The 71,387-nt window shown below is 49.6% G+C and overlaps 1 protein-coding gene across 1 annotated transcript; it reads right to left on the bottom strand.

The window, feature by feature from the left end:
• Positions 1 to 27,450: 27,450 nt before the first annotated feature.
• On the bottom strand, positions 27,451 to 71,134 carry NKAIN1 (sodium/potassium transporting ATPase interacting 1). The gene is made up of 7 exons (XM_068968934.1): positions 71,081 to 71,134; positions 32,128 to 32,265; positions 30,201 to 30,281; positions 28,774 to 28,971; positions 28,373 to 28,433; positions 27,712 to 27,793; positions 27,451 to 27,562 (listed from the first exon to the last, which is right to left on the bottom strand). The coding sequence occupies exons 1-7, from the start codon at positions 71,132 to 71,134 to the stop codon at positions 27,553 to 27,555; spliced, it is 624 nt and encodes a 207-aa protein (XP_068825035.1). The 3' UTR covers positions 27,451 to 27,552.
• Between the last annotated feature and the right edge of the window lie 253 nt (positions 71,135 to 71,387).

Below are 71,387 nucleotides of genomic sequence, written 5' to 3'. Positions count from 1 at the left end.
AGTTAAGAATCCACAAAGAGAAAAGTCTGATAGAACCTCCGAGGTTTCAAGGCAATTTGCTGGATATGAAATATTCAAAGTGGTAATAAATACTTTGAAAGACATGAGTTATTTTGGAAACACTGGGTGAATCTGAGTGCTGATGGTCAGGCAGGGAACCTGCAGCTCTACAGTAGGGATTCCTTCTGGGAAACCTGCAAGTCAGGTAATACTTGTCTTATTTGTAAAAAAAAACTTTCCTGTATGGGCTTGTAGAAATTTGCCTATAGATCTGAATTCCATGTTAAATGAGGTTAGCGGAAATGATGAATATAAGTACTATAAACTGCTATAAACTCTTCTGTTTAGGAGCAGAATACCACTTCTGAGATTGCATATCAAAATACATGATTTCCAGGGACAAGTTTATAGCTCAAAGAAAGATTTTTTTTGTGTGAATAATTCTGTTTTCAGATTTGTCAAAGGTTATTATAATCTTTGTAGAAGGTTTTTATTCATTTCACTTTTTTGATAATCTAGTTGATTTTAATTAAAAATTGCAAAGATGGCTTCAAGCTAGTTAACCAGCATTGGTGAAAATGTTCATAAAGTCAAGGCAAAATTCACCTTTGGGAAACTGAGATTGAAAGCGATATATAGGTGGTATGTGAAATAGGAGAAGGGTCTGCGAGTCTAACTCTTCTCAAACAGAATTTCAACAAGGCTCTAGTTCCCAGCCCTGCGATCACTCCTGAGTCAGAACCATCGGTTCCACATCTCCTGAGTGTCAAGAGGATGCCGCAGTGAAGTTAGGTGACATCTTAGCTGTGCCCTGGCTGGTTTAGAGTCAGCTCAATCGCCTTTTCTTCTCACTTTAGTTAGAGGAAACCCATGTTAAAGTGTGTGTACAGTCTGCCATATTTAACTGGAAATAGTGATTTTCAAGCTTAAACAATCGATTGATTGATTTCCTGATTTAGCGGCAGCGGGTCTTTGAGGCACCCAGGCTTAGCTGCCTCAGGCGTGTGGGATCTCAGTTCCCTGACCAGGGGTTAAACCCGTGTCCCCTGAATTGGAAGGTGGACTGTTAACCACCGCACCACCAGAGAAGTCCCTCAAAATATTTTTTAAACCAGAAAAAAATTTTTTTTTCCAGAGAGAAATCACATCAGAGTCCAACTTATGAAGGAGAAAAAGTGGAGTTCCTTTACTTGGAGTAGGAACAAAGCTGTTTCCACATGGGATTTTTTTGTATTTCTGAATTCCTTTCTCCCCAGACCAAGGTTTCACTGGATTCAATTAATCAGCGGAAATAATGTGATTTTTTCTGAGCCAGGTGCTGTGCTAATTCCTGGGGCTACAGATGCAGCACTCCTGTGGGTCTTTTCACCCTTGCAGTTGTCTTTTTTTTGGTCACACTGTGCAGCTTGCAGTGAAGAAGGAGATGGCACCCCACTCCAGTACTCTTGCCTGGAAAAACCCATGGACAGAGGAGCCTGGTGGGCTGCAATCCATGGGGTCGCTAAGAGTTGGACACGACTTCACTTTCACTTTCACGTTTCACTTTCATGCATTGGAGAAGGAAATGGCAACCCACTCTAGTGTTCTTGCCTGGAGAATCCCAGGGACGGGGGAGCTTGGTGGGATGCCATCTATGGGGTCGCACAGAGTCGGACACGACTGAAGCGACTTAGCAGCAGCAGCAGCAGAGCGCGTGCGGGATCTCAGCGAGGATTGAACGCAGTCCCCAGCAGTGAAACAGTGAAAGGGCAAGTCCTGTCATGACATTCGTCTGCTATCAACTTCCCAGTGGCTTTTCTCATTCACAAGGTCCTACCGATGTGGCCCCGATGGCTTCTCCAGCTTACTCCCACCCTGGGGCCTCTGCCTGGATTTTTCTTCTCCCAGGGACCACTCTCCTCTTTCAGAGCTTTGCTCCAACATCACTTTCTCTCTCTCTTTTTAAAGAGTTTATTTTTCATTTTATTTGGCTGCAACGGTTCTTAGCAGGTGGGATCTAGGTCCCTAATCAGGGATTAAACCAGGCCCCCTGCATTGGGATCTCAGAGTCTAGCCACTGAACAACCAGGGATGTTCCCAACATCACCTTCTTGGTGAAGACTTTTCTGGATGCCTTAACCAGCATTTCAGTTCTTGCCCTGATAGTTCCCACTTCCCAGATTTATCAATTTTTTCCTCTTACCTCTGAGCATCATCTAATTTTTCCTTTTCTTATTCATTTTGCTTACTATCTCTCCCCCACTAAAATGTACCCTCCAAGAGAGCATGGATTTTTACTTTCATGGTTCACTGATATACCTCTAGCACAGGGAACCATGCCTGACACATTGTGTCGCTCAATAAATATTTATCAGATCAAAAAGTCCGGTCCCTCTTTACTCTCAGTAGCTGGACTTCTCCCCTGTCACCTCTTCTTCCTCCTCCTCCTCTTCTCCCATCTTGCTTCTGGAAGTAAACTGCTGGGTTCTTTCTGGAGCTCTGTGATAAATTTCAGCCCAAGGACTCGGCCTGACCCAGTTTGGGTCAGCTGTTGAGCCATGGACCAATTAGCTATGGCTAAGGAGGTAGGATCATACTCACTTCCTTCTCTGTGGTAGGGGTCAGTTCCCAGAAAATCAGGGCTGGACACATGGCCCAAAATGTCTCTGTGAATGGGAAGAAGCAACAGAAATTTTACCTAGAAAGCAGAAGCTGCCATACCCAATTTTTTCTTTTTTTAAGGCAGAAAAATAAAACCTAAAAAAAAACACCAAAAATCAACTTTGTGTTTTTGGATTCCTTTTACGTTGGTGGCAAAAATGCCAGTCAGGTTTTCTGCCATGCCAAACTTCCCTGCTGACTTCAGCTGCCCTGGTTCCCACAGTCTTTCTGCTGCTGTCTCGGCCAGAAAGGAATGGCGGGGATGCATCCTCGGTCCAAGAGAAAACAGTTCTTCTGTTGTTTTGAACCAAGGGAGACGCTTTCCTAGGAACTTGAGCCAAGAGACCCACCAGCCGTGATCAGCTGGTGGTGGGCTCCAGGGTAGAAAGGCCCTGATGTGGAGCACGTCCTTGGTGGGTCCAGGGGCCCCTGAAGTGTGGTGGCGAAGCGGGGAGCCTGAAGGGATGGGAGGGCAGCAACTCCCTGTGAGTGCTTGTCGCTGGTCTGTGGAGAGGACTGGCCCCCAGGGTGGGGGTTAACAACAAAGCAGAGACAGGAGACAGCCTTGCCTCAGGGAGAGGAAGACGGAGCGGAGCTGTCTGCTGACATCCAGTTCCTCGTCTCCCTCACTCGGCAGTCACTCACGGCCACTCACGGAGCGTCTCTTCCCGGCCAGGTCTGTGCTAGTCCCTGGGGCTGTGAGTGGAGCTTGCACTCCTGTGGGGCAGAAAAACGTGAAACAGAGACTCAAGTGGCTGATCAGTTCATTCATCAGAAGTGTAATCACTGATGTGAACTGTTGGCAAAACAAACTGCTTATGAGTGCCCCAAAGGTAAAACACAGAGTGCTGTGGGATGTCACTCAGCCTGGGGCCCCCGCGGAGGGCTTTTCTGTTGGGACCTCACAGATAAGTAGGAGTTAGCTAGGCAAAGAGGGAAGGGGAAGAATGGTCTAGAAAGAAGAGATGGGCTGTGCAAAGGCCCTGAGGCAGTCGAGAGCAGGGCACATTCTAGCAACAGAGGGGAGTCTGTTGTGACTGGAGTGTCGCACACGAGGGGAGGCAAGTATGGGATGAGACGGAAGTGGTAGGCAAGGCCGTATCAGGTCACCCCGGTAGCCAGGGACAGAGCTTGGATTTGACTCCTCCACGTGCAGTGGGAAGCGCTACTTCAAGCTCTAAGCAGGGCTCATGTCGCAGGCAGTTCAGGAAGGTCACCCTGGAGTCCAGATGTGCTGACACGGCTAAACATTCAAGACAGACCTCTAAAGAAAAAAGGCAGGTTGCCAAATGCAGCACACAGAGTGATCCCATTTATGAAAAAACGAGCAAACAAAATAGTCTGAGTGAAAACACATAGTCAAAGGTCGGAAAGGACACCCGTATCCTCAACAGCACCATTTGCCCTCTCAGGGTGCAGTGGACTTGGGACTTAATGAAGTTAATCCTTGCTCTGTGCCCAGTTTTGTTTGAATTTTACAGGGATGGTAAGGTAAGCGTCTCTATTCCTTGTTTAATTCAATAAAGGAATGAATGAATGATTCTTGTTTTAATAAAAGCAGAGAAGCAGGTGAGCTTTTCTAGAAGCAGATTCCAAGATAAAGATTCCTCAACAAGTGATTCATTACCAGGAGAAACTGGTTAAGGGAGCAAAGGAACTGGTCAGGGAAGAGGAAGAGGACAAACAAGGATGTGATTTCAGACAGCGTTTTGAAGGGGGTGCAGCACCTGCCTGAGCCCAGCGGGAACTGTGGACTGGAAGTACAGCCTCTGAGTTGTCTGGGCCAGAGGCAAGGGAGCCAGGCTGCCACTCCCATTCTGGTCAGCCATGCCCACAGGGTAAAGCTGTGGAGTATGGAGTCAGGGCTGGAATTTAAACTCCCAGATACTTCTAGCTCTCTGGAGGGCAAAGCAGCTCCAGAAGCTATGTCCAGTTTCCCAAAGAAGGCCCTCCGGCACGGGCCGTTGGAAACTCTTATCACCAGCACCCAGACCAGGGGAGACGGACACAGGAGAGGATCTGTGGGAATCTGGGTTAAACATCAACATTGCCCACTGCAACATTTTAAAAAATTGTGTTTTTGTGTGTGTTTTAAAATATTAATTTATTCATTTGGCTTCGCCGGGTCTTAGTTGTGGCACGTGGGATCTAGTTCCCTGACCAGGGGTCAAACCGAGGCCCTCTGCACTGGGAGCACAGTCTTAGCTGCTGGGCCACCAGAGAAGTCCCCCTTAAAATTGCTTTTTAATAGGCAATATGTGCATGAAGTCTTTTCGCAGAACTATTCTGTACACATACAAGCTCATATATAAGTATATATTTCCTATCCTCCTTAAGAAACAAAACAAATGGTAGCATGCTCTGCATATTGTTTACTTCCCTTATTTCACATCGTGGAGATGGCATGATGCCAGTACAGCGTAGACACACCGCATTCATTTTGGGCTTCCTGCCACTGCAGGAGATTCAGGCAACATGAGTTCAATCCCTCGGTTGGGAAGATACCCTGGAGAAGGAAACGGCAAGCCATTCCAGTATTCTTGCTTGGAGAATCCCATGGACAGAGGAGCCTGGTGGGTTATAGTCCATGGGGTCGAGAAGAGTCGGATGCAACTGAGCAACTGCACACATTCATATCAGTGACTTATACCTGGGTCTTTACTACAACAAAACTGCAATCCATATTCTTTATATACGTCTCCATGTACACATAGATCCGTAAGTGAGATTTGTTATAGAATTGTTTGATCCAGAGTTATATGCAGTTAAATTTCTAAAACATATATTAGCAAATTGCCTTCCATAGGCTTGATACTCAGTTACACTCTCATACATTATGAAAATTCTCACAGGTCATTTATCTCTTTTTCTTGAAGTTGCTAAGCTAAATCTTGGACTGCTGGAGGTCTTCATACTACCTAGAGATTCTATAAGACAAGAGGAATGGAAGGCATCCTTTGAGCTCCTGGATCCAGCCATACCTGAAATTAATAATGTTATATTTTGAATCTAATCTCACTTTTCTTCAGTTTATTTGACCTAAGTTTCTGCCCCTTTCAAGAGTCCTATCTTATTTCACAGCCTCCAATACTGACACATGTGCTCCTTGAGTCTCACATATATGAAGATACTTTCAGGTGTAACTCAGGGTCAATGACAAAGCTTTGACAAACCTAGACAGTATCTTTAAAAGCAGAGACATTACTTTGCTGGCAAAGGTCCATCTAGTCAAAGCTATGGTTTTTGCAGTAGTCATGTATGGATGTGAAAGTTGGACTATAAAGAAAGCTGAGTGACGAAGAATTGATGGTTTTGAACTGTGCTGTTGGAGAAGACTCTTGAGAGCCCCTTGGACTGCAAGGAGATCAAATCAGTTCATCCTAAAGGAAATCAGTCCTGAATATTCATTGGAAGGGCTGATGCTGAAGCTGAAACTCCAATACCTTGGCACCTGATGTGAAGAACTGACTCGTTAGAAAAGACCCTGATGCTGGGAAAGACTGAAGGCAGGAGGAGAAAGGGTCGACAAAGGACGAAATGGTTGGATGGCATAACCGACTCGGTGGACATGAGTTTGAGCAAGCTCTGGGAGTGATGGACAGGGAAGCCAGGCATGCTGCAGTGCATGGGATCACAAAGAGTTGTACATGACAGAGTGACTGAACTGAACTGAACAGGGTCAATACTAAGAACTTGCTTGAGAACACTGGTATGTCATTTATTTTGCATAGGTAACTTTGGGGAGTCATGTAAATAGGTGGATGGGACTCTGACCCCTTGAGGATGCCTTTGGAGTATGAGGCCTCCCCCTGAATCATGGAACTAAAAGACCTTGAATCCTCTTTCAAGGCAGAGCAAAAGGAACCGAGTGCCAGTCAGGAAGGTGATATTAGGCAGAGGGGAGGGGAAGGGCAGAGTTTACAATCAGTGTCTTGTAGGGTTAATTGCACAAGCTTCAGAGTTAATGACTCTGTATAAATCCCATCTCTACCTCTTAATCTCTGTGTACCCCTGGGCAGTTCACTCTTCCTCTCTAAACCTCAGTTTTCTCAGCTGCAAAATTGGGCTAATAATAGTGCCAATTCCATAGATTTGTTTTCAGGATTAATGAAATAATACACATAAGCTAAGACTCACTTCATTTCGAAGTGTTAGAACACAAATCAAATTATCTTTATTCATAAAAGAGAATTTATTGGCTCATATAACTGAAAAATACAGGAGGAACAGCTTCAGGCATAGCTGAATCCAGGGTCTCAACTGATGTCACCAAAAACAGCTCTCTAGTCTCTGCTTTCTTTTGCTCTGGTTCCATTTCCAAATGAGCCATGCCAAATCACTCTATTTTTCACAACTACTACTCTAGTCCAAACCACCACTGTTTCTACCCTAGTGACTATAACAGCCTCCCAACTGGTCTCCCTTCTTCCAATATTCCTATCCCTCACTCCTGGTCTCAGCTCTACTGGATGCTCTTTAAAGAGCATGAATCAGATTTCATGACATCTCTGCCCAAAACCTTCCAAAAAATTCTTGGACTAAAATCCAAACCCTTCTCTAAGTCCCATCGGACCTTCAAGGCTGGCCTCTGCCTGAACCCCTGAACTCATCTCCTGCTTCCTTTCTCTCTCACTTTACTGCACTGGTCTTCTTCCCATTGTTTCTCATGCTGGGGGTGTTCCCTCTGCCAAGAACTTACCCCTGTGCCTTGCTCCCTAAGTTAATTCACAACTCAATTCCCTTGATCTCAACTGTCCAGGCTTCTGTCCTTACAATTCCAAGTCAAGTAAGAAAAACACAGAGCTCTCTTGCACAACAGTTTGTACACAAGTCCAAGGCTGATTTTCACTGGCCCAAATTGCACTCTGGGCACATCCCTGAACCAGTCACTGTTGCCAAAGGGCTGAGATGACCTGATTGGTTAGGCTTGAGTCGCATGGCCACCTGGAGCTAATGCAAGTGTGGGCTGCCCATGGAGGAAGGCAGTTCCCAGAGAAAAATTGAGGTCATGTTACCAGAAGGGTGAAGTGATGCTCTGTTGTTGTTCAGTAGCCAGGTCGTGTCCAACTCTTTGCAACCCCATGGACTGCAGCACGCCAGGCCTCCCTGTCCCTCACTATCTCCCATCCATCTCAATGGACGTGGACTTGGGCAAACTCAGGGAGAAGTGATGCTAGGCAGCCAAAACAACAGATGTCTCTTTTCTGTGTGTTCATAAGTGCCTGACAAATAAGTGTTTGGGGGAAAAAAGAAAAAAGCCAGCTTGCATTGCAGACAAAACTCCTCTGGGATCTTCTTCATCAATATTCATTCATTTAACAAATTTTTATTGAATCACTCAATTCCAGGCTCTGTCCTAAGGGACTCTGCTACTCTCTTAAATCAAAATGTGATAATATAATAGATTATATGACTTGTCTAGAACAGTCCTGGGCATTCATTCAACAATATTTATTGGGCTGTTATTAACTTTGGAGAGGAGCTCAGATCACAGCTGTGAACACCATAGGTGGTCCCTATCCTCCTGGGGTTTATATTCTAATGAAAAAAAAAAAAAAAAAAAGAAAGACATATAGCCAAAGAGAACATTTAATCTCAATGGAAGTGCATGCCATTCTTTTTTTTCTTTTTAGCACAAGCCATTCTTTTTTTATTATTATTAAATTAATATATTTAATTGGAGGCTAATTAGTTTACAATATTGTAGTGGTTTTTGCCATACATTGACATGAATCCCCCATGGGTGTACATCTGTTCCCCATCTTGAACCCCCCTCCCACCTCCCTCCCCATCCCATCCCTTAGGGTCATCCCAGTGCACCGGCCCTGAGTGCCCTGTCTTACGCATCAAACCTGGACGGGTGATCTATTTCACATATGGTAATATACATGTTTCAATGCTATTCTCTCATATCATCCCATCCTCGCCTTCTCTTACAGAGTCCAAAAGTCTGTTCTTTATATCTCTGTCTCTTTTGCTGTCTCAAATATAGGGCCATAGTTACCATCTTTCTAAATTCTAAAACCCTGTATATGGAATTTACAAGGTTAATATACTGTATTGATGGGTTTTTTTTTTCTGACTTACTTCACTCTGTATAATAGGCTCCAGTTTCATCCACCTCATTAGAACTGATTCAAATGCATTCTTTTTAATAGCTGAGTAATATTCCATTGCATACATGTACCACAGCTTTCTTATTCATTTTTCTGCCAGTGGACATCTAGGTTGCCTCCCTGTCCTAGCTATTCTAAACAGTGCTGTGATGAACATTGGGGTACATGTGTCTCTTTTAATTCTGATTTCCTCAGTGTGTATGCCCAGCAGTAGGATTGCTGGGTCGTATGGCAGTTCTATTTCCAGTTTTTTAAGGAATCTCCACACTGTTCTCCATAGTAGCTATACTAGTTTGCATTCCCACCAACAGTGGTAGAGGGTTCCATTTTCTCTGCACCGTCTCTAGTATTCATTGTTTGTAGACTTTTTGATAGCAGCCATTTTGACTGGTGTGAGATGGTACCTCATTGTGGTTTTGATTTGCATTTCTCTGTTAATGAGTGATGTTGAGGATCTTTTCATGTAGGACAAGCCATTCTTAAGGCTGACACTTTCTAGGGAGAAAAAAGGAGTGACCTGAGCTTTTCTTTGCTGACGAGCCTTTCAAATTTTTGGAACTGTGTACTTGTATTAATCATTTTAAAATATTGATCCATTATATTCAAAAATGAATGCTATGGATTTCCCTGGTGATCAAGTGGTTAAGAATCTGCTTGCTAATGCAGGGGACATGGGTTCAACCCCTGGTCTGGGAGGATTCCACTTGCCACAGGGAAATAAGCCTGTGTCACAACTACTGAGTCCATTCACCTCGAGCCAGTGCTCCATAACGAAATAATCCACTGCAATGAAAAGCAACAAGAAGCTAGCTCACTGCAACTAGATAACGCCTAAGGGCAGCAATGAAGATCCAGGGCAGCCCCCGCCCCAAATTAATAATTAATTAATTAAAATTTTCAAAAAAGCAATGCTGTAAGGAGATACATTGCACCACTTTCACAAAAGTGAAATGAATGGCAGTGCCAAATGCTCAGGAGCACGTGGAAGAACCAGAAGTCTCTTATGTTGCTGATAAGAATGTAAAATATTATAACCACTGTAGAGAACTATTTGGCAGTTTCTTATAAAATTAAACCTACAACAACCTTATGACCCAGAAATTCCTCTTCTAAGAAATAAAAAAAAGCAGGTCCACAAAAAATTGTGATGTTCATAGCTTAATAATTGCCACAAACTGAAAACAACCCCAAAGACCATCAACAGAGAAGCAAATAAATAAAGCATGCTATGGCTGTGTAATGAAATACTACTCATCAATGAAAAGAAACAAATCAGTAGTCATACAGTATATCTGAATCTCAAGAAGAATACGCTGAATGAAAGAAGTCAGACTCAGAAAAGTCATACTGTATGCTTTAACTTATATGAAGTTATAGAACTGGCAAAACTTTATCCAGGTTAATTGTAGTAGGAACAGTGGTTGTGGGCGGTGACAGATGCTATTCACTGGGAAGGGAACTTCCTGAGTTCCCTGTCTCCACGGTGTTCTCTGTCTTGACAGAGGTGTAAGTTACAGAGATGTTTCCATTTTGTCAAAACTCATGGAACTGCGTGTTTAAGTTCTGTCTGTGCATTTCATTCACCGTAAATTATACCTCCATTTAAAAAGAAAGTAGTTGCAAGTATTTGAATTGAGGAAACTACTACCTACTATGGAAATGTGTGACAGGGTAACTCCAGGAGCTTGTAGGTGTGTAAGAGAGATCAGGGAAGGCCCCTACTGAGAAAGTGAGGTTTCAAAGACCTGAGGAAGGTGAGAAGAAATGAAGGAGGTGAACTCAACACACATACATCCGCTTTTATCAGAGGAGCCCTTCCAAAGCCAAGTATCTAACATTCCTTTTGTGTCTGCAGCTTCCATAATTGTGTTTTCGCAGTTAATCTCCCAAATGTTGCTTCAACCTCAGCCTTCTGGCTCCCATTGTACAAATGAGCAAACTGAGGGCTTCCCTGGTGGCTCAGCGGTAAAGAATCCTCCTGCCAATGCAGGAGATGCCGGTATGATCCCTGGCTGGGGAAGATCCCCTGGAGAAGGCAAGGCAACACAGTATTCTTTCCTGGGAAACCCCATGGACAGAGGAGCCTGGTGGGCTACAGTTCATGGGGTCGCAAAGAGTGGGACACAACTTAGCGACTACACAACAACAAACCTGAGGTACACACCAACAACCAGGACGTGGTGGGAGCCAGGTTCTAGGGCTGCATATTGGCTATCACGGTTCTGAAACAGGAACCGTGAACTCCAGGTTGGGAGGGCAGGAGCAAAGGAATGTTCTCTGAACAAAAGAAGGGCTGGGCGGGCGCGACGCACCTCTCATCTCCCCAGGCGCCAATCTCCAATTCTGCTGGGAGAGTGGGGTGGGGGTGGGGGCGCCAAGGTCTGGTTCCATTCCGCTGAGTCAGCGCCTCCCAGGACCCGGGTCGGGGTGGGGGTTGGCTCTAGAACAAAGGGAAATCAGTGGGGCTGAGAGGCGGGGCGCAAGCCTTGGGAGGAGCAGGGTGGAGGCGGGGGGCGGGGCTCAAATCCGGGGAAAGGGGCGGGGCTCGGAGGGGCCCAGAGTCAGGAAGAGGTGCTCCCCGAGGGGTGGGGCTGGAGGCGGGGCCCGAGCTCAGGGAGTGTCAGTCCAGGAGGGACCAAGGGGTGGGAGGTGTCAGGCTGGAGGGGGAGCAATGGGCGGGCCGAGGATCCCAGAGCGCCCGCGGCCCCAGAAGTTTCCAGGAAGCCGCTCGCTCTGCAGCCCCACCTGCTGGTCTCCGCCAGACCCCGCCGGTCCTGTGGATCAGCAGGTCTGATCCACCGAGCCCTGGAGGAAATCCTTTGTCTGCATTCTCTTCTGTAGCGTGACCACGGCCTTTCTTGTTTCTCAGGGTCTTTGAAGAGTGGATTGGGAGGATGGAAGTGAAAAGGAAGGCTTGTTGTCAGCCTGTTCACCAACGCACGTTTTGAATACTTGCTAGGAAGAATTGTATTAATAGCTGTACTAATAACTTCACACGCAGTTTCCACTTTTCCACACACCAATACGTAGAATAGGTGGTATTATCATCCTATTTTACAGCTGAGAAGACTGAGGCTCAGAAGCATTGATGTGGCTTGCCCGGATTAACACAGCTAGTAGGCGGTAGAAGCACTTCAACCTGGGGTCTGACTTACTATTTTGGGAGTCTTTCTTACCCTGAAGCCGGTGCTTTGAACCACTGTTTAATTTCTGCCTAATTATTTTATTCACTAATTTGTTCACTTTGATTTCATTCAAAAAATAGTTCTTGATCACCTACTCTGTGCTTGGTCATATATTGAGTATAAGGTATGCAGTGCCGAGTTTACAGTCTGTACACAAATAAGGCTTAAAGTGTAATCGGTAAACAGTGAACAGTTGATGACAAACGAATTACCCAGTTAAAACTGTGGTATGTACTTTGGTGGGAAAGTATGGGGAACTATAAGAAAGATGTTTTCTGGGAGATGAGGGTCTGTGATGTGTCACGGACGCTCAGTCATTACGTCGTATCCAACTCTTCCTGACCCCATGGACTGTAGCCTGCTGGGCTTCTCTGTCCATGGGATTTTCCAGGCAAGAATACTGCAGTGGGTTGCCATTTCCTTCTCCAGGGGATATTCCTGACCCAGGGATCAAGCAGCAGTCTCCTGTGTCTCCTTAATTAGCAGGAAGATTCTTTACCACTGAGCCACCTGGGAAGCCAGGTTCATGCTAAACGATTTATGATTTGATGTGGGTCTCCTGCCCCCTTAAAATCTAGCTCAGGGGGCTTCCCTGGTGGTCCAGTGGTTAAGACTAGGTGCGTCCAGTGCAGGGGGCACAAGTTTGATCCCTGGTGGGGGAACTAAGGCCCCACAGGCTGCAGTGGTGCAGCCCAAAAAGTCTTTATCAAACTTGTTTGAACGTTGTGTTAACCAGGATTCTAGCAGTAAAAAGTGACAAAACTTACCACAAACCAAAGTAAGCATTGCTTTGTCACATTCTGGATTAAGAGCACATTAACAAGTATTGACTCAGCTCCTGCCCCCTCATATGTTGGGGGACAGGCACATGGATGTACAACTTATTCACTCAACAAATATTTGCTGAGCTTTTGTTATGTTAGGTAAAACTATCTGATGACCCTATTCTTGCCCCCATGGGAATTTACTGTCCGGTGGGGAGACTAATAACAAACACTGAATACAAATGAACTTGTGAGTAGTGCTAGGAAGAAGAGCAGAGTGCTCTAAAAGCCTCTAAGCAGAGTTCTTGGCCTTGTCTGGAAGGTCAGAGGAGACCTTCCTCTCCCAGAGGAATGTTTGATGTGACATTTGAAGGATTCATAGGCTAAATAGGCAAAATAAGAGAGAGAGCATTTTAGACAGAGGAAACTGCATGTGCAAAGGTCCTGGGGTAGAAGGGAGCGTGGTAATATCAAAGACTTGAAACAAGGTCATTGTGGGGCCCTCAAACAAGAAGGAGGACTGGCGTGAGATGAGGAGGAAGAGGTAATTAGAGGCTGGTGGATTTTCTCAGAGCTTACAGTTTGAAGAAACGGGCTGTGCACAGAGGCTACCGTTTTTTGTGTGTTTGAATCAAATGTGGTGATGTGTGAAAGGCATAACAGTGCCTGACATACAGCAGACACTCAACAAATTGTAGCTTCTAATACTGTTCCACTGAACTTGAATTTGTAGAAGTCAGGGATTGTATCCATTTCTTCCCTGTCTACAGGCCCTCTATGGAGGAAGAGGACTCAGCAAATGTTTGTGAACCAAGCTAACAGAGGAAGGTATAGGCCTTGGCCAGAAAGCAGGAATAGACATTACTGATTTTTGGAAAGGCTGGTGGAAAACTGAAGGGGGTTGCACCATAATGATCATTGGTGAATTGCCTCCCCAGCATCCATCCCCTCTGATTTTCATTTGGAGATTGATCATTTGGAGGGAAGTGCCCTTCCCACTGACTCAGTGTGGTGAGGATGGGGCTACATTCACAGCATCAGGGATGAAGTGAGTAAAGGAATGGCTTGACTAATCTTTATATCCATTCTCTTTGCTGTGGTGATTGGCTCATGTATGGGCACATGACATACATTCGTCCAATCAGAATGGGTTTTGGGAGTTACAATGATCTAGTGAGGATGGGGCTGGACCGTCTCTCCAGTATGAGGGCCTTTCTGAAGGCTGAGCCAATCTAGAGTCCTTGTCACTGAGAGATGAAGAGGGAGAAATCAGTCTGGGAAGGGCCTAGATGTGGGTTCACCCTGACTTCAATGAGGAGACAAGTGAGCGCCATGCTGTGTCTTTTTTGACCGACAGCATGGGCACAGGCACACGTGGTGGAGACAAGAGTTCCCAGTAGGAGAGGAGCAGGAAGTGGAGATGAGAGCTGAGACAGCTGTGGAGACATTCAGGATGACAATTTTGTAGAGAATGGCCTGGGTCCTTGAGTAACCGCAGGGAGCAGAGCAGGCCACCCACCTGGACGATTCACATGGGGACTGGAATGCGAGAAAGACACTGTGTTCCTTAAGCCACTGTGTTGTTGGGTCTCTATGTAAGTAAGAGCTGTCTGGCTTAGCACCAACTGATTCATTCTTCCTGATACCCAGCAACCTCCTTCTCATCCTTTGAAACTTAGCTCAAATGTCCCCTCCTCCAGGAAGTCTTCTCTGAACTCATCCAGAGGAATGATCAGTTTTCCCTGCTCCGTGTTTCAAGGTTGTGCTTCTTTCTTTCTCTTTTTTTGCTGTTGTTTAATTTATTTCTTCTTAATTGAAGGATAATCACTTTATAATATTTGTTTGATTTCTGCCATACATCAATGAACAAGGTTGTGTTTCTAAGTCCCTTCTCCAGGTCTCCATCACAGGTCACATCTGATTCTGATGTGCTCTGGTTTTGGAGAGGATGCCTATCCTGTTGGATTGTGACCACTCAAGGGCTGAGATTGTGAACCCAGACTGTGATTTGATTCATCCACTCATATATCTGTAGAGGTCCATACTCTACCAGGCTGTTTGCAAAATTCTGGGAGATGCAGCATGGGGATGGGGCTCAGAATTTGAGCCCCTGTTCCTGCTTAATTAGTTGAGCTCATGGAAGCATTTCCATCTTGTTCTCCTGTCTCTGGTACTCATTTTGTTAGAGCAGATCTAGAACTCAGCCTTGTTCTCTGACTTCCACAAATCCCCCCTCACACAGGCCTTTGTGTGGGTAGCAGATTCTACTAAAGATTTGATGAAGGTGGGAGGAGGGTTTTAATATCTAAAGTTGGTTCTTATCTTAGTCTCTTTCAGCAACTTGTGAATTTCCTTCATAAGATTTATAGCAATTTGTCATTATTTTGTTTATCTGTCTTTTTACTTTTTGTGTGTTCGTTTTCTTCCTCTATGACTTTGTAATAAGGACTGATGTTGCTCATCATCCTGTTTATAGCACTCAGTACTGGTAGGCAGTGGACTGACCTCAGTTGAGTGAATGAATGTGAATTTGGACGTCTGTCTGAAAAGCTCTTCCACCATGGGGAGATTTTCATCCAGCTCACCCCCTCCAGTTTTTCCAGGCCTTTTCCTATTTCTCTCTCTCTCTTTCTTTTTTTTTGGTATCAGTTTGTCCCACAGGGCCTCCAACATTCTTCTCACCCAGTATGTGGAAAATGTTCTATTCTTTCTAGCCCCTACTCCTAAACCCATCTGCAAATCTAACCCCCTAAGGCATTCAGAAACAAGACACTTTTTATATAAGGATATCTCCACTCCTTAAGACACAGCCATGATTTTAAGTTTCCTCTACCATGACCATTTTATCCCTAGTACCCTGTACAGGGCCTGGCACAGTAGAAGCTGAGGTTACACATGTGTGTGTTAAATTCAAGGGAATGGAGAGACTCTAGATGGTGTGACAGACTAAAGACAACCACAATTTCTTTGCCAGTCCTCTTGTTAAGAGATAGCGTCAATGGTTCCCCTTCTTGAATGTGGACCAGCCAGTGGCTATTCTGACCAATGGATTATAGTGGAAGACATGCTGTACCAGTTCCAAACCTAGCTTTTATGAGGACTGGCAGTTGCCACCTTGGGTTTTTGGAGCTCTGAATCGCCATGTGAAACTCCAGTGATTCTGCTGGAGAGACCATGTGGAAAGGCCCTGAGACGACAGGGAGATGGGCCCAGTTGAGCTCAGTCTTGTTGCTGATGCCATCCAGACATCAAGCATGTGAGGGCAGCCTCGTGGGTGCCTTGGACTCTCAGACCGAGCTCATCACCCATTAACTACTGTTGCCCAGTGACTATGGTTGGTGCCATGGAGCAGAATAACCCACTCAAACCCTTGGTTCCCCCAAGTTGTGAGATATATTAAAATGTTTTAAGCCACATTTTGAGTTGATTTGTTAGGCAGCAATAGGTCACTGGAACAGAGGGAGCAAGCCCCTTGGGGAGCCAGGCCAAGGATGCTGGCTGGGCCACCACCAGGACTCAGGAGGGTGGGCAGGTGACACTCCGGTGGGAAAAGGAAAGCAAAGAGAGCTTCATTTGCACCCTAATGGGGCTGTGGCTGGAGGAACAGGTAGTCAGTGGCCACATCACCTCTCCCTGGCTGGCCCAAGCTTAGAGAGTCCTTGGTGGTCCTTGGCATTGACCTCATAGTGGCCGTGTCAGCATACCTTGTACTGACGTCATGGGTCAGAAAAGGTACATATATAGAGGTCCTACTCAGTGCCAGGCACAATGATGCATGGGTCCTTATAAACCCAGTACAACCCAGAGAGGGAGATGCAAATACTGCATCTATATAAGTAAAACTAAGGCTTGGAGAGGGTAAGTGAGCTGCCCAGGGACAGAGCTGGGGTTGGATTCTATGCTGTCTACTCCAAAGCTCCAGCTATGACACTGTGACCTGGCCACATTAGAGGGGTCAGAGGGATTTGAGGACCTCATTGTGGTAGTGGTGACAACAGCTCCCAGGGGTTTGACATGTGCATTCACCCAGGAGAAGAGGCTGTGTTGCCCCCTGCCAGGATGAGGCTTTTTAAGTTTTTTCCATGGAAAAGAAGGCGGTGGATGTAGGGGAGCCCAGGTTCCCTAAAACCCAGGGAATTAGGCCAGTAGTTCTTACCATCCTGCAGGACCCAGGCAAAGAGGCCAAATCTCTGCCTGCAGGGGAGCACGGTATTAGAGTGGGGAAACAGGAGTCCAGTCATGGCTGGGTGGCCCGGCGAAGGAAAGGGCCCTTTGCCTCACTGAACCTCAATTTTCTCGTTTGTAGAAGGGAATAACCACAGTATCCGCCCTGCTATTCTTTCACTCATCCATTTATTCATTCATTCATTCTCTCACTTACTCAACAAGCACCTACTGAGCACCGACAGGACCAGGCTGGATGCAGCCGTGTGCCAGTGACCTCCAGACCCCTGGCCAGTGGTTGCAGTCACGGAGTGGGGAGAGATGATGGTCCTCAGAGCCGGAACAGCTCCTTTTCCATCCGGGAGCTCTCTTTTCTCTTCCGGGCAACGGCAGTGCTTATCACAGTGGAGGCTCAGAGATACTTCCTGGGGCCTCTGGGCAAAGGCTGCAGGGAGGTGAGCGGAACTTGGGACGGAGAGGAGGCAGAAGTGGATGGTGGCTGATTCTCAAGGCCAAGTCCTGCGACAGTGAAATGGGTCCTCTGCCCGTGGCCATCTCAGGAGGGCAGGCTGGGCTGCAGAGGCAGATGGAGGAAGGCTGGGTCTGGCTGGTTGAGGAGGCCCCTGGGAGTCCCTCTGGGGTTCAGAACTGAGATTCAGGTCCCACCATACTGCTCCAGAGTGTGGTCTGTCAAGGAGGCCTCAGGCCACCCCAAAATAGAGTGAGTTCTTTCCCTGTGTAGTTTTTACAATTTCCAAAGCTCTTAGCTTTTATGGCCTGAAAATATACATTAAGAGGGTCACTTTCCAGATGGGAATATTGAGGCTCAGAACAGTGACTGGCTTGTCTGAAGTGATCCGTTAAACTGAGACAAGAACTCACGTTCCTGGCCACGCCTAGTGCTCTGTCTCACCCTGACTCCTCTCCTCTTCCTACTGACCTTCTCCCCATGGAGTCCCATTGACCCCAGCTCCCCACCTACCTTCTCCTTGGGGCCCTGAGCCCCCCGCCATCCCCATCCGTGGTGATTCAGGAGCTGCCATCTTTCAGGAAGTGGGGAGATGCGAGGGAAGAGCAGGGGCGCAGGCCTACCGCCTCACACTCACGCCAGGCAGGCAGAGAGGACACCTTCTGCGCCTGGAGGCCAGGGGGACGGAACCCACAGTGCGTCTTTTCCTTTCGGGATCACCTGTGATCCTCAGAGAACCCTGCCTGGGGGGGGGTTTTACAAGTGAGGGATTTTTATCAAGAAATAAGACGTGACCAAGATTTCCCAGTTAGCAGGTGCCAGAGCCGGGAGGCGAACCCTGGTCTGGTTCTGCATAACCCTGGTTATTATGCAGAGCCCTTTCTGAGTCTGGTGCCAAGAGAGGGAGGGTGGTGGCTGGGCAGCAGGATGGTCAGTCATTGGGCGGGGATGTGGAGTCCATGTCTGGAGGCAGTGTAGTTACGGCACCAGCCAGCAGGTGTCACTGTGACAGCCGGGCTCCCCAGGGTTCTCCGGGAAGGAGGCAGAGTGCGATCACGCAAAAAGCAAGATTAGGATTTTTGTGAAAACAAGCAAGAGACAGCAAGGATGAAACAGGGGCTATACCTCTACTGGAGATGGTGGGGAGGATGAACAATATCACTCAGGAAAAGAGTCCAGCCAGGCGCTCAACAAACAGGCGTCACCCCCCTTTACCACCCATGCAATCTTAATTTCTCTGTGGCTCAGTTTCCTGATCCATCAGACGGGAACTACAGCAGCTCCCTCACAGGACCTCTGTGAGGATTGAGGGAGTTGATGTAAACCCGGCACATTGTAAGGACTCGGTGAGTGTTTACTGTTGATATATTCCTCCTGGCAGTAGCATCCTATCCTGTTGGGCCTCACGACTTTATTTCCCACCACCCTCACAAACCGCACCAGTCACACTGAGGACCCTCCCTAGGCACAAGAGCAGGAAGCCAAGAGTGTGGACAGAGATGCATAGAAGGTGTATTCACCCGGAGGGTGAGGGAGTTTGGAAGTCATTGTCCTTGGCAGGTGACATACTATATCTAGAAAACCCTAAAGATGCCACACCAAAACGACTAGAACTGAAACATGAATTCAGCAAGGCAGCAGGATACAAGGCTAACATACAGATGGACTTCCCTGCTGGCATATTGCATAGGAATCCGCCCGCCGGTGCAGGCAACACGAGTTCAACCCTTGGTCCAAGAAGATGCCACACGGGTGGAGCAACTAAGCCCGTGAGCCACAACTACTGAGCCTGAACTCAGGGCCCTTGAACTGCAACTACTGAGCCCTCGCACCCAGAACCTGTTCTCCACAACAAGAGAAGTCAGTGCAGTGAGAAGCCTGAACATTGCAGCAAAGAGTAGCCCCCACTTGCCGCAGCCAGAGAAAACCCACACACAGCAACGAAGACCCAGCACAACCAAAAAAAAAAAAAAAGATTAACATACAGAAATCTATTGCATTTCTTTACACTACTAATGAAATATCAGAAAGGGATAATAAAAACAAAATCTCCTTAAAAATCACATTAAAAAAAAAAAAAAAAGCAAACAGGAATAAACCTGACCAAGGAAGTGAAAGGTTTATATACTGAGAACTATAAGATAGTGTTAAAGGAAATTAAGGATGACTCCCGGGTAGCTCGTACAGTAAAGAAACTGCCTGAAATGTGGGAGACCTGGGTTCGACCCTTGGGTTGGGAAGATCCCCTGGAGAAGGAAATGGCAACCCACTCCAGTATCCTTGCCTGGGAAATCCCATGCACGAAGAAGCCTGATGGGCTACAGTCCATGGGCTCACAAAGAATCGGACACGACTGAGCGACTAACACTTTCATAGAGATGGGGGGAGATCCCATGCTCTTGGATTGGAAGAATTCATATTGCTACAATGGCCATAGTGAACTTCCCCAGTGGTTCAGTGGTTAAGATCAGTCTGCCAGTGCTGGAGACCGAGATTCCATCCTTGATCTGGGAAGCTTCCACATGCCAGGGGGCAACCAAGCCCGTGCACCGCAGCTCCTGAGCTGGAGCGTTAGGGTCCGCGAGCCACGGCTGCTGGAGGCCACGTGCCTTAGAGCCTGTGCTCTCCAACAAGAGAAGCCTCTGCAATGAGAAGCCCAGGCAACACAATGAAGAGCAGCCTCTGCTTTCTCTGGCAACTAGAGAAAGGCCATACACAGCAATGTAGACCTAGCACAGACAAAAATAATTAAGATCATTAAAAAATCAAATTGTTTGCTTCCTAAAAAAGTAAAAATGACCATAGTACTCAAAGCAATATACAGATTTAAAGCAATCCTTATCCACGTCCTTACCTATGAGATGGTGACAATATCAGCGGGTGAGCCATTGACACGAGCGAAACCCCAAGTCCAGTGCCCGGCACAGTAGCTGCAGGGCTTGGCGCTGGTGCTAGAGGCTTGGCAATTCCCGCTCTCTTATAATCATCCACCATTTGTGATTCTTAATCCGATATTCGGGAACCTCTGTAGCTGACTGGGGTCCTTGTGCTCTCGCAGTATTTCTGAAAGCCAGAGAACCATCTCGTACTAAAATGGGAAGAGGTCATCAAGCTGATAAGGGAGCCAGTGCTCCAGGAGGTCATGTGGTGAGTCCTGCCCCACAGAGCTGGGACAGCTGCCTTGAGTAGTTGGGAAATAAATTGTTAATCAATGCTCTCTCTTAAAAAAAAAAATCGGGTGAGGATGACGGTGGTAATATCAAAAGTCTGGAGCCACTGATTTAGCTTCATTTCTCCCTTCTCCCCAGGGCCATTGTCTGGACAGAAACACTAACGCCCTAGTTTGGAGCCTAAAGATCCCAGTCTCGGAGGCAGCCCATCATTTGATGAGACAAGGGTCAGGAGGCGTCATTTTCGTGTTATGATGGAAAGGACCTAACATTTATCAGGGGCCTTCTATATGTCAAGTGCTTTATAGGTATTCTCATTATCACAATAAACCTTTCAAATATTGTGCCATTTTACAGATGAGAAAAAATGAGGCTCAAGTTAAGTGATTTACCCAAGTCTCACTCATCCCTCCTTGATGACTTAACTCACTTTATTTCTTCTGTCTAGAGAGGCAACTCCCCACTGAGGGGAATGTCGCCCCTCAGGGATATTTGGCAATTTTCACTACTGAGGGTCAGGCTACATCCGGTGAATGAAGCCCAAGGTTGCTGCTAAACATCCTACAGTGTACAGGATAGCTTCCCACAGCAAGGAACTACCTGGCCCCAAGTTCAGACAGTAAAGAATCTGCCTGCAGTGCAGGAGACCCGGGTTCGATCCCTGGGTTGAGAAGAGCCTCTGGAGGAGGACATTTGGCAACCCACTTGAATCCCATGGACAGAGGGGCCTGGCGGGCTATAGTCCATGGGGTCACAGAGAGTCGGACACGACTGAGCGACTAACACTACTATTAGGTTGAAATAATGTGGAGCTGGAGAAACTCTAATCTAGAGAAATCCATGCGCTTCGCTCTGGGTCACTCCAGGAGGCCCTCCTTGAGTCCCTACTGGGAGAGGTTGCCCGTCCTCATCACCCCTGCAGCCACCGTCTGTCCTAATAGGTGCTGAGCATGCTGCCTCGAATCAGAGCTTTCAGTAAATGCTACTGGATTGATAATCAATAAACGCTTGTTGGCTTAACACACAAGGTAGTGCCTGTCTATTAACTCCTTGCTTCAATTAGACTGGCAATTTCTAGCATTTTAGGACTGAAAAGAAATACCCTGAGGCCTCTTTGTTCCAGCCACCCTAACTGAGCACTACCATCCCTCATCTTGATTGTCTTGATAGCAACTGACCTGGTCTCTGTGTTCCAGTCCTTGACCTCTCACAGTGTATTCTTTACACAGTATCCCAAGGGATTCTTCCTAGTTCTGTGGTTTCCCATCTCAGATCAAAAACTAAGCCCTTATGGTGTTGTTCAAGCCAATATAGTGTCAGACATTCACACCCTTATTTCTCTGACTTTGTCACCTACCACTCTCCTTTCCTTGCTTTGAACCACACTAGCCTCCTTGCTTCCTTCTAGTATTCAGGCTTCTACCTCAGGGCCTTTGCACTTGCTTTTCCCTTTGTCTTCTAACTTCTTCAGGTGTTTTATCAAAACTATTTCTCAGGGACTTCCCTGACGGTCCAGTGGTTAAGACTCTGCACCCCCAATGCAACGAGTGTGGGTTTGATCCCTGGTCACTTGGGGAACCAAGATCCCACATGCCATACAGTGCATGGCCAGGGGGAAAAACCTTTCTGACCGACATGATGTCCAATTTAAAACCAGAATCGATCCCTCTCCTGCCTTCCCTGTCCTGCCCTCTTTTGCTCCATGACAATTATCTGACAAACCATATAATTTACTGCTCTGCCTTTGTGTGTACCCTCCCATAGATACCCCCCCAGGAGAGCAGTGATTATGTCCTGCTTTGTTCACTTCATATCCCCAGTGCCTGGTACACAGTAAATTCTTAATCAATATTTGATGAATTCAGATGCTCGGGTCCCAGTGAATTGGAATCTGGTACCTGAGCGGAGCCCAGAAATCTGTACTTTAAAAACACACCCCAAGTACAGGTAGGGTGGAGAAGCCCCATCCCTGAATGTCAGCAGTAAAGAAACCCAGGAATATTCTGCTAAGTCCAGTCCTCTCATGTCATGACGAAGTCGCCAAGGCCAGAGGTGGGGGCCCCAGGTCCCAGGGTGAGGAGAGGGCAGAGGGGAAATTCAAACTCCAGTATTGCAAGGCCAACACAGGGCTCTCTCTGCAGCTCACCGGCTCGGACCTCATCAGACTGGTAACAGGGGAATCGCTGTGTCTGAGACTCGGGGCACGGTGTGGTCCCCAGCTCAGGTGGTGGTGGGCAAACTCAGACCTGTCTTTTGCTCAAACTAACCTAGTGGTGAAGTTGTCAGTGTTAAAGTTCAAGAGTTGATCCTACCTTTTGACACGATTAACCCATTTTTTAAAAAATTTAAGACTGTAACAAGTATTAACAAATGAAATTTAAACTTGAGAGAATCTTAGAGTAGAGTTCTGCGGGGGCTGGCAGGCATAATTTGGGTAGGCCTTCCATGACCCTAGAGGAGGGGAAGTTTCAAAAATGTTTGGAGGCCTCTTTACCTGGTTCTAGAATTTCCCAAACCTGGATCACTCTGGGCACTTGGGAAAAACATAGGTTCCTGCTGCTGCCCAGATGTTGGGTTCAGTGTGGCCCAGATCAGGCTTAGGAATTTGGATTTTTAAGGCATTTTTATGCTCTGTAAACTTGAGAAGCTTGGCCTGTCCAGCGCCAGTAGCCTGTGGAGTCATGAACCTTATAAGGCAATGAGGTCTGGTGTGAGGCACTCCCTCATTCCCAATCTGTTTAGAAACAGGAAGACCCAATCCTAACTTATTCAAGCAAACACTAGTCTGTCTACAAATCCCAGGAGACTCTTGTGCTTGTCAAATGCACCTTGGGGAATTCGTATTCTAGTGCTTCAAAGAATGGCTTGGACGCCTTTATGACTCAATAGTCATTGGAAGATCCATCCCAGCTGGATTATTCAAACATGTAGAGGTTGCGGGAAACGGTCCCAGGGTAGCAGAAGCTGTGCTGGGCCTTTTTGGGGCTGCACGTGGGCGTCTCATTACCCTGGCCCTTGTTGGAGAGCACAGGCTCGAGGGTGCATGGGCTTCCGCAATCGTGGCATACGGGCTTAGTTGCCCTGCAGCAACTGGCATCTCCCCTGACCAGGGATCGAACCTGTGTCTCTTGCATCGGCAGGCGGATTCTTAACCACTGGACCACCAGGGAAGTCCCTGCGCTGGGCTTTGTGGGAAGGCCAGCTTAACTAGTTTCTATAGTGATGCATAGGGACCGAGGGATGCCAGAGTCCGGCAGTTCATGCTGATCGTGACTACTGCAGGGGCCATCCCAAGTTTATGCACACAGAGCTCCTGGTCACACACATACCTCCAAGAACACATGTTTACACAGAGAAGAGAGGAACCCTAAACCTCTCCCAGACAAAACACTGCTTCCTGCTTCCCTCCTCCAACCCACTGTTCCAGCCCTGCCAGTTCTCGCTAAAGGACAATCCTGAGTAGCTTCTGCTGAAAGTCCTTCAATAGCTGCCCCCACACACCTCCCCCAACCCCAGGTTTGACATTCTGATGCACTCTGGTTTGACATTCAGGGCTGCAGGATAGGACTCCTTCCCTGTGGAAGGTGGAATAATGACCTCCCGCCCCGGGAAAGATGTTCCCATTCTAATTTCTGGAAACTGTGAATGTGATGGAGGGCTAAAGGGACTTTGTAGATGGGATTAAAGACTTTGAGAGGAGGAAAGTATCCTGGACACAGATCCTTCTAAGTGGAGAACCTTTCCTGGCTGTGGTTAGAGAGATGCGATGATGGGAAAAGGATCAGAGAGCTGTGATGTCACTGGCTTTGAAAAGGGAGGCCAAGAGCTAAGAAATGCAGGGAGCCTCTAGAAGTTAGAAGACAAGGACATGGATTCTCCCCTAGAGCCTCCAGAAGTGCGATCCTCTAGACATCTTAATTTTATCCCAGTGAGACCCATGATGGACTTCTACTGAACTTTAACAAATGCATATTTCTTTAAGAGACTAAAGTTGTGATAATTTATGACAGCAATAGAAATCTAATACATTCCCCACTGACCCTGCCTCCAGCTAGCTTGTCTCTGGCCATTCTTACCCTAGACACCACGGGCTTTCCTCCTTCCCTACCTCTGCTTATGCTGTTAGCTCCTATTAACAACTGCCTTTCATGCTAAACTGTTCTTAGCATTGACCACCTGCTATCAGCATCCACCCTTCTGCCTGACCACTCCATGGGCTCCCCACTAGACCATGAACTCCTTGGTTTATTTCCCTCTGACTCCACAACCAGGAGTGGTCTGCAGAGGTTGGCATAGTGGACCTGGCATGCTTATGTGGAACCTCTGGTTCTTGGCCCTAACTGCAAGGTCACCTGGAGATCGTAAAAATCTCAGTTCTACCAAATCACTGTGGAAGAATGGGAGACAGCTCCACATGTGTTATTGGGAGATTTCCAAGAGTTAGGTTGAAAAAAGTAGAGTTGAAGAGTAAGTAACATATTTTACCATTTGTGTGAAAAGGGGGGGAAATTTATATAATTTTTAAAAAATTGACTATCTTTGGAAAGATATGAAAAACAGGTGAAGAGTACATAGCCCCCTGAAACTCTCCGAATTCTGCATCATACATACGTATTACTTATTTACACACAAAAATAAATGTTTAAAATTCAAAAGACTCTTGTAGTATGGTCAGAAAAAGAGCCAGGATGTCCCAGTTGGGAGGCAAGAATCTGTGTCTAAAGCACTGTCTGCCAGTTTATTCCAAGTCAGGAACTGAATCATCAGAAGAGGGCAGAGCCAAGATGCCAAAGATATTTGAAAGCATAATCTTAAAATGCACTTAATCAGAAAAATAGAAAGCTCTCCAAGGGATTGTGAAGCCAGGTTTGGGAACCACTGATCTAATCCCCTCTGTGCATTTTATGAATCAGGAAAGACAGGAAGAATCATTTGTCCAAAGCCACACAACCAGCCAAAGGCACAGGCCAGTGTCCCAGGAATGTTTGATCATGACAATGATGTGGGTTCCCAACCTCTGCCCACCCTTCATACAAAGACTTTTCCCTTAGAAGACCCTGCTAACTCATGGGCAGGAGAACAGGAAGAGAGAAGAAAACACCATCTTTAATCAACCCACCTGCACAGAAACCAGGGCAACACTCCCTGCCTTGCAAGGTCCCAGTGAGACAAAAACCTGGTCTCCTTGAAAAAAAGAAACCATCTTATAAAAACAAAAGGCTTCAAAGCACCAGTGGCTAAACCTGCTGAGTAGAAAAGGGGTTCAGGGTGAGATGACAGCTGGGGGTGGGGGAAGAGAGGGCTGGAGGCAGGAGCTGGCCCAGGGGCAGAGCAGCAGCCAGGCCGGAGGGAACCGTCACCCTCTGGAGCTGCACCTGTAGCTGACCAGGTCCTGTAGTGACCAGAGAAATGCCCAGGGTAGGCTCTTCAGCACAGACCTGCACATGAGATGTTGGGGTGGGGTCCGAGTTCAGGACATTTTGGCCTTAGACAGAAGGGGATGGCAGATCATAGCGTGGAGAGTGAGGAACGGTCACCATGGAGGGGCTCAGGTGTACCACCGTCTGTACTTCCACCTGGCTCCCCTGGGCCTCCCACCCTCCTTCCTAAGCCAGGGCCACTCCTGTTTCACAAACTGGAAGCTGAGGCCCGATCCTCCTGCCCTCGGATTCACCAGCCAGGGATGCAGGGTCGTCAGAGGTGTCTAAGGAGGGAGGTGAGGAGCCTGAGCCCTTACGTCGACTTGCTCTTAAGGAAGAATGCTGGCCTCCAGACCCCTCTCCCCAGGGGCACCCCGCCCCCATTCTGCCCCTCCGGAACAACTTCTGGGGTTGTTAGGAGTTGCTTCTGGACACCAACGTGATCGTGAACACTGGTGATCTTGCGGCACCGGTGATGGGGCAGCACGGGTGAGCCCTTTTCCACGCTGGAGCCACTGGTCTTTCATCAGATGAAGTGGATGGTGTCCTCAGAGGTTGGCAAAGTTGCTGAGGGGGTGAGGGGTCATGGGTGCAGCAGCCTCAGGGATCTGGGAGGGAGTGGGGGAATGGGGTTGTGTCCCCTCTTTGCTAGAGAACGCTCGAAAGCTTTGCCAAGGGTGGGCAGAGGCCAAGTCTAGGAAGGCTTCCGTGTAGGTCAGGCTGAATGCAGGGCTCTGGGATCTGTCCATCCCATTTCCAACAAGAGAATGGGTATATTGCTTTAAGAGAGGCATTGGCGAGTGGTGGCAGTGGTATGAGAGAGTGGTGTATGTCATATGGGTTCTAGAGTGTCCAAGTTGGAAGGGTGCTTGGAAATGGAATTCAGAAACTGGACACTGGGTTTTGGAGTCCGAAACTATAGATGATATACTGTGTTCAAACCTGCCTCCACCAAAAGCCCAGCTGTGTGACCTCAAGCAAATCGCTTTACATCTCTGGGACTCAGTTTCCATATCTGCAAAATGGGGATTATAGCAAAATCCCAGTATAGTCCAGAGAATTGAGAGTCAAATGAAAAGGCTAGAAAGAGCTCCATTTACTAAAGGATTATTTTAATTATTTGAGGTGAGAAGCTAAGGCCCAGAGAAGACAAGGGCTTTGCCAGATGTCACACAGAGTTAGTGATGGAGCTGAGATTAGAACCCAAGACTCCTCTTCTTCATTGTTCGGGGGAACTTTCCCCAGGGCTGGTGAATAAATGTGGCGAGATGGGGTGTGTGTGTCTCTCCTGCCCTTTCCCTCTGGACAGGGGACAGGATGCTGGGGGAAGAAGGGAGAAAGGGGAGGCTGGAGAAGGGCGGGGGGTCTCCTGCACACGTCAAGGCTGAGATTAAAAAAAAAAAAAAAATACAAACCCCGCGATTCTCTCCGTCCCACCCGTCTCCCCGCCCCACCCCTCAAGTCCAGGCTGCTAAGGGCCAAGTCCAAGTCGGCTTCAGACCCAGAACCAGCCGGCTCAGGCTGCAGTCAGTCAGTGAGCCGCCAGGGGGCGCGCCTGCCCTTTTGGCCAGAGCTCGAGGCAGCGGCGGTCAGTCTAGCCGCCGGGGTGGGCGTGGGGCAAACGCTACCCAGACCTGCAAGAAACAAAAACCAATTAGGGAAGCGGACCACTGAATAGGGAGGCGAAGAGATCCGCCTGCCCTCTCCGCTCCCCCCTCCCCTTCTTTCTCCTACACTAATGCCGGGGTCCCTCTACCCTACACGGCTCTGCGCCATGACCCACGTGTACAGAGGCTGCAGTTGTAAATGCGACGTCTTCTGGGGCGCCTGGTATCCGTAGGAGTCAAAACCGCCGATGAAATCGACTGCGGAAGGGGAGATGGGACATGGTTAGAGAGATGGTCCTGTGGATAGGCGAGGTGATGGGAGGCTGGGTCTTGAAAGGGAGGAATCTGAGACCAGATCCGGTACAGGGCCTGAGAGGTTGAGCTTTGCTGCAACATCCCGAGGGATGGGCCAAGGCCTGAGATGGAGAGCTGGAGCGTAGATGTGGAGGCTTGTCGATGCGGAGGGCTGTCGTTTAAGGGAGACGGCTGTGGGGTGGGAGTAGGGGAACTCGAGGAAGGAGGCGAGACCTTCCGAGGAGTTGGAGTGGGACGAACTGGGAATGGGTGGTGCTTGGCTGGAGTGAGGCTGTGGACCCCTCCGAGGGGACAGGACGGGGCCTAAGGGGTGGGTAGTGGACCAGTGCCTTGGCTTGGGCACCTGGACGTCTGGTCCTCATCCATAATGGGCCGGCTATGCAGATCCCCACCCAGCCCAGTCTCTTCTTCCCCAGCCCCAAGAGGGACCCCTTAACTGACCCAGGGCTCCCTCCCACTCGGGCCCCTGTCCAGGGTGCTGATGGTGTAGGCTCCCCACTTCCCTAGGGGCTCCGCACTCACAGCTGTCCTCCTCTTCCAGGAATACTTTGCTCACGTAGCAGGCGAACACGAAGCCGAACAGCTGGAGGAGGACACAGTGCATCAGAGAGGAAGGAGTGGGAAGCTCTTTCTTCACCCCCTGCCTGGCCCTGCCCACCTGGCTGGAGGGGCCAAATGTGCTGAGAGGAAGCCAAACCCATAACAACTTCCCAAGTTTAATGACTGTGCCTTAAACTTAATACACTTGGTTTTGTTCTCCGTTCTGGGTGTGACTTTGAACAAGTGATTATTTTACCTCTTTGTTTCCCCAGTTGGACCTGGGCGATATCTTACTGGCTTGTTAAGAGGAAAGAGGGTTATGTAACTTTGTATGTGTTAGTGCCAAGAGCAGGGCTGGGATGGGCAGGGGGACAGAAACTCACAGCCAAGAAGATCTGCAGGGCACTGCTAAGTGCTTCAATGTAGGGGTAGTCGAGGAGGCAGCCGGTGACTGAGATGACATGGTGATCCTCCAGGGCCAGGCGGGAGTTCAGGACAGGTGTCACGAGGCAGCCTGGCCCGTTCTCCATCCACCAGGAGCGATGCAGGGATGTGTTGAAGGTCATGATGAAGTCCCGGTCCTAGGGGCAGAGGGGCCTAGGATACTGAGCTGGGGGGAGGGTGAAGATCTTTCCCAGGTTCCAGGGGACCTTATATAAATGTCTACTTCACACCTGGGTTATAACAGCTTCCCTTCTTGGCTTGTTTTGTGAGAGGTATGGTCTGTATAGGCAAGTCTAAATTTGGCCAGTAGATGGCGCTAGATGATCATGCCGGGCTGCTACAGCCCCACAGGAGCCTCAGCATTTCAGGGCTGGAAAAGATATTAATGGTGACCGGTTCCCCCTTTCCAGCTATTAGTGAAATCCCCAATACAGACCTTCACAGCTCATTCAACCTCTTCACATTGCTCCCTGTGTGTGACCCTGGGCAAACCTCTCCTCTTCTTAGCCCTTGGTTTCCTCTTGAAATAGAGAAGGGGCTGACCTAGATCAGTTCTTACCCACATGTGCATCTGTGTTTCTCAATCCATTCACCCATATGGTTCATTAACAAATATTCACTGCATACCGACTAGGTGCCAAGCACTGAGATGTGCGACCTCCCTCCACAACCACATGAAACTGGAGTTTCTATTAACTGCACTTACTAGATGAGGAAACTGATGCTCAGAGAGGGTGAGCCACCTGCCCAGGGTCACACAGCTAGGAAATGTTTGAGCTGGGATTTAAATCTAGCAAGAGTACGAAGCCAAGCGCTCTCATTCGTGTATTTTGCCTCCTTTCTATCTAAAACTAGGAGTTGTGCCCTCTGGATTTGTTCTTCCCCAAGTTAAATACTCCCACTTTCTTCAATAGTTCTCCATGTGACATGGTCTGTTCAGTTTTCCCAGAACAGACTCTACTACCTAGTTTCTGTCTCATCTGAAAAATATCCATCAGAACTGGACTCAAATCTTCACGGTCTAAGCCATACAACGCATGTTGCATTTTCACTTCTTTTGCACTGAGCATGTGTGAAGCCTAAGAGAAGTTTTCTGGGTCATGACATATTGATGGTTCTTCTGAGACTGTGATCAACTGGAACCCCAACCCGTCTTCACTCAGACTGCCCTTCAGCTTCATCATTTGTTTTTGAGAAGTACAGAGGAGGCCAGAAATGAAAATGGAGGGGTGGAGGGGGAGCACAGATTACCCCAATGTGTAGAGAGTGTTCTCTTTAGGGGATGACACCCCAGACCCACCACAGGAGCCCTCGGGGCAGGGGATGCCAGGCTTTGTCCTCTGACAATGCCAGGCCAGAGGCTTACCTGGGACAGCTGTCCAACCTCCAAGTAGAAGCAGATGATAAATGCATTCCAGCCAACCCAGAGCACCAGCCAGGCTGCATACTGGGGAAAGAAAAGGGGGAGGGGTCAGGGCGGGGCCTGGGGGAGTGGGAAGGGGGCGGGTCAATGGACTAAAGAGACCTCTTCAGGGGAAACTATGACAATGCCTCACTCAGAGAGCACTTCTCAGTTTATAAATCATCTTACAACCAGGCTCCCTTATGAGAGCCCTGCAGGGAAAGCACCGTCTTTCTCTTTAAAGCTAAGCTAAGGCTCAGAGAAGAGGTTTACGTTTTCCAAGATCACACAGCTAGGAAGAGGTAGGGCTGGCATGCAAACCCAAGTCCTCTGGTAGCTAATCCTATCCACTCTCTAGAGAACAGCAGACACTGGATGGCATCCTACGCATGGCCAAGAACTAGAGAGGAGCTCGAGGTTGCTGTTGTTTAGTTCCTAAGTCGTGTCCTTTTGTGACCCCATGGACTCTCTCCATGGGATTTTTCAAGAGTACTGGAGTGGGTTGCCATTTCCTCCTCCAGGGGATTTTCCCAACCCAGGGATCAAACCCATATCTCTTACATATTCTGCATTAGCAGGTGGGTTCTTTGACCATTGAGCCACCTGGGAAGCCCAAGGAGCTGGATGATTTCCACCCAAATCCTACGCCTGTGATTCTAGTGGCAGCCTCCTGGCAGGCAGTGCTGTTTACAGAGGTGCCTGGGGCGTTCCTGAGGATTGGAGAAAAAGAGTCCTCTCAGATGAGGGAGAGATTTGGAAGGGCCCTGTTCACCTGGCTTCTGGAACTGAGCCTGCTGGAGGTGGGGAAACTCACCCTAGAATGAGGGTGAGTGGGCTTAGGGGTGGGAGGGGCATGAGATTACACGTCATCGGTATTTGAGGTGCTAGGCATTTATGAAGCAAACCTACCAAAGAGCCTTTTCCCTCAAGAGAGGTGGGTGAATGGGTCACTGAGGAAGAGCAGCAGACAAGGATGAGAACAGCTGAAAACAGGAGTCTGATCTTCAAGGACCAGGGCTTAGAAAGAGGAAGTAGGCGGAGGGAGCCAGGGACACCATGTACTCCTGGGATTGGGCGCAGGAGGCGCTGGCCTCAGAATCACACCAGCCTCTCTGGACCACATGCTTGATGAATATCAAGGGACAAGAGCCAAGCCTTCCTGAAGCAGCTTGAGAAACCAGACGAGACCAAGTGCCTCCCTCACCCGGACCTCCTGCAGCAGCGTAGGGATGCGGCAGGAGCCTTCGCTCTGGCAGCGATGCTCTAACCCTGCCACTTATTAGCTGTGTGACTCAAGGAGTCCTCATCACCTTTCTGAGCCTCATTTCCTCATCTGGAAAATGGAGACAGTAAGATACACCTCGCAGAGCTGTCATAAAGGTAAGTAAAGCTAGTGAAACTCTTGGGATGTGCCTGGTACATGGGAAGGTGAAGTATGAAAGTGAAAGTCACTCAGTCGTGGCCGACTCTTTGCGACCCCATGGACTGTCCATGGAATTCTCTAGGACAGAATACTGGAGTGGGTAGCCTATCCCTTCTCCAGCAGATCTTCCCAACCCAGAAATCAAACCGGGATCTCCTGCATTGCAGGCGGATTCTTTACCAACTGAGCTATCAGGGAAGCTCTGGCACATGGGAAGCACTTACTCAATGATGCATCTGGTTAATAGTTGGACTTTTCTGTAGAAAATTCTTTAGGAAAGTACTAATCTTTTCTCCAATGAGCAAAGAAGCATTGGGATTTGGATATCACCAGCCAGGCTGGAGCCAAGACTGAGGCAGGGGTCTAGGTGCCCGGGGTTGGGGGGCAGCTCTGGCTGGAGAATGAGGCGGGAATGGATGGGGATGAGAAAGAGGGGGTTGGTTTGGGGAGGGGCCGAGTGAGCCATACCAGAATGAGGTACCGGGAGCGGTACTGCACGGTGCCAAAGATGCCCAGGATAACTGCCATGATGTGCAGGAAGTTGGCTAGGATCGGAGCCCACTGGTAGCCCAGGAAGTCAAAGATCTGCCGCTCCAGCGCAGCCACCTGTGGGAAAGAGCAGGCTGAGGCCACGTTACCCCCTAAAGGAGGAAGATGGGGGCTCCTCCTCAACCTTATGGAGCAGGGGACACCAGTTACCAGGGTGATGAGGCACCATGACCTGACTGTACACACGTCTCAAAGTCACCCCAGCCCTGTAGTACCCAAGGGGATTCTGGAAGGCGAGGACAAATTGGTGAGGATGAGAGAGGGATGGAGCCCTGGCGATCACTTTGGGGTGGGCTAATGGGAGACGGGAGCCAGGGTTCAGAACACCTTCCTCCCTGCCAAGAAGCCTCCCCGCCTGGCACCTGCAGCTTCCCTGGGGGGTGGGTCTCAGTGGAGTCAGGATTCAGACTGGCTCCCCCTAGCACTGGTTTGGGGATGAGCCATGGCCCTGGTGGACCCAGGGAAGCCTGCAGGACTGAGTCTCCTCTTTGAAGGACCCCTCTCTGGAGGTTGTCCTGGCCCAGGGGATCCATGGGCTGCAGAGAAAGGGATTTGTTTTCCTTTTTCTCCTGCTTCCACACTAACTTGTGCTGCTTGGCAGTGCCTTCCCATACTAATGCTTGTGTTCTGTGACATGACTTGCTTCATTCAGTGAGATTTGAGCAAAGAGGAAGAAGGTGAAAAAGCTTGAAAAACGCTGGTACATTGGAGCTTGCCCACTTTTTACACTGATAACACAGAAAACAACTTTTGAAAGAGCTCAAGCTCACTTTCAGGAGGACAAGTGGGCAGGGGGAAAAGAACCAAGGCAGCCCAGCCGACAGCACGTGAGTGAGACCATCTTAGACCACTCAGATGCTAGCCAACCCACCCACCGACCAAGGACATGTCACCAGACCAAAGGACCTCCAGCTGACCCACAGAATCGTGAGCTAAATCAAGCAGTTGTTTTATTTTTGTTTTTTTATTACTGTTTTTAAATTATCAGCGATCTTAGTTCCTCGAATCAGGGGTTGAACCTGGGCCCATGGCAGTCAAAGCCCTGAGTCCTACCCACTGGACTGCCAGGGAGCTCCCTAAAATGGTTGTTTTTGCACCTCTACATTTTAGAGGGATTTATTATGCAGCAGGAGGTAACTGATATAGGACTCGATCAATAGTCCCTTTCCAGTAGCCCCTGATTCAACCTTTCAGCTGATACACTTAGGAACAAAGGTACCAAGGATACCAATGGTTACTGACTGTCCCATATGCCTTCTTCTGTGGACAGAACCTATCTCTTTGTTTTGGAAACTGCCTCCCAGACCCTCAGTCCATGTGTACTAACTTCTGCAGTGGGCTCAGGACCCAAGTCTAACTAAATAAGCAGCACGCAGCGATCTGCTCAGGGCTGGGTACTCACTCTGCGCTCTGCCCCTGAGAGTTGCCTGGATATTTGCTGGGGCATCGGGACAGAGATGCTGCCTGTCCGCCGAGATACCTGGCTGGGTGTGGGGTCAGCTGAGAGCTCCTGGGGACTGTCTTTGCCACCATGCAGGGGGCAGCCTGCTTGAGGAGGAAGCCAGAGCTAAGGGACAGAGAGTGAGGAAAGAAGAGTGAACACGCAAGGGGAGGGTCTGGGAGACCTTGTTCTGGGTCTGAGGATCTAGCCACGACTAAACGTATTCTCCCTTCTTGTACTGATTTCTGTCACTTATACCCAAGAGTCCTGACTACATAGAAGGAGAGAGAAGAGAGTCTGTCTAGGTAAGGAAAGATGATCTTAATAAAATAACATCCCAGAAGGCTTTTTCCTGGCCAGGAGACAGGAGGAGGTGGAGGTGATGGTACCACACAGATGGTAAAGCTTGGGCAGAGGCCCAACCCTGGCATCCACTGACCTGGCACTGGCCTGCCTCTTGCTGGTGACTCCCCTCCCAGGGCTCTGCAGGCTGCAAAGAGCTTTCCAAGTTCATCTCTCATTGGATACTTCTTAGCAGAAAGGCACCGCTGAGATCATTAGCTCAGAGGAAAGCAACAATGAGGCTCAGAGAGGGGAAATGACTTGCCCAAGGTCACATAGCAGGTTGGTGGCAGAGCCAGGCAGACATTCTGCCTTTCTCTGCCTTCTGTCCCTTTTAGCACCAACACACCACCTTTCCCGGTTGGCACTGGCTCAGGAGTTTAGACATGTGGTTTCTGGTTGAGGTTCTAACACTGACTCCTGGTGTACTTGGGCAGGCTACCTTCTCTGTGGGTCTTGGGCTCCTCTTTCATACACAGAAGCTGCCAGACTAAATAATATAAGGGTCCTTCTGGTCTTGAATCCAATGGCCTGCACCCAAAGCTCCTGCCCCAATTCTGTTCTCCTTTCTACCTTGACTCTGTGAGGCCCTGGGGAGCCCTGGTGGTTTGAGGTCCAGATGGGTGCTCTAGACTCAGCTGGCATGGGATCCTAGAAATGAGGTTGTGAGAGAGTTGCCCAGGCTCCTAGTGCAGCTGGGGAGACACCCTGCCTGGACACAACTGCCTAAACCTGACATCACCCCCACCCCCACCCTGGCCCTTGCTCAAAACCCTTGTGTTCTCAGGGACCTCACTGATGGAGTGAGCGGCAGTCAACTCAGGTTCAAAATGCAGTTTGCTGTGTGACTCAGGACAAATTAATTCCCCTCTCTGAGACTATTTCTTTAATTATAAATGGGGAAGACAGGAATTCCCCCAGGAAGCTGTGAGGATATGGAGACATCACATAAACTATTGGACTTAGTATAAGGTAGTTAATTAATAGAAGACCTAAGAGTCAAAGCTTCTTAGTTGGGCTTTGAAGGCTGCTAGGATTTGGCTCAATTCTTTATTCTGGGTCAGTTTCTGCCCCCAAGCAGCTGAAATAACAGTTGAGGTTCCACTATCATTTCCCTTTTCCTATACCCAAGTCCTCCTCATTTTTCAAAATATAGCACAATTTTCTCCTTCCCTAGCAAGACTTCCTGCTTGGCCCAGAGGGACCTCTCTTTCCACTGAATATGGAACACTAGCTGTTCGTGACACTCTGAGCCATCCTTGCAGCCTCCCATCCAGCACTCACCCACTCATTCATCAAAACCCCATCCACATCCCTTTATTCATCCCTCCGACATCTGACATGCCCTCATGCATCCAGGGTCCATCATTTATTTATTCACAGAACGTTTAGTCTGTGTCAGGCCCCGTGCTGACGCTGGGATGCTGAAGTGAATATGTTGCAGGCCCTGCCCTTTGGGAACTCAGAGCCTAGGTGGGGAGATGGATGGAAAACCGGACAGTTACGAACCATTGTGATCAGCGTGATAACCCAGGCCTAAACGATGCTGCCTCTTCTGCCAAAGGTGAGTGCAGAGATCAACTTAAATAAATAAACATTTTAATTGACATTCCATATCTTATATATAATCCCAATTCTAAAGCTGTTGTTACTCCAGAACTCCTGCTTCCCCAGCACTGATATGTGGCTAATTAACAAGTAAAGATAAGAACAAAAAACAGGAGGCGTATCTCCCCAACCTGGTTCCACCAGCTTAGAAACACTAGTCTGAGGACTGCAGTGGGTGTAAATTGTAACTGGCCTTGGAGTGTCCTTGTTCCTTTGATGAGAGGAGTTGTGTGGAGACAACAGCAACCTATCCCTTAAGTGCACAGAAAACGAGAGGGAAAAAATGACTTTGGGGAAATTTTGACCTGGTCAGCCTACAGGCCAGAGCAAGCTGGCTCCTTGGGTCTCTCTCTTCCGTGAGCTGGCACGAGGCTTCTGTGGGCAAGTGCTGCAGCCTCCTACCAGATTTCCTGGCAGAGGGAGGCTGCTGACCACCTCTGTGGAGTGCTTTTTCTAAAGCACAAAATCTGCTTGAGTCACTCTGTCACCCATGCAGCCCAGAGAGCCTGGAGTAATCTCTCCGGCCTCTGGGCCAGGCAACTCACGGGTCACCCAGGACCCCAGACAAGCAGGATGAGTGGTAACTAGTCCCAGAAGGACAGAAGAAATCCATACCCCACAGCCCTGACTGGATCTGTCATCACCCACAGAGTAAGTCTCACTTTCCTGCCCGTCGGTCAGTCCTCTCTGCGCTTGATCTGAATGCCCCTCTGAGCCGCTTCCTGACCCAGACCTCCCCTGGCCCCCTTTCACGAGCCCTTCCACACCAGTGAGTGTCTCTCTGGCCTCAGTGCCTTTTCTAAGGGGTCCCCCACCTGCTACACCTTGCACCCAAGGACCCTGCTTCTCTGGAGTCTTCCCAGTGACTGTTTCTCTTCTCTCATCTCCTGTTCCTCGGGCCCAAAGGTGGGATCCTGGGGTCCCCACACTGCCTGGCAGAACTGTCCAGCCCTGTGGCTGTCCCACCCTCATCCATGGCTGGCTTCATCATCCACTCCAGGTCAGGTCCGTTCCTTGAAGATGATTCCTCGATCCCTGCATCACCCTGGTTGACTCTAACATCAGGTGGGGGCACCCCCTCCAGTACCCCAACGTCTCAGCCTCTCGGGCCCTCTCCCACGCCCCAGGCTTCCATTCTTCCTTGTCCACGGCCACCTCTTGGGCTGGGTCATCACCTGTTAACTGCTACGCTTTCTAGTCACCGATTCCTGAGCCCCTCTCGGACCACCTCGGCTTCTTTCCAGCAGCCTTCACGATGACGAGCCCAGCCCTCTCCTCTCTTCCATTCCCCACTTCACATCCCAAGTCATCCTGCTGGGATCACGGGACCCCTCACTTCACCATCAGCTTCGCCTGCAACCCAGACTCTCATACTCCTCTGCCTTTTCATCACGAATGTCAGGGAAAGCCCACTTCTGGATAAACCCAATTAATAGTTTTCTTAGTTCTTGAAAGCAGCCAAGCGTTGCTGCAGACTCACTCCCCAGGGCAGACTGGGGCCCCTGGAGATCTGGAATCATCAACTCCAAGAAGCTCCCCGGGCAATCACTCTTCCTGATGATATTCAGGTCTTCTCGCTGTCCTCCACTTCCTGGGGGTCCTTCACCCCTGCTCTGGGTGAAGGCCTGGTCTCCTTCACCCCCATCTCCTACACTTGAGGCTCCACTCCTCCTCCCACCCAAGGCCAGTGCCTCCTCCTGCACTCCGAACTGTGTCCTCTACCTTCTCAGGAGCTCACATCATCCGCAATCTCTTCTCTTGTAAACTCAACTTCTTCCCCTGCCCGTAATCCTTCCCCCTGGCTCCTAAACATGCTCAAGCCTCTTCTATTAAAAAAAACAATAACCCCTTTTCCCCTCCAGCTAATGCCTTACCTATCCCAATGTTCTCACATCCAAAGTTGATTAAAGTTCTTCACATCCTTCCTGCCACTCACTCCCCCACCCACCTGCTATAACAATTTGGTCTGGGAAATTAGGAGCAGAGCTGGGTTAGAACCCTGGTGCCACTGGTTTTTCTACAACTCTGGGCAAGTCACTGAACCTCTCTGTACCTCAGTTTCCTCAGCAACGAAATGGGTATGTTTCACAGTACCTCCCTCATCTGATCGTGAGGAGAGTCAGCACCATGTAAAATTATATTCCTTTGCAGAACTCCCCTCTCCTCGCCCCCTCCACCACTTAATTTTTTTTCCATGGCACTTTTCACTGACTAGCATACTACTTACTTCTTATTTACCATCTCCTGCATTAGACAGCAAATTCCACGAGAGCGGGGATGTTCACTGCTGCATTTCCAGCGGCGAGAGCCATGCCTGGCATACACATCCTCCACTTCTCAGGCCTGACTGTGGTGCAGCCCAGCCTCTCTTCATACGCATGTGTCCCAGCAAACGCGTGCCCCGACCTCCCACCAACTTCAGTCCTTTAAGCCTCCAGCCCCTTTATAACCAAGCACCCACTGGATGGTTCATCATGAAATTAATATGCCCAAACCTGGTCCATTTCCAGGGATGTGGGCCCCATGAGGTGTCCAGCTACATGAGCTAGAAAGTTAAGCTTTAGGTCCTAGACTCTTGCTCACTTGATGCCCAGTCATCAAGTCCTGGTTCTTTGATCTTCTGAATCTCTCCCTTCTGGCCATTTTCCTCCCTCTACCCTCTCTCACCTGGCCGATTGCAATACCAGCCCCCAGGCCACTTCAAGCCTAACCCGCACCTCTTTCCAGAGTGAAGTCTCCACCAGGCTCCCCTGCTGCCCCTCCCCCAGCCTTGAGCTCCCCACCCCCATCCCTGATTATTTATTTATTGGGTAGCTGCCAGCTGAGGGGGATGCAGTTGCCATGGTAACCTTCAGCCCCGAGTCAGGGCTGCCTCTGTTCTCAGTAGGATGCTCTTGTCTGTCTAGACGCCAACCCCAGGAGCCCAGCACCAGGTGGGGGGCTGGGGGTTGAAGGGTGAAGAATGAATAATACAGATGGGCCCACCCCAGCCCCAGGAAACTAGCTGGGGGAGAGGGCTAAGCCTGGGGCCTCAGAACCCCATCAGAAGCCTCTTGTGCCCAAGCCCTTGCCAGCCAGTTCTGCAAGTCAACCACTTTTTGCCCCAAATTCTAGCCATGTCACCAGGGGACTTAGATACAGAAGTCAGGTTGTCTAGGAAAACAGTGAGGAAGGGGACCCTGAAGTTTCTGGAGAATAGTTTGGTCCAACCTGGTCTCCTTTACTGACATCACATTATTAATTTTTTTCCTTTATTGGCTTTAGTTCACAGAGATCCTAAGGCGAGAAAAGCTCGCCACTGGGGGCTCTAGGTAGACCAGAGCTCCACTCCCAGATCAGCCCCTGACTCACTGTGTGGCCTTGGGAAAGTTACTCCCCCTTTCTGAGCCAGCCTGTTTGCTCAGAGGGAAAATGCCCTGAGGATTCCGGACCGTGCATGAGAAGCTCTAGAGCGGGTGCCTGGCACACAGTTGGTGCTTAGGACATGGCAGCAGCCTCAGATGCATCCCCAAACTGAAGCCCCCCTGCTTTCCCAATGGATTTCTGAGGCAGCTGACAAAATTAAAGTCGACTCAGCTCCTCATCCGTGAAATGAGGTAGTGGGGCTGAAGCCACAGATGGCAGAGCTGGAAGGACCCCTGGAGACCCGCTGGTCCAAGCCCTCATTAGAGAGGGGAGCAAACTGACAGCAGAGAAGGGCAGTGGCTTGTCTAAGGGGAGGGTCTTCTCTCTTTCTCTGAGCTCAGAGCTCAGGGATGGACCCCCTCTCTAGGGTCGATCTGGCGTCCATAGCCATTTGAGCATGAGTCAAAATAAACACCCAGCAAGAGATTAAAGAGTACAGTCAACGGAGACTAGGTAGCTTCTGGCAGGGTCAGGGAAGATGGGCCTAAAAGGGACTCAATTCATCCGACAAGCATTTCTTGAGCACCTACTATGTGCCAGGCACAATGCGGGGTATATGGTGATAAGCAAGCTAGCGTGGCTTTGGCCGCAGAGAATTCAAGCCTAGAGACCAGATGCCACAGTTCTCTGGGAGCCGAGGATGGAGGCCTCTCTGCCTGGTTTCCCACTCACTGTGTGTAGTGACTTGTGGGGAATTCCTCCTGCTGCAACACACACTCTCTCTCTCCCTTTCTTTGCAAGGGCTCTCACAGCCCTTCTGCCTCTCTCTGGCCCAGCCTGGATCCTCCTGGAAAATGTCCAAGGCTATCACTGTTAAGTGAAAAGAAAAAAAAAAAAAAAAAAAAAGAGCTGCAGAACAATATGATTCCATTTATGTTTAAAAGAAAAAAAAAAAAGAAGACAGATACAAGATGTGTGTGACTGTAAATGCCGAATCGAGGGCCAGGGAAACATACAACAAATGGTTATGAGAAGTTCTCCCTAGGGAGTGGGAAAAGGGAGACTTCTACTTTTAAATACACAACACTTTTGGATTTCTGAGATGATTTACAACAAAGCTACACTTTTTTTTTTAAGTTAAGAGAAAATGTTGTAAGATGTTGTTGATTCATCGCAAGACTATGTGGAAGAGCACCTGGGTGGCTCAGGATCTGAGATCTCCTGTGACGGGAACGTGCTTTGGGACCAAGGGCAAAACTCCTCTGGGCCTCAGTGTTCTCATCTGCACTGTGGGGGCCACTCCAGCTCCAGGTTACTATCTAGGCCTGCTGTTGCTGCAGCCTACCTGCCTGCAGGGCGACTGGCCTTGGGATCCTGGGACCTCTGGTTCTGCCAGTCCCTGGTACAAGCTGTCTCTCTAGGTTCTGCCTGGGTCATCACAGCCCTGCCTCCCCTTGCCTGACTATACTCAGACCCATCACCACCCCTTCTCCAGGTGCCAGCAGCCCTCTCCCCAGAGCCCTAGTGTGGCCACCTTGATATGAAGGTTCCCCTCCTACACGGCAGGCTCAGAGGAGTCTTCTTGAGTCTCCCCAAGTGTCTCAGACAGGATGTGGCAGAGCTAAGATCTGAGTTCTTATCTCTATCTCCACTGCTCTTCCTACCCGCCAGACATCTCTCCAGACAGCCAAGGTGATATGAAGGGACAGAGCAGAGGTGGGGACAGAATCTGCTCTGCTCTGATGAGCCACCCAGCCCAGCCTCCCATGGGCAGAGAAATAACAGCTGATGTTTATTAACCTCCAACCAGCGCCAGGCACTGTTCTGAGCACTTCAAATCTGCTCATTCATTCATTCTGCCAACAGTTCCTGAGTGTCTTTTGTGGGCTTAGTGCTGACAGCTCAGTGGTTGAGTCCACAGGGCCCAGTTTCTTTCCTCACTGGATGAGAAACCTTCCCCTCCTCAGGACAGATACCAGAACACCCGGCCCAGGCCAGGGAGCAAGGGAAGCCGGAGGGGGCAAGAAGAGAAGAAGCTCTTTCCCACAAGAAAACCAGGGACTTCGCTGGTGGTCCAGGGGTTAGGACTCTGCACTTTCACAGCCAAGGGCCCAGGTTAAGTCCCTGATTGGGGAACTAAGAGCCCAGGAGCTGTGCAGTGAGGATGGAAAAACAAAACAAAATACAAAGAAAGCCCCACCAAGACTAAGCTAACCTCTCCCAGTGGGCCTTGGAATTGTACAGCCACTTACTGAGTACCTACTGCATACTGCCCCTCATACTCGAGTCACATTGCTCTCCATACTTTTTTTGGGTGTGCCAAATGGCTTGCAGGCCAGTGCAGAGTCCTAACTCCTGACCAGTTGGGAAGTCCCAGGTCACATCTCTTAATCTGACCTCTACTGATAGATGAAGAAACTGAGGCTCAGGGAAGCCAAGGGGCTTACCCAGGGTCACACAGAAGAGCTGATTCTACAAATGTCTGCTGGGGCAGAGCCCTTACAGAACCCCACCACGTGGTTCTTGGAGACTGGGAGACTCACCCCTACAACCCTGCGCCTTCTGCTCTCTAGGGGTAACCTCCTTCCTCCCCCCACCCCCGTGCTGCGCCCTCTTCCTCAGGACAGCTCCCCAGTCTCCTAGCCCCCAGACTGCCATCTGTCTGTCTTCATACCCACCCGCTGTGGCCCAGCCCCCTACCTCATCCGGGCCTGGAGGAGCCAGGGAGCAGCTGGTCACTACCTTCCACATAATTAGCCCTCGGAGACCACACTTAGAGCTGTTAGAGAGGCCCTGGACTGTCTCAGTGGGCTGATCTGGCCAGTCCTGGTCTATCCTGAGGCAGTGGCTGGGGCTTGGCCTCTGTCTCCATGGCAACCCCATCCCTTCATCCCAGTGACTGCTGACCTGTCCCCAGTTGGGGGGCTCCTCAGGCCCTTTCTGGGCAGATCTATCCCCCTATACCTCTGAGCCGGCAGCTCCATAAGAACAACAGGCCTTGAAGAGGCCTAATTAGCATACATCTACATTAATTTGCATAACCATTGGGCCTAGCAGCCCAGGGTGATACCAAGGTCAGTCTAAAATCAAAGGGTCCTTCTATCTCATGGGACGCCTAACTCCTCATTGACCATCTGGTCCAAACTCGCAGGCCCCAGAGTGGGAGGCGGTATGGACAGCACAGAGGACCTTCAGACCAGTGACTCAGTCTTCTCCTCTGTAGAATGGACACAAGGTGCCAACTTGACAGCAGTGTTGAGCAAATCAAGGGGTATTCTAGATTCCCAGTGGTAAAGAACCCACCTGCCAATGCAAAAGATTTAAGATATGTGGGTTCAACCCCTGGATGGGGAAGATCCCCTGGAGGAGAGCATGGCAACCAACTCCAGTATTCTTGCCTGCAGAATCCCAGGACAGAAGAGACTGGCAGACTACAGTCCAAAGGGTCGAAAAGAGTCCTGAAGCGACTTAGCATGCACACATATTTGTAAATTCATTCCCAAGTCCAAGTCTTGCCCCACACCTCCAACCTCCAATCTCCAATCCTGACACTCTGCTTTCTGCTTGTGGGCATACCCTTCTTCCAGGCCCAGAAAAGCCCAAGAGCCTGCCCTCTCCACCCCTAATTTCTGGGTCTTGGCAAGAGTGAATTAGACACTGTAGGCTACCAGATTTGGCCTTTCAGCAACAACACCTCTGGACTTTGACCTGGTTGGTGCACAGCTGGGAAGGAGGGCAGCAGAGGGCATCTGGCCTGGCCCGGGCCCCGGCACCACCACTTCAGTGTACCCTTGGGAAAACCATGCAAGGCAGTTCAGGGCATGCTCTGGAGTCACACTGCTTGGGTTTATCTGCCATGTGAGCCTGAGTCTCCCCATCTGTAAAATGGGGATACCGAGTCTCTGCACTTCCTGGACTTGTGAAAATGAAATGAGATAGATAATGTATGTCAAGTGCTGGATAATCAGCATAATGTTAACTATTATTATTAAAATAATGACAGTAATAAGAAAGAGACTTAAGACCACGTGGAGGGTTAAAGAAGGGTTTACAGAGGAGGTGATACTTAAATTCAGCCTTGGACTTCCCTGGTGGTCCTGTGGTGCTGGTTTGATTCCTGGTTTGGGAAGAATCCACACTGCCCAGGCACCACAACTTAGAGTAGCCCTAGCTTGCCACAACCAAAGAAAGCCTTCGCACAGCAACAAAGATCCAGCACAGCCAAAAATAAAATACATTTAAAAAAAAAATGGCCTTGGACTTAAAAAAAAAACAAAGCTGCATATCCTCTGGATGTCCCTCAAAAGGACACACAGTAAATTATGACATCTCCCTAAGATGAAACCAACACAGACATTACAATAGGGTGTGGAAAGAGGGTCAAGCTGTGTGGTGTGAAAGGCTGCAGGACCACCTGAGAAGTATGATCCTTTTTCTCTTTCTTTTGGCTGTGCCAAGAGGCATGAGAGATCTTAGTTCCCGACCAGGGATCAAACCTGTACCCCCTGCAGTGGAAGCGCAGAGGCCTAACCACTGAACCACCAGGGAATTCCCAGCAGGATCAAAATTTCGTGCAGAAGAAAGAAAAAGAATCATCAAGCTGTTAACTTTGGAGACTGGAACTGGATGGGGCTCTTTGAAGTCCACTAGAGAGATTTCTATAAGATTGCTACATTGATGAGCAATGCTTTTATAAGACAACAAAATAAAAAAGAAATTACCAGGGGATGAATGAGCATGGGCAAAACCCCCCGAGGTATGGGTGGGGTGATCAACCATCCCGACTGGCCTTGGGCTGTGGAGTTTCTCCAGGTCCAGCACTTGAAGGGATAAACCCCAAAGTCCCAGGCAAACTGGGAGGAGTTAGTCACCCCAGATGTGGCAGCGTGTGGTCCACTTGGGGGCCTGGAGCAGCTCTGCATGGGTGAAGTGAGAGTGGCAGGGTGGGGACGCCTGCAGCTGGGCCTCAGACCCAGAGCTTTATCCCACTGGCCCCAGGAGCCAAGGAAGGTTTGAGTAGGGTTAGCCAGGGCTTCCCTGGTGGCTCAGATGGTAAAGAATCTGCCTGCAATGCTGGAGACTCGGGTTTGATCCCTGGATCGGGAAGATCCCCTGGAAAGGGGAATGGCAACCCGCTCCAGTATTCTTGCCTGGAGGATTCCATGGACAGAGGTAGAATCCATGGATGGATGCCTCAAGCACGGGGCTCCCTGACTGGGGAAGGGGGCTGGAGATGGGCAATCTGATGGAGATATCAAGGCCTTCTTTGGATGGCTGAAGGCAGGAGCCAGAATCCCTCTCCATGCTCGGAGACTCCCTCCTAGGGCCCCCACCTTCTTGGAGATGCCCCCTCTACCTCTGCCCCATTCCCATGTCCAAACTGTCAGCACATCCCCAGTGCCATTCCTCAGCAGGCTCTGGACTGGGGAGTGAAGGCCTGGGAGGAGGGTGCCTTCCAGAGAGAATCTGGGGAGTGGGGAAAGACAACTCAGACAGTGAAAACCCACCATAAACCAGGCTCTCCCAGGACATGGCTGCTATAGACAAATGGACATTTGGATAAATATAAAAGTGATTAATCAGATTCCCCCCATTAAGTACAATGAACGATACCATATTATTAAGTCAAAAACTCATGGTAGAAAGCACATTAATGAAGCTGGCACTTAGGCAGTGAGAATTAATTAATTATGGAGGTGTAGAGGATCTCACAGAGAAGGCAATGGCACCCCACTCCAGTACTCTTGCTTGGAAAATCCCATGGACGGAGGAGCCTGGTAGGCTGCAGTCCGTGGGGTCGCTAAGAGTCGGACATGACTGAGCGACTTCCCTTTCACTTTTCACTTTCATGCATTGGAGAAGGAAATGGCAACCCACTCCAGTGTTCTTGCCTGGAGAATCCTAGGGACAGGGGAGCCTGGTGGGCTGCCATCTATGGGGTCGCACAGAGTCGCACGACTAAAGCGACTTAGCAGCAGCAGCAGCAGCGGATCTCAGGAGCGGCTATGACAATGGAAGTGGGGTAGTGAAGATCGGAAAGTTGACGAAAACAATCAGAAGTCAACATCTGCCCAGGAAGGGACTGGGAACAGAGTCTAGGAGTTATCAGATGGAGTTATCTGGATGGAGTCTTAGCTGTCACTTAACAAGCTGTGGGATGTGGGAAAGTCATTTCCCTGAGCCTCAGTTTCCTCATCTGTAAAATGGGAATACTGTTACTAAGCGCAAGCTGAAATCAAGATTGCCAGGAGAAATATCAATAACCTCAGATATGCAGATGACACCACCCTAATGGTAGAAACTGAAGAGGAACTAAAGAGCTTCATGATGAAACTGAAAGAGGAGAGTGAAAAAGTTGGCTTAAAGCTCAACATTCAGAAAACTAAGCTCATGGCATCCAGTCCCATCACTTCATGGCAAATAGATGGGGAAACAATGGAAACAGTGGCTGACTTTATTTTTCTGGGCTCCCAAATCACTGCAGATGGTGATTGCAGCCATGAAATTAAAAGAGGCTTACTCCTTGGAAGGAAGTTATGACCAACCTAGATAGCATATTGAAAAGCAGAGACATTACTTTGCCAACAAAGGTCCGTCTAGTCAAGGCTATGGTTTTTCCAGTGGTCATGTATGCATGTGAGAGTTGGACCATAAGAAAGCTGAGTGCTGAAGAATTGATGCTTTTGAACTGTGGTGTTGGAGAAGACTCTTGAGAGTCCCTTGGACTACAAGGAGATCCAACCAGTCCATCCTAAAGGAGATCAGTCTGGGTGTTCATTTGGAGGGCCTGATGTTGAAGCTGAAACTCCAATACTTTGGCCACCTGATGCAAAGAGCTGACTCATTTGAAAAGACCCTGATGCTGGGAAAGATTGAGGGCAGGAGGAGAAGGGGACGACAGAGGATGAGATGGTTGGATGGCATCACCGACCCAATGGACATGGGTTTGGGTAGACTCCGGGAGTTGGTGATAGACAGGGAGGCCTGGCGTGCTGCAGTTCATGGGGTCGCAAAGTGTCGGACACGACTGAGTGACTTTCACTATGAAGTCTTTGGTTTCATCCCAAGGCCAGACTTTTGCAGCTTGACCCAAAAGAAGCTATATAATGTAGTGGTTAAAAGTGTGGTCTAGAAGCCAGACTGTCTGGGTTTGAATCTGAACTTGAACACTTCCTAGCTGTGCGATCATCAGCAAGTCACTTAACGTCTCTGTGCTTTAATGTCTTCATCAGTAAAATGAAGATAATAATAACAGTACCTTTTTCATGGGTTTGTCCTGAGGCCTAAATGATGGAATATATGTAAAACTCTCAGAACACTTGCTGGTCCTCAGCTATAAGTAAAGCCACTGTGATTATTCACAGTGTAGACTCCAGAACCCACAGTTCAGAGGACTCTTGTTCTGGACAGGAGATCACAGTGGTCCAGGTGTGCAGGTTCCTTGAAGGCACTCCCCTGATTCCCCTGACCCTCCCACCCCGCTCCCCACCACCGCCACCCCACTCCATCCAGTCCAGTAACTGCCTGGCTGGGTCTGGCCCCTTGCTCCACCCTTGATCTCCTCACTCACTCACCAAGCATTCGTGGACACTGACTCTGTACCAGGCCTGTGCTGGCTGCTCAGAAGATTGACTCCAAGTGTCTGTGTAGTGAGAGACCAGAGAAGAAAGCAAGGCCTCCGCTCCAGGGACTTGCCCTGTGCATGCGGCCTGATGTCCGTGTCACTGACTCCTCTCTCTCCTGAGAAGTGTCATTTTACGCTTGTGGACACTGGTTCAGGGAGCAAAGTCACAGGTCCCGGGTCACAGAGCAGGATTCAAACACGCTGTGGGCTCCAGAGCCTGCACACCACCGCACTCTCCCTATCAGCTCCTCGTGCTCCCGCACAGCGTCAGCACCACTCTTGCTGATGCCTCCCCCAACTGCTGAAACTGGTGCCCTCCCAGAGGATCCACCAGGGCCACAGAGGATGCTGAGATGTGTTCTGTTCAGACTCCTCATTTGCTAGCCTTGTGATGCCCAGCAAGTCTAAACCTCCTGAGCCTTGGTTCCCTTGTCTACAAACAGGAAAAGAATTAAACCCGCCTTTCCGAGCTGACATGAGAGGATATAAAGCAGATGCCTGGCACAGCAGGTGCACCCGGCAGATGCCTTTCTCTGGTCTCCTCTGAGTCCAGTCCTTCCGTCCACCTCACCCTCACTTTTGTAGATGGTTTTCTGATCTGCTGAAGTTTTCTCACCCCTTCAGTGAAGGTTTCTTTCATTCTTTCTGGAGGCCCTCCTGCAGCCCTTCTGCTATCACCTCAAGTGGGTGGCCTGCCTGCCTTCACAGCACCCCTGCAAATCTCCATGTCAAGTGCGCTATCCCAGGGCTCCCTCAAAACGCTCCCTTGAAGCTGACCCGGTGCTCCCTCTGAGCCAGTCAGGCTGAATCAGCCTTGAGAGTGGGCGGCCCTTGTCTGTAAGCAGAGGCACTCAGACCAACACCAGTTTCAGGGCCTCCTCCCGACCCTGCCTTTTCCCTCCTGGACTCTGCTATGAATCTATGACATCCTGTCTAACTCAGAAAATTATGAATGTTGAGACCTTGTTTGACCATTCGGGGCCTCAGTTTTTTCATATGTAGAATGGGGCCTGAAGTCCCTACTCTACTTGCCTACCAGGTTAAGGAGTGGACTCAATGGGATAACTGACCCCTGGGAACCATCAAGATCCCCTCCTCGCTGGACAGAACTCCTGGGCTTGCACTTTCTGTTCCAACTGGGTCAAGAGAAGCAGAACCGTAAAGCCCTGGCTCCTCCTCCTTCCCACCTGAGCATCCCCAACAGCGGAACTCACCTCCAAGGAGCCTGGTGCAAGAGAAGAATCTCCTGGAAGTCTGTTTAATCTCAAAAGAACATGCATCTAATATTCTACTCTGAAGCTTCCCAGGTGGTGCAGTGGTAAAGAACCCACCTGCCAATGCAGGAGACGCAAGAGATGCGGGTTCAATCCCTGGGTCAGAAAGACCCCCTGGAGTAAGAAATGGCAACCTACTCCAGTATTCTTGCCTGGGAAATTCCACAGACAGAGGAGCCTGGTGGGCTACAGTCCAGGGGGTTGCAAAGAGTCAGACATGACTGAGAAAATACACACACACTCTACTCTGACATAGAGCCTTCTCCTTCGACCATTTCCCCCCAGATCAGGATAGAGCGGATCCTCTGCAGAGAGGAAGCTCTTTATCCTGTGGTTCAGCTCCCACCCTGACCCCTCACCAACCAGGCGGATACAGGAACTGAAATCTGAGAAGTCAGCCAGACCAAATCCTGCCTCCACCATTTGCCCACAGGCCACACAGCTAGTAAGCCTCTTGCCATGGCTGAAATGGGGATAACTGATACCAGAGCCTATCTCATCTGCAATGGAGATAATTGATATCAGAGCCCACATCTGTGGGTCAGGCCAGGATAAAGCAAAGGGAATGAGTAAAGAGAAAGTGTCTAAACCTGAGGTCAGGGATATAGAAGCTGGAATCACTGTAGGAAGGGTCTTGAGAAGTTTGAGCTCTTTAGGTCATTATGAGACTTTTCCATTTTCCCTTTGTTCAACCAGTACATCTTCACTGAATAGCAGTACCAATACTAGACAGTTTCTACTAGATACAGTAGTGAGCAAAAGCAGAAACAGACACAGCCCTTGACTGAACCAAACACTCAACTGAACAGGAACAGAAGGTAACTTCCTCAACCGGGTAAAAGCCATCTATGAAAAAGCCCACAGCTCGTACCATGTTTAATGGTGAGAAACTGAGATCAGGGACAAGACAATGTGTCCACTCTCCTTCACTGCTGTTCAACATTGTATTGGAAGGACTTCCCTGGTGGTGTCCAGGGGTTAAGAATCCACCTTCCAATGCTGGGGATGCAGGTTGGATTCTTCAGGGAGCTAAGATCTCAGATGCCGTGGGGCACCTAAGCCTGCACACCTCAAGTAGAGAAGCGCAGGCCACACGTGGCAACTTCTGAGCCCATGCTCTCTAGAGCCTGTGCTCCGCAGCAAGAGAAGCCCATGCACCACAAGGAAGACCCAGTTCAGCTCAAAACAAACAAATGTCTAAAGAGAAACACCAGAAACCCTCACATCGTTGTACTTGAGATTGTAGCCAGGGCAATTAGGCAAGAAAAAGAAAGCAAAGACACCTGGATTGGAAAAAAAAAGAAGTAAAACTATCTCTATTTCCAGATAATATGATTTTTTTAAATTGAATGAAAGAGCCTTAAAATTCTATAGTGCTTTACAATTTTTAATAGTTTTACTGTAATGGAAAAGGATATGAAAAAGAATACATACATACCTGTATAACTGAATCACTTTGCTTACACCAGAAACTAACACAACATTGTAAATCAAATATACTTCAATTAAAAAAAAGTTTCACAACCTATTTGCATATAATCCCATAGCCCTTTCCCCCCTTACCCCTATATATTTCTCCCACCCCTATATATTCCCCCCCACCCCCTCCCTTCCCTCTCCCACTGTAGCCACTAGTTTGTTCTCTCTATCTGTGAGGCAAATGACATGACGTTGTACATAGAAAGCCCTAAAGAAGTCACACACACACACACACACACACACACACACAGAAGAAAAAGTTAGAGCTACTAAATTAGGGCACTAAAGTTGCAAGGTCCAAAATCAGTATGCAAAAATCAGTTGTATTTCTATATACTAGCAATGAACAATTCAAATTTGAAATAAGGAAACAATTTCCTTCACGATAATATAGAAAATAATAAAGTACTTGGGATAAATATAACCAAGTAGGTGCAAGACTCATACGGTGAAAACTACAAAATATTACTGAAAGAAATTAAAGACCCAAATAAATGGGAAGACATCCAGTGTTCATAACCTGGAAGACTTAACATTGTTAAGATCGCAATACTTCCAAATTGAACTACAGACTCAATGAATCTCTATAAAAATTCCAACTACTCTTTTTGCAGAAATGGATAAGCCAGCCCTAAAATTTGTATGGAAACGCAAGGGGCCCAAAACAGCCAAAATAATCTTGAAAAAGAACCAAGTTGGAGGACTTCTTGACTTCAAAACTTAACAACACACTACAGTAATCAAGACACTGTGGTACTGAGATAAGGTCAGACATATAGCTCAATGGAATAGAATCTAGAGTCTGAAAATAAACTCATATATTTACAAAAAGCTTTCAACAGGGTGCCAAGATGATTCAATGGAGAAAGTATTTATTCAATAGAGGATGCTGGCACAATTAGACATCCATATGCAGAAGAATGAAGTTGGACTCCTACCTCACACCACATATAAAGCTTCATTCAAAATGAATCACAGCCCTAAATATAAGGGCTAAAAATATTCAGCCCTTGCAAGGAACCACAGGAGTCTATCTGAGTGAACTTAAAACAGGCAACAGTTCCTAAATATGACACCAAAATCACAAGCAGCCAAAGGAAAACTAGATAAATTGGACGTCATCAGAATCAAAACCTTCTGAACATAAAAGCATACTATCAAGAAAGTGAAAAGTCAACTCATGGAATAGGAGAAAATATTTGCAACTCATAGATGTGATAAGGGTCTAGAATCCAGAATATATAAAGAACTCTTGTTGCTATATAGTCACTAAGTCACGTCTGACTCTTTGCAACCCCATGGACTGTAGTCCGCTAGGCTCCTCTGTCCAAGGCATTTCCCAGGCAAGAATACTGGAGTGCATTGCCATTTCCTTTTCCAGAGAATCTACCTGACCTAGGGATCAAACCCATGTCTCCTTCACTGGCAGGAACTGCCACAAGGGAAGACAAAGAACTCTTCCAATCAACAATAGAACAATAAACAACCCAATTAAAAATGAGCAAAGGACTTGACTAGAAATTTTTCCAAAGAAGATACATAATTGGCCAATAAGTACATGAAAAGATGCTCAACATCATTAGTCACCAGGGACATCAAACCCACAATGAAGTACTACCTTACACCCCCAGGAACAGTTACTCTAAATAAGCTGGTGTAGTGAGGACATGGAGAAATTGGAACGCTTATGTATTGCTGATGGGAATGTAAAATGGTACAGCTACTACGGGAAGCAGTTTGACCTCAAAAAATTACACATAGTTATCATGGGGCTTCCCTGGTGGCTCAGATGTAAAGAATCTCCTGGATGCAGGAGACTGGGTTCAATCCCTGGATTGGGAAGATCCCCTGGAGGAGGGCATGGCAACATTCTTCAGTATTCTTGCCTGGAGAATCCCCATGGACAGAGGAGCCTGCAGTCTGTAATCCACGGGCTTGCAGAGAGTTGGACACAACTGAGCAACTAAGCACACACCCACATCACATGGCCCAGAAATTTCACGCCAAGGTATATACCTCAGAATTAAACAGAGTTCAAGCAAAACTTGTATAGGAATCTTCACAGCAGCATTACTCATAGCAGCCAAAAAGTGAAAACAAACCAAACATTCATCAATGGATTCATGGATAAGCAAAATGTGATACGTCCATTCAATGGAATATTATTAAGCTCCAGAAAGGAATGAAGGAATGACCTATGCCACAATATGAATGAACCTTAACATCATGCTAAGTGAAAGAAGCCAGTCCCAAAGGACCACATATCGCATGATACTATTATAACAAATGTCCAGAACAGGCAAACCCAGAGAGACAGAAAGTAGATTACTGGTAGCCAGGGGCCAGAGGGCAGCGGGAATGAGTTTGAGGTTTCTTTTTAGGGCAATGAAAAATGTTCTGGAATTAGATAATGGCCACGGTTACACAACTCTGTGAACATATTAAAAACCACTGAATTGTTAAATGGTGAATTTTATGGTATATGAATTATATCTCAATAAAATAAGGAGAAAAAAAAGTCCAGACATTTTTGCCCTTCTCATCCTGATGGAGATTACATTTAGGGGCAGGTAGGGGAAGAGGGAAGCACATACACAGAGACACATGTACACAAATCGAAACTATTATTGTGCTAATAATAATGTTAGAGGTGTCAAGAATGAGAGGTATGACAGGTTGAGGAAGACTTTAGGGAGGACGTGATCTGAAGGAAGAGTAGGGTTAGCAAGAAGAGGAGAGGAGGAAAGAAGGTTCAGGCCGAGGATCCTTCATGGGAAGGAGCTTGGCAAGTAGACAGGTCCAGAGAAGACCCCCATGCCTAGAGCAGGGGGAATGAGAAGGAGAAGGTGGACGGAAGGGCTGGGAGGCCCACTGTGGCTGGGGTGGGGGCACCGAGCCCTCTGAGTGCCCTTTGGATAAAGGTTCACGGTGTGGGGGTGGAGGGCAATAAGCACCTACTATGGGGTCAAGTGCTCCCAGTCAACATCTGGAGTGAGTTGGGAGGTTGTTTCCCCTGGCTGAGTCACTCTTCATGTGACCTGATGGAAAAAACCCCAGTTCCCCGGCTTATTTAGTGGCCCCTCCTGTACTGATGCTCCCAAGGAGGAAACACTGATGAAAACCAGTCTCACTGCTATGGTAACAGCAACCACTTCTGACTTGCCATCCTGATGATAGGCCAGGTGCGAAGTCTGCCTAGCAACTGCGGTGGGTGTCAGAAGTCCCTCTCCGGGGCTTCAGGATCCCCCTTCCAGCACTGTCCAGACCTTGGCACGGGTCCCGGCTTCTTCCAGTGGGGAATCACAGTCAGCTGCCAACATCTGGACAGCTCTTCACAGCTCAGACTGCGATGTTTGCCACCACCCTGGAACGTGGGATTGTTAGTCCCCCTGGACGGATGAAGACACTGAGTCTCAGTGAGGTAAAGGGGAGCTCTGGTCCCCTTCCTTCTGTGCTGCCTTCCCCCCCCATATGGTAAAGGTCTGCTCACCTGCTCTGATTCACCGGTGGCACCTAGGAAAGAGTGACTGTCACTCCCCCTCTTCCTTTCCTGGTGATCTATCAGTTCCAGGGGACCTGCCCCCAGTGTTCTATTCTGGCCCAACAGAAGGCTAGAGGAAGGGATCATTTGAGGTCTGTGAGAGCCAGGGTGGTAAAAAAGGATTGTGAGAGGCCCTGCACAGGACAGCAGTACCCCTCCTGCCCCTCTGCGTGACACAGCTGAAGTAGTTCCCTTTGAGATGCCTGGCTTTGAACTTCAACACCAGTACTAACGTCGATGATTAGTACTTTGTGTGCACTTACCCTGTGCCAGGGGCTTCCCTGGAGGCTCAGTGGTCAAGAGTCCGCCTGCCAAGTGGGAGACATGAGTTCGATCGCTGGGTGGGAAGATTCCCTGGAGAAGGAAATAGCACCCCACCCCAGTATTCTTGCTTGGGAAATCCCATGGACAGAGAAGCCCGGCGGGCTATAGTCCATGGGGTTGCAGAGTCAGACATGACTGAGAGACTCAACAGCAGCTCTGCTCCAGGTTTTGCGGCAAGTGCTTTGTGCTCACTCTCTCATTTAAATGAGGGATGGGCTATCACCCTTTTGCTATGGAGGGGAGCATGGCCTGAGATCTCAGAGCTGGAGAGGGCGCTGAGCAGTGGCAAACCAGGTGGCTCTGGAGCCAGAGTCTGGCTCTTAACCAGATACCTGCCACCCCCAGGAGACCTTCTCATCCTTGTCCCTATCCCCCTTCCTGAGGGACTGGCTGGGAAGATGAAAAGGGAGGGCAGGAGAGCTGAGGAGTGGAGCTGCCGCCTATAATCGCTTCCTGGCTGCAGGCCAGAAGGCTGCTGGTGGACCTGTTGGAGGAAGGGGTGCACTGTCTGCAAGGCAGCAAGAGTGGAGGGAGAGGGAGGGGGAGGGGCCCTCCCAAGGATGGGCCCTGCCTCGTCCCCAGGCCTGGTTCACAGGAGAAAAGAAAGGGAAGGCATGGTTATTTTTTGTTTGGGTTGGCTGGGTCTCTGTTGTGGCATAGGCTCTCTAGCTGAGACGGCTTAGTTACCTCTTGGGCTTCCCTGGTGGTTCATATGGTAAAGAATCTGCCTGCAATGCAGGAGATCATGGTTTGATCCCTGGGTTGGGAAGATTCCTTGGAGAAGGGAACAGCTACCCACTCCAGTATTCTGGCCTGGAGAATTCCTTGAACTGTATAGTCCATGGAGTCTCAAAGTGTCGGACACGATTGAGTGACTTTCACTAGTTACCACTTCGTATGTGGGATCTTAGTTCCCCGACCAGGGATCAAACCCACACCCCCTGTGTTGGGAGGTGGATTCTCAAGCACTGGATCACCAAGGAAGTCCCAAGAAGTCATGGTTCTTAAGTGCCTACTATGTGCACATGCTGAGCATCACCCTTCACAGGTGGTATTTCATTCTATCCCCAGAATGACACAGAGACCAACAGCTAATGCTTATGATGTGCCAAGTATCTCGAATGCTCAGCATGCTTTGATTCACTTAATCCTCCACAGAAACACACCAGTTCAATGCTCTGCACATGGGAAAACTGGAGCATAAAGGAGAAAAGTAACTTGCCCAAGGTCCCACAGCTTGTAAAGCTTTAATTCAGGTCCTCTGGTCCTAGATTACCTGAGTAAGACTTTGTATCCTGCTAGGGGAACTGTGTCCCCATGGTCCAGAGAGGGAGAGGGAGGCCCTTTCTTGAGGTCACCAGGTGTCAGAATGGGGTCTGAGCTCATCTCCTGGGAATGTCTATAGCATTTTGATTTTGCGGCACCTTTGCCCCTGTTCCCCACCAACTCCTGCCCAGGAACATCGAGCCCACGAGAACAGGTCTACCTACAGCCCTTTGCCCATGGCTGCCCAGAACTGAGCAGAGAGCAGTCCGCTTCCATTCACCTGGAAAGCTTATTTCTATTCAGGGTTCTTTTTGTCTGGAATCACACACACAATCACGATCTTTCCCAACTCACTTTCTGGAACAGTCCATAATAAGCCTCAGTGACAGGCTCCCTGACTTTCACTGGGAAGGAGACAGGGATTAAGATGCCCTCGGGCCCACTGTCTCCTGGGGCCTCTGTGGACTCATCTGTACAACGGGTTGGAGGGATGTTCTCTGGGAACTTTCTGGCTCCCGCAGTCCCAGATTCTCTGACGCGAGTTTCCCTTTCAGCAAACAGTCCTAACTGGGAGTTTTACAGCCATACCACCTCCCGGAGCCTCATCACGATTCGCCTTGGCTGTAATTACGGCGGTTAAAGCTAAGTGCCGAACAATTGATGCTTTTGAACTGTGGTGTTGGAGAAGACTCTTGAGAGTCCCTTGGACTGCAAGGAGATCCAACCAGGCCATCCTAAAGGAAATCAGTCCTGACTGTTCATTGGAAGGACTGATGCTGAAGCTGAAACTCCAATACTTTGGCCACCTCATGCGAAGAACTGACTCATTTGAAGAGACCCTGATGCTGGGAAAGATCGAAGGTGGGAGAAGGGGACGACAGAGAATGAGATGGTTGGGTGGCATCACCGACTCAACAGACATGAGTTTGAGTAAACTCCGGGAGTTGGTGCTGGACAGGGAGGCCTGGCGTGCTGCAGTCCATGGGGTCGCAAAGAGTCAGACACAACTGAGCGACTGAACTGAACTGAACCACTTCCTAAGCACTAAGGGCCAGGTGGCGCTCTGAGCACCTTTCATGGATTCTCTTGCTGAATTTGCTGGGCAGCCCTAAAAGGCAGGATCCAATGATCTCCACTTTACAGATGAAGAAACTTGGCTCCAGAGAGGCTGAGCACCTTGCCTCCCCTCACGCTCCCAGGGAAAGGCAGAAGCCGGTAGTCTCACTGTTGCCTCCCGCAGCTGGCAGGGCAAGAGTCCATTAGCATGTCAAGGATTTGGCCACAGGCCTCCATAAACCGCATCCCCGCACCCTCCATCCGCCCCCATCAGGCCCAGGAGCCAACCAGCTCCACGTGTCAACAGCTGACAAGCACGGTGTGATTCCCAGGCTGGACCCCAGCCAGCCTCTCCCTTCACAGGAGGATCCTTGTGTCCCTGGTGGCCTATCTCGGGGATGACAGTGAGTGGCAGCTTGGGGACAGCAGCCCACTCAGGTGGCTCCCGGGGCTGCTGACCAGCAGACAGGCAGTGACAGGCTGGAGCAGCTGTTATTGCCGGAGGCAGACAAGGCACCTGGGAGCCTCTGCCTGCACCCACCTCTGAGTCCAGAAGCTTCGCTAACATCTGGAGGCCTTTGGACACTGAGGCGAAAGTACCAACAGAGCACCACGCGTCCAGATATTTAAGTTCCGAATCAAGCTGACAAACTTGGATAAAATATGGTCTGTCTTCCCACCCAGACACAGCAGTCTGGAAGGCCAGGCTGTGTGCTGAGATTTCTCAGATTCCTCAGAGCTCTACGCTGTTAGACAGTAGTGTCTTCCTGGTCCCTTCCTGGTCCCTCCCTGGTCCCCCAGAAGGGACCAGGCTCCTTCACACACAGGTCTGGGAGCCTGGGACACACGTGCAGGCCAACATCCACACCTTCCCCGCCCCCACAACAGCAGTCCTTTGACTGTCCCAGGGGTTCTGGAGCGCACCCACCAGCTGCACAGGCTCCCTCTGGACATGCTCTGGCAGGTCCTGAAAGTGGCCTTGGGGCTGACCTAACAGGGGACCCTGCGAGCAAGCCGGTAAACCCTCACTGGAGCCTCGTTCCCGACAAAGTCTCAGGCCACATAGGTGCCTGGACTCTGGGTAGCCCCAGCAGATGGAGAGCTAAGGATTTAGCATCACGAAATCCAGGCAGACCTCAGCTCTGCTGCTTGCGTGCTGTGATTTGTGGCTGGTGAATTCCCCTTCTGGGTCCCCCTTTGCTCATCTGTAAAACAAGGACGATGACAGTTCCTGCCTGGTGGGGCTGTAGTCAGGAGTAAATGCAGTAAGTCTGTGAAAAGCTTTGTGCCTTGCTCGCAGACTGTTCAACTCCCCTGAAGGCTATCTCTGAGAAGCACCTTAACACCCGGCTCCTTCACTGTCTTCTTTTTTGCAAAGCTCTGCCCACGCGGCAACATGATCACTGACAGAACCTGAACCTACATGGGCCAAGACTTTGCCTCCCAGACCGCTGAACCCCCAGGATCTCACACAGGGCCAGAACTAGAGTAGGCAAAGTAAGCTTTGTGATTATTCACCAGGGTTTTCCATCTGCTTACGGGGCTCACTCAAGCATCGCCACCACTGAGGGCCTTCTGAGGGCCAGACTCAGCGCCAGGCTCCAAGGACCAGATGGCTCAGGCTCCTCTCCAGACTCCATGGAGCTCACAGTCTACAGAGAACTATTTCATGTGGAAATAGGGACAGATGACAACAGAGTGATACCTGCCGTAATAGGGGCAAGGTGTTGCCAGAGTCCATAGGAAGACAGGCTCCAAACAGGAGATGAGTGAGCAGGCCTTAGGAGATGAAGAGGGGAAGGGTCCTCCAGAGACAGAAGCAGCAAATGCAAGGCACAGAGGTGTGAGGCGCAGCTGGTGAGCTTCCCTCCACGTGGCCTGAGCTCAAGGGTGTGGAAGTTGTGTCAGGGTACGGGGGGCAGCCCACTGGCTAGCCCACTGGTCCTCAATGTGGGATCAGCAGCAACAGAAGCACCTTGGAACTGGTTAGAAACGCAAATTCTCGGTCTCCACCTTGGATCTACTAAGTCAGAAACTCGAGGCACGGTGCAGAAATCTGTATTTGAACAAGCCCTCTAGATGATTCTGATGCACGCTTAAGTCTGAGACCCATCAGACCTCCCCCTGTAGGCAACAATGAGCCATGGAGAAGGGAGGAACAGAAGGAGGCAGGATCAGACTGTACTTCCTGACAATCACTGGGCTGGTAAAAGGCCCACATCTGAAAGCAGGCCTCAAGCTGGAAAACAAAAAAAAGGAATTTCCTGGCAGTCCAGTGGTTAAGACTCCACGCTCCCAAAGCAGGGGGCACGGGTTTAATCTCTGGTCGGGGAACTAAGATCCCACATGCCACACAAGGCTGTCAAAAACAAACAAAAGTTGGTCCCACGTGAACCCTCAGCTCCAGCAGGACAGAGCTGCAGCGTGTAGCAGAACCATCTATCTTCACATGTAAGGGAGGGGCTCCTGGAAAGTCAGAGACCCCTGGGGGACACAGAGCCTGCTGCCAGGGTGACCACCTGTCACTTGGAGAAAGAGGGCAGCACCCTGCAGAGGGTCAGTGAAGGGGAACTGGTTATCATGGCAACCTCCCCTCAGGTGGGATAGGACAAAGGAAGAGGACGTCTGTGGTCCTCAGGTATCCACCCCATCCCTAGGTGGGAGCATCTCGGTCCCAGGCTCCTCCTCTGACTGCATGTAGCCCAGCATCTCCTTCTCTGTCCACCTGGGCCCCAAGTGGCAATTTCCTCCCCTCCCCATCATGAGGCCACACCCTCCTGCCACAGTCTAAGGGCTGGGGGGCTGTCTCCTTGGTTACAGCCCAGGCCCTTGTATCCATGGTGACCCTCTCTTAAGAGGCCCCAGATCCTCATCTGCTAGGCCAGCAATGTTCTTTGCCAAGGCTGGTTCTGGGAGCAGTGACCCAGATCAGGAGTAGGGCTCTTCCATTTTTTTCTTCAGTTGGCACATGGTGAGAAAAAGAGGTACAAGATGATTCAACATGTTACCTTCTGCCAGGAGATGGACACAGAGGGTGCATTAAATAGCTTTCCGAGGTCCAACTTGAAGCTTAGGAGAAAGCAAACTGCACCCTCAAATCCAGTGAAGTACAAAGCACAGGGGGGTTCTAGAGTCCAAAAGGCCTGGGTTTGAGTCTTGGTGCAGTTATCTTGGGCAGCCTGTGTCACTTTTTGAGCCTCAGTTTCCTCACCTGTACACTGGAGATATTAGTATCTACCCTTTAGGGTCCCTGCAAGATTCAGTAAGAAAATGCATCTGACTGAGAAGCATAGTGCCTGGCACCCCACTGCGTCTTATCTTCCTGTCCTCAGGTTCAGGAGGAGGAATGCCTGCTCCTGAGTGAGACCCCTCATTGCTGGTGGGACCCCCGCTGGGCAAGAGCCATGGCTCTGGGCTCGGAAGCACTCCATAAACACCGACTGCTGGTGCTGTTATTATTACTATTAATCAGCTGGCAATGAATGGTAAATTGCTTCCTCCAGGTAATTTACATTTCCTATTGTCATTGTAATCTTCATTCAATGCAATCTGATACAGGGATGTTTTCTAGAAAGCAGGAGCCATGTTGTGCTTCTTAGTTTTCCTGCAGTGCCTGGCTCCGGTCCTGGCAGGGGCACCCAAGCAGCTCAGCGTTGAAAGGACTTGGAAATCACCTACTCTAACTCAGCGTGCAAGGCAGAATGCTCTCTTCCCTGGCTTTATCAAGCGCTTGGACGCCTCCAGGGATGAGGTCCTTATTCCCTGTTGAAGATAGACCAGTGCCTGCGACTCCAGGGTGGCTGACCTTCATGGGGTGAGCAGGAGCTGAATGGGCAACTGCAGGAGTTGGGGTGATGGGAACTCCCAGGGCCACCCCTACGCCCTAGCAGCCCCGCTTCCTCTCCCACTGAGAGTTGATAATAGGAGTGGTTCTAATTATGCTCTAATTGCTTTCTTCCAGGCAGTTTTCTCTGGAGCCAAAGAGTTCAGAGTTCATGAATAAATGAAGAGGGAGGAAGCAGAAGGGATGTTTATCGATCCGCATATCTCCATGTGCCAGTGTCTGCCCCACAAACGCTTGGGCATGCAGCTGTGTAGTTTTGCATGTATACATGCATGGGTGTGTGCTAAGTCACTTTGGTCATGCCCGACTCTTTGCAACCCTATGGACTGTAGCCTGCCAGGCTTCTCTGTCCATGGGATTCTTCAGGCAAGAATATTGGAGTGGGTTGCCATGCCCTCCTCCAGGGGATCTTCCCAACCCAGGGATTGAACCTGCGTCTCTTTATATCTCCTGCATTGGCAGGTGGGTTCTTTACCCTAGCACACCTGTGAAGCCCCTGTACACATATATACAAATATAGAAATATACACACCACAGGCCCCAGATACCTCTCTCCAAAGGACTGGTGGGGGGTGGGGGGGTGGTAAAAGGAAGGTAACAAGAAGTGTGCGAAACTGACTTTGGGTTCTAGTCTCAACTCTGCCATTGACTTGCACTTTCCTTGTGTTAAGTCGCTTTAGTCGTCTCTGACTCTGTGCAACCCCGTGGACTGTAGCCCGCCAAGCTCCTCTGCCCATGGGATTCTCCAGGCAAGAATACTGGAGTGGGTTGCCATGCTCTCCTCCAGGGAATCTTCCTGACCCAGGGACTGAACCTGGGTCTCTTACATCTCCTGCATTGGCAGGTGGGTTCTTCACCACTAGCTTAGGCAAATCCTAGTTTTCCCAGCTGGAGAGTACGGAGGGGAAGTGATGTGTCTTGATACCCTCCTCTCAGAAGACCCAGGCTTTAGGGCTTCAGTGGGTGCCATCCAGCTAGACAGAACCGTGGGTGAGGGCACTGTCACCCTCAGACTGCCCTCTCATCTGGATGCCTCCTTCCCTGAGAAGAACTGGCCAAGCAGCCAGGGCCTCCAGGGAGGTGGCAGGAGGATCTCACGCATGTCTGTGCTGGCAGGATGCCTAGTAAAGATAAGCAGGGGCTCTGGACCTGAGGCTTTTGGGGCCCTGGGCAAGACACTTGAACTTCTTGAGTCTCAGTTGCTTTGTCTGCTAAACCTGTGTGATGAAGATTCACCCAGAACATATAGTGAGTGGTCTTAGCCAAATGCTTAGCTTACAGTAAGCATCTGGTAAGTGGTAGTTATTATTGCGAATACTGTCAACACCCTGCAAGGTACAGGTTGATGCCTTCATAACACATGAAGAAACTAAGGCACAGAGAGGTTAAATACCTTGCCCCAGACCATGCATTAAATGACAGGATTTGAACCCAAGCCCACCTGACCCCGAAGCTCTGGGCTCCAGTGTCGCTTCTCTGCTGTGTTTGATCAATCTGGGCCCCAACAGTTGGCACATAGTCAGTACCAGCTCTTAGGGACGTATGGATATTATGGATGTATGGATATTATGGCATACAGTATCCATAATATGCTGAATGACAGAGAAAGGAGGTTAAAAAAAAAAAGAGAGAGAGTATAACAATGCTTTTTCCAGTGACCAAGGTTGGGGTAGATTGATTAAGGTACTAGACCAAGATTCCCTTCAAGGTCAGATAGAAGTGCTGGATCCGAGAGACCCCAGGACTCATCCGTGGCTGTGGCCAGGCCAGATGGTGATCAAGGGGTTCTTGGTGTGCACTTTTAGAAAGAAATCTTTTCACCCTTTATGACTTAGCACTAAGAGGCCAAAGTTAGCCATCCTCACTCTGGCATCAGCCAGACCCAGCTGTGTCACTGCCTTGCTGGGTGACCCTGGGCGGGTAACTGTTCCTCTCTGAATCTCAGAGGCCTCCTCTAGGAGGTGAGGAGAAGAGTGGTCCAGCTCTGGGGATGTGGGATGACACAGGCAAGGCCATATGCTAGAGGCTAAGAGCGGGATCTGGAGTCAGCCTGCCAGGTTTGTATCCCAGCTCCTCCATTGCCTGACATAACTGCCTGTGGCCTTGGAGTCTGCTCCTGGAAAACGGGGCTCACAACGGTCTACCACATGGGGTGTAGTGAGTGTGAATAGGCTACTACAGGTAAAGCAGTTGTGACATTAGGCAGTGCTTTGAAACGCTCCGTAAATCTTCTCTATTGGACGTTTTACACATGGGAAAACTGAGCCCTGGAGTGCGGCGAAGCTCTCTGAAGTCATGGAGCCCGTGCACAGCAGAGCCAGGCCCATGTGGGAGCCGGCTGCGTGCACGGCTCCTCGTCCAGCCTGTGTCCAGACTGTGGCTTGATAACCTCAGACATTTCACAGCACCTGGGCCATCCTGCTCCAGCCTTGAGGACTCTGAGGCGGGGGGAGGGGAGGCTGACGCTCCTGCCTCCTGCTCTTCCTGGTGGCTCTGAGGCTAGCTCAAACCAGCGGGGTATGTCAGAGGGCAGGGAGCACCTGGCTGGCCCCTCCACTCCAGGGCTGGCGGCCGAGACCTCGGAAACAATCCAGGGGTCCAGGACCAGAACACCATTTGTCAGCCCTGCATGGTGGTAGCGGGCTTGTCTCCATGGCAACAGTGCAGTGTGAAGGCATCCTGGCAGCATCAGGGAGCGCGCTGAGTAGTGTAAACAGAGGCTGCAGTAGATTACACGCCTATTATGAGCAGTCTCGGGCTCGGAGCACTGGTAATTATGTCTAATTGTGCATTTAATTGTGTAATTGAAAACCCACATCTCTGGTTCAGGCTGGGGCTGCAGAACCTAACGTCCCCACCCCCAAAGAAAGAGGCGTAGGAGCCACCCCACCCTAATAATCCCAAGGCTGCCTCTCCTTCGAGGGCAATGGGTAGACGGAGTGAGCATGGAGTAAAGTACCTGCAGACTTCTACTCTTCCCCACTTCAGTGCCAGGAGCTCAGCCAGGCTCTGTGATTTGGGGTGGTGGGGGAGCAGGCTCAAGGTAAAGGGGCATGGTGAAAGCACAAACGTGCTCACAATTTTCATTATTTATAATATACATCATTTTGTATGATAGCCACTGTCCTCTCAGGACCTAGAATCAGCATCTGGTGCTTCCAAAGGACTTGGATCATCATTAGATCAGTACACATCCAAGTCATCCAACCTACATGTTAATCCTTATGAGAGACAGGGAACTCATCACTCAACGGTCAGCCCACTACGGCAGAGCCTCTGTAGTTTGAAAACTGCTGATGGAGCTCAACACCCTCTTCTCCATCCCCTGGTTTCACAGACTGGAGAAAAAGAGGCCCAGAGAGGGACAGGACCAGCTCAAAGTTGCACAGCAAGTGAGTACCAGAATCCTGGGATTCTGACTTGCAGCTGAGGGCGTATTTTGTACCCTAAAGTGACCAAGAATCCTGGTTCTGGCCAGCAGCAAGAATCATGCCCAGAACTTTGTAGATGCTTCATAAATATTTGCTGAATGCCTCTCGGGGTAGGGTTAGTTGAGGCAATGTTTGCCCTCTTACCCGACAGTATTTTATCTTCCTAGGGGTGAGGAAGTTCCCCTGAGGAGTTAGTGATGGGTTAGAACCTCCTACTCTGAGCCTCTGTAGCCTGAGACTTGATTTTACAACCAAATATGCCATGTGGGTATTTGGGATAGGGAATCTCATTCAAACAGACAGCGGAAGGAAGAGGTTCCTTGAGTCCTGGACAACCTGACACCCAGGTGTCAAGCTCAGGCAGGTCTTTGGCAGCAGGAGTCTCCTCCTCCGCCCAGAGCCTGATCCTCCCATCAGTCACCACTGCCTGCAGCAAAGCGGGCTGATGTGGCAGCAGCTCTGATCTCCACCCAGTAAAGGATGGAACTCATCGATGAGTCAGAGCTGCAGAGGTCCTTTGAGATGAGGAGTCCAACCTTCTCCCTTTACAGAGGGGGACGCAGAGAGCCAAGCTTCTTCTCTGATCTCCTCTGCGTGAGTGCTGGCTTCTGTGCCCAGAGCTCTCTCTGCCTTATCTCAGGTCACCCTCACTGCAGTCCCATGAGAATGTGCTATTATCATTCCCATTTTAGGCCAGAGAAGATCGAGGGACAGTAAGGCGGAAGGCCACACAGATTTAGTAGAACCTCTGCTTCAACTAGTTTAATAAAAGGACATGTCCATTTCCTATCCCACGATATTCAGGTTCATAGAATCTGCTGTCTCATTTCCAAGGCATTCCGGAGTGAACCCTGGGACTTCCTTGGTAGTCCTGTGGTTAAGAATCCGCCTTCCAATTCAGGGGATGCGAGTTTGATCCCTGGTAGGGAAGCGAAGATCCCACATGCCACGGGGCAACTGAGCCCACATGACTGCAAATCACAGCGCCCACGTGCTCTGGAACTCGAGCACCACAGCTAGAGAGAAGCCCATGCACCACAGCGGAAACCAAGCATGCCGCAACCAAGACCTGCCGCAGCTAAAAACAACTAACACATAAACATGTACTTAAAAAAATAAAATAAGAAAAGTATAAATACATTTATTTAAATAAATGTACTTTTTAAAAGACTGCAAATACTTTGTGGGCTCCTAGGCAGCCTATTTTAACTCCAGGAAGGACAATTCTCTGAGGCAGATTACTAGTACCCTGATTCAGAGAAGTGCAGGTGGAACCTCACAGAGGTTAAGTGTCTTACCCAAGGTCACCCGGCTATAAAGAGACAAGAGATGGAGCTCAACCCCCAGCCAGATGACACAGCTCAAGCTCTTCCCAGTTGAACTCCCTGCCTCTGGATGTACTAGCTGCTTTGAAAGGCAGAGGCCAGGAGGCCAGGGTAAGCCATCAGAACCCACAGCCTCAGTAAGTGCTCTTCCAAAACCCCAGTACTTGCTGGCACAAGTCCCCGGGAGGTGTGCTTTGCTGCCTGAGGCTCTCTCTCAGTCTTTGAATCACCATCCTTCTCCCTCTCCAGGACCAGCAGGGAGACCAAGAGCATAAGGACTGGGGTCCCCCAGACCAAAGCCATCTCCACCCACTGTGGCCAGGAGCTGGCCTTTAAAAACACATCTCTGCACTTCCCTGGCAGTACGAATAAGAGTCCACCTGCCAATGGGGCGGGGGGATACGGGTTTGATTCCTGGTCTGGGAAGATTCCACATGTTGTGGAGCAGCTAAGGCCATGCGCCACCATGACCAAGTCCGCGTGCCTACTGCCTGTGTTCCACAACAAGAGAAGCCACCTCAATGAGAAGCTCGTGTGCTGCAATGAAGAGCAGCCCCCTGCCCCCAACTAGAGAAAGCCTGTGCAAAGCCACGAAGACCTAGTGCAACCAAAAATGAACTAATTTTAAAAACCCCACATCTCTGGCCTCAGCCTGCTTCCCATCACTCACGACTCCCTGAAACTAGAGGAGAAAAGAGACTTCAACCATCAGAGCGGACCATCTCTACTTGGTCCAGATTCTGCAACTATTCTCAGATCCTTTGCCCTTGATCATTTATGTGCCGCCTAGACTGTATCTTCTGTTTCCTTGGCAACCAGTCATTTCATTCTTCTGACTTCAGTATGCCCATCAGTAAATGGGTATAAAGACCAACCCTATCTCGTCGAGTTGTTATGAGGGCTGATAAGTCTTCAATACAGGTTAATTTCTTGGGTAATTTGTTCTTAACCTGTGTCATAAATTCCCTTAAACCTAACACAGGCCTTGGGGTGAGTGGAAGTGGGGATGGTGGATGGGGTTAGCATTTGAATAAGCAGCTCAGAAGGTCTGGCATCTAGTCATCTAGTAACAATTCTTTACGGATGAAGGAAGATTTAGATTATTCCATCAGCTTTCGCATCCTGCATCTCCCAAATCCTACAGGGGGCACAACAGGGCATGCAAGGTAGAAGCTGTGGAGTTCTAGATCTGATGTGTGAATCCTCTTCTGTCCCCAGTATAAGGGCGGCCATGGATAAGCCAGATAGTACCAAGGGACGAGGTATGTAAAATGCTTACTGTAGTGCCTGGCTCACAGCACACACCAAATAAAAAGGAAATCATTCCTATTATTTTTTCCGACAGAACCACACATTTTCCATATAAAGAAACTAAGACTTGAAGAGTTTATGGGTACGACTCTGATCACTAAAATCTCTAATCCAGGCAGAGATGGGAGCTGAAGTGACTTATCCGAACCTCAGGACCACAGGGAGCACTCACCTGGGCCAGTGCTGTCTGGTCATCAGCTCAGGGAACACCCTCAAACTGCCATGGGGTACCACGGTTATTCTGATTACTTTATAGCAGAGGCTCAGAGAAGGTAAGGGACTTTCTAGAAGTCACAAAGCAAGGCAGCAATGTCTACCTGATCCCGGAGGTACTGGCCTTTCACTCCACTATGCCAGATCTCAGAGTGGCTGCCATTTATGGGGTACTTATGTCAAATTCGCCCAGCCACCCACCCCTGCAAAGGAGCAGAACCAGGGTCGTATGTTGCCCCGTGCCCCAATCCAGGGTCTTGAGGGCTGTTTGGCCTTAGTCTGTCCATCTGCAAAAGGGACTTGATTACCTGAGCCCCTATGTTGTCCAAAGGGGTATAAGGAACAAAGAGGGCCAGTGCCCTGACTCTGAAACTGGGCCCAAGGACCAGAGCAGAGCCGGCCACTCCCCAGGAAGCCCTGAGTGTGCAGATGCAGCTGCTTCTGAGTGCAGACCCCTGCAGAACCCAGCTCCCTCCGGTCTTCACCATCACTGCTGCTAATAACGACATCAATCAGGTTGACCACGTTTCACACCATTACTCGCAGCTCAGCAGGAAGCAACATATTTCCCCCCCTCATCCACTACCTTCCAGAAAGCAAAGAGCTTTCCAGAAGGGAAAAGAATAAAATCGGTGGGTTTTTTTGTTTTTGTTTTTGAGTACCTACTATGTACACGGCAGCTGGCTAAGCCCTTTTTCCAACTCTGAGGGGTAAGGATAACTCTTTTTCTTGGACAGAGAAAGACACTGCGGCCCGGAGGAGTGAATGCATGTGTCCAAGGTCACCCGGAGCGGGGACAAGAACAACCATGGCAATGATGTATTACTGACCACTCACCGGCTCACGGAGCCCGGCAGGTGCGTGATCCTACTGAAATAGTACCATTTTCGTTTTCAGATAAGGGAACCGAGGCTTGACGCAGTGAAGAGATCCGAGGCCACAGGCTGCTGAAGCGTGAGTAGCAGAGCGACACAGGGCGGAGAGGGTGGCTCTCTGCTCAGGCCAAAGAGCGCATGAATCTTGGTTCCGTCACTGACTAGCTTAGACCTCTCTGAGCCTTGGTTTCCTCATCAGAAAAAGAGGCTAATAAAAACCTCTATCACATTTTGTAGGGTAACAATAAGAGGGATAAAAACAGTAAAATAGCTTACGTTTCGATCGTTGAACACACACTAGGCACTCTGCCAAGTACGTTACATATGTAAGCTCACTGGGTTAAATGAGGTAATGCATATAAAGTGCTTAGCACAGGAGTCCAGAAATGGGAGTGATAATGACGATGGTGAAGAAATTGATGATGATTCCTTTGGGTAAATCTCCTTGGTTCGTCCTCTTACTGGAAGAATAGCATAGCCTGGAAGGTTTCAGGAAGGAGGTGGACTAGGAAAGAAGGGCAGAGGAGGTAAATGGGAAACACACAAAAATTAGGAATAACATTAATAATGTCAAGATGATACACCAGGTAAGGAGAAAGCAAGGGGCCCAAGATGTTCCACATAGTGGAACCAGACTGACACATGGGAACCTCCAGGCTAGTCCAGACATCCTCTCAGTGTGCCAGATGGGCAGAACTAGCAGGACCCTAGAGACACAGACCGGTAGTTCTTCCCATTTTAAGATGAGGAAAAGCCAAGGCTTGCTGTAGGGAAAAGACTTGCCCAAGTTCACCGGATGTCAGTGAGGAAGGCATGAATCCAGGCCTCCAGACTCTTAGCTTCGTGTCCAATTACATGCTGCTTCCCACAAAGGAAGAGTGCAGGATGGCCCTTGGATATGTCTGGGTCACAATTCCGGGGAAGCATCTCAGGATATACATCATTAAGAGAATAACAATACGGACTTCCCTGGTGTCCAGTGGTTAAGAATCTGCCTGCTGATGCAGGGGACACAGGTCCGATCGCTGGTCTGGGAAGATCCCACATGCTGCGGAGCAGCTAAGCCCTGTGGGCCACAACTACTGAAGCCTGTGTGCTTTAGAGCCTGCGTTCTGCAACAAGAGACGCCCCTGCAATAGGAAACCCACGCACCACAGCTAGAGAGCACGCCCCATTCTCCGCAACTAGAGAAAGTCCGAGTGCAACAACAAAGACCCAGTGCAGTGAAAGAAACAAATTTAAAAAATTTTTCTAAAAAGATAACAACAACAAAAAGTTACAGTTTACTGAATGCTTATTCTGTGCCTGGCACAGTGCAAGCTATATGCATTTAACCCTCACAACACCTCTAAGGATTGGGCACTCTTTTCTTTTTAAAAAAATATTTATTTATTTTTGGCTGTACAGGGTTTTTCGTTGCTGCTCGAGCTTTCTCTAGTTGCAGAGGGTGGAGGCTATTCTCTAGCTGAGGTGCACAGGCTTCTCACTGAGGTGGCTTCTCTAGTTTCCACAGGTCCCAGGGTGCAGGAGCTTCAGTAGTTGCAGCACGTAGGCTCAGTCGGTATAGGCTCCAGAGCACAGGCTTAGTTGCCTTGCAGCACGTGGGATCTTCCTGCACCAAGGATCAAACAGGTGTTCTGCCTTGGAAGGCAGATTTTTAACCACTGGACAACCAGGGAAGTCCCTCGGGAACTGTTTCTATCATCTCCATTTAACAGATGACAAAACGTGACTCAGAGAGGCCAAGCAACTTGCTTATGATCACACAGCTAGGAAGTGACAGAGCCAGGACTCGGTCCCATGTCCGTCATGTCAAACTTCAGAGGCTTGTCCCCTGTACTTGTCTACCTGAACAGTTCAGCCCTCACCTGCTTCCTCCACCCTCTAGTGCACCCTCACACCCTACTCCCTCACCCAAAGCAAGTCTAACCCAACTCCAGAAGAGCGTTTAGAACTGGGCTGTTTTATTGTAATCATCAAACCCCACATGAGAAAGAAAAATGATACAGTTCTTCTGCAAAAGTTTTTAGCTGAGAAACATTTAGCGGCCTCTTCCTTCTCTGCCCCTTTCCACTGGATGAGAAAACAGGCTCCCTTCTCCCTGGGATGGTCAGGTTGGTGAATTCTACCATCCAGGAGCACATTACAGAGGCTGCGAGGCAGCAGAGGCTCCTGGGGATTAGCGACAGCTGACGGGACCCACTCTACAATCGGCCCAGACAGAGCAACAGACCCGAGAGACCAATTTCCAAGTCCCTTCTTGGAGAACCTCCCCAGATTATCTCATGGAGTGCTCACAAGCTACCCAAAGGCATCCCACTAAGACTCAGAAGGATCAGAATCCCACCCAGGTCTTGTCGGATTCCAGAGCCACTTATGTTGGTGAGCCCTCCAAGTGGAAAGGTGGGTTTAGCTGAGCTGGGGAGAGTTACGGAGGCAGGTAAGAGAGAAGCAGGGAGACTGCCTCGCCACCTTCATTTATCTACAGAGAAGTAAGCACCCCTCATCACAGCCAGAACTACTTATTTTCCAGTAAAGACAGCAAGGGAGGATGCTGGTCAGCTGTCTGGCTTTATAGCCCCTAACTAGAGAACTCTGGACAAGTAAATTCATAGGATTGTTATGAGAATTAAATGAGTTAATACATCGAAAAGTGCTTACAAGGGCACCTCGCACCTAGTAACTGTTCCTCAAAGCTAAGGACTGTTACTATCATCAACAGAGAATACGGTGGGTCTGGGCATAGAAGGAAACATCTTTATCTTCTGCTCCATTTATTGATTTAATCATTTAATAAAATGTAAATGCTACTTTTCTTTCTTTCTTTTCCTTTTTTATTTGCAGCAAGTGGATCTTAAGTTGCAGTAAACAGACTCTTAGATGCTGCATGTGGGATCTAGATGCCTGACCTGGGCTTGAACCCGGGCCCCCGACATTGGGAGCGATGAGTCTTAGCCAGTGGCCCACCAAGACGTCCCTGTATGTTACTTCTCTAATAAGAAAAAGTCCTAGTTTAAAAATTTTAAAATAAACTCAGAAAGAAAATTCCTTGGAAAGTTTCAGCACTTTTTGGAATTTTATGTTCCTGAAAGGAGATAAAGAGGGTGTTTCTACCGGGAGCCAGGAGTTGCCAAATAACTGATTCACTCATTTACTTTACAAATATTAATGGAGTGCCAGGCACTGTTCCAGCTGCTGGGGATTTAGCAGGAACAAAACAGATAATCTCTGCCCTTCTGGAGTTTCCATTCTACCTGATCTTAATTAATCCCCCCTGCCAACCTCAAGGATGAGCAATTCACAGAGAGGCTGACCAAGATGTCACTTGCCCTGCAGCCCACAGCTGGGAGCAGGGCTCCAATCTTCAGGGCCCAGCTGTTTGGGCCACTGTCCAAGAGGGCAGGTCTGTGGATGGAATGTTTGGGGCTGGGGTCCCCAAGAGGAAAGAAGAAAGATGAATGGGGTCTGTATATCCATACTCAGAGCTTCCTTCTGCTTTACTGCATGCACACACCAGTGGTGGAGGAAGGGCAATGGACGCAGGCAAAAGTGGAACCCAGACCAGACCTCTTTACTGGTTAGATCTCAGCTCTAGCATAGGCAGGAGATCCTGGCCTCTCCTTATCCACCTTCCCAAACTCACTTGCCAGAGTCTGTATTGAGAAGCAGAGCTGGTCCTCTTCAGCCCCCAAATTCACTCCTCTGGCTTCCCTGGGATTATGTACAGTGTCCCCAGGTACTCCCACCCTCCCTGGGCACCCAAGTATGCCAGCCCTGTCTCACCCCCTCCACCCCGCCACACCCTGCCCCTCTGGTGGAAAGACTGACAATGCCTGTCGCTACGGTGGTCACAGCCAAAGCAGGGAGGGCAGTCCCGCACCTGGTTGGTCAGCTGGCCCGGGACCTAGTAGCTCCTTGTGGCCCTCTCCAGGGAGGGGCTCTTAGGCCTGCCCAGTCAGGAGGGTGGAGGCAGGCAGGAAGAGCACAAAGGAGAACGGTTCTTGGAGTCTAAGAGCACCCCCCCACACAGATGAACATGGACCAGAAATGGTCAGAGATCTAGACACATACCAAGGAGAAACGCGGAGAGGGACACACAGGAGCAGAGAGTTTGTGAGAAACGCTCAGTGGGGCGGAGACCAGAGGCAGAGACCCACGCAAACGAGTGATCTGGAGGAAAACACACGGCAGGAACCTCAAGGGATCCACACACCCGCCTCGGACACACCCCCAAGCCCCGGAGAGCCACACTCCCACAGCGCATCTCCCCAACAGGAGGCCACTCGTCCAGTGCGGGCCAGTCGCGTGGAGCCCCAGGCGCCGGGCGGGCCGGGGACTCGCGCACAGGACGCACTCGGGGACCGGGGAGCGCCGGGCGAGAGGCGCACACAAAGAGACGGCCGGGCCAGCAGGAGCAGGCTCCGCCCGTCCGCTCCGTGACTCCAGACCACCCCCAACCCGGGCGCTCGCCCCAGACCCACACCCAGACCCACACCCCACCCGCTCGCCCCGGGACCCCGCCCCGCCGCGCCCTACCCTACCCGGCCCGGCCGCCCGGGCGCGCGGCGCTCACCAGCTGCAGGCAGCAGAAGGCGACCAGCGTGCAGCGCCCGCTGCACTTGCCCATGGCTCCGGGGGTCGCGCGCGCCGACCGCCGCGGCGCCCCTCTAGTTCGGTGGCCGCCGCCTCCTCCGTGCCGCGCGGGCTCCGCGTCCTCCGCGCTGGGCGCCCCGGGCGGCGGGGCCGGGCGCCTTAGGGCCGGGCCCGGGAGCGCCGGGTCCTCAGGGCTGGGGCCGGCCGCTCGCGCTCGGAGTCCATGGTCCGTCCGCCCGCGCGCCGGCTCTGCCGCGCCTCCTTTGTCTGGACGCCCCGCTGCCGGG

This window comes from Capricornis sumatraensis, chromosome 3, assembly GCF_032405125.1.
Source record: "Capricornis sumatraensis isolate serow.1 chromosome 3, serow.2, whole genome shotgun sequence".
Classification (NCBI taxonomy): Eukaryota; Metazoa; Chordata; class Mammalia; order Artiodactyla; family Bovidae; genus Capricornis; species Capricornis sumatraensis.
This window is presented reverse-complemented; position numbering and strand designations above follow the sequence as displayed.

Coding starts and splice junctions, on each gene's coding strand:
- NKAIN1 (XM_068968934.1), bottom strand. CDS start 71,134: ATGGGCAAGTGCAGCGGGCGCTGCACGCTGGTCGCCTTCTGCTGCCTG. Junction 30,282..32,127: donor GCTCCCGGTACCTCATTCTG/GTATGGCTCACT, acceptor TTCTTTCCCCAG/TATGCAGCCTGGCTGGTGCT. Junction 28,972..30,200: donor AGGTTGGACAGCTGTCCCAG/GTAAGCCTCTGG, acceptor CTCTGCCCCTAG/GACCGGGACTTCATCATGAC.